This window comes from Diabrotica virgifera, chromosome 6 (assembly GCF_917563875.1).
Source record: "Diabrotica virgifera virgifera chromosome 6, PGI_DIABVI_V3a".
Lineage (NCBI taxonomy): Eukaryota > Metazoa > Arthropoda > Insecta > Coleoptera > Chrysomelidae > Diabrotica > Diabrotica virgifera.
The window spans coordinates 93,965,793-94,037,881 of record NC_065448.1 but is presented as its reverse complement, the minus strand read 5'-3'; the positions used below and the strand labels follow the sequence as shown (position 1 = coordinate 94,037,881).

The 72,089-nt window shown below is 33.4% G+C and overlaps 1 protein-coding gene across 1 annotated transcript; it reads right to left on the bottom strand.

Annotated features, from left to right (window-relative positions):
* Nucleotides 1-22,803: 22,803 nt before the first annotated feature.
* On the bottom strand, nucleotides 22,804-53,068 carry LOC126885880 (procathepsin L-like). Its single transcript, XM_050652673.1, has 3 exons — nucleotides 52,756-53,068; nucleotides 44,973-45,317; nucleotides 22,804-23,383 (listed from the first exon to the last, which is right to left on the bottom strand). The coding sequence occupies exons 1-3, from the start codon at nucleotides 52,843-52,845 to the stop codon at nucleotides 22,841-22,843; spliced, it is 978 nt and encodes a 325-aa protein (XP_050508630.1). The 5' UTR covers nucleotides 52,846-53,068; the 3' UTR covers nucleotides 22,804-22,840.
* Nucleotides 53,069-72,089: the final 19,021 nt, after the last annotated feature.

Sequence of the window (72,089 nt, the reverse complement as noted above, 5' to 3'; positions counted from 1 at the left end):
CAAAAACCGCCTAGTAATCTATTTGCATGCATTTAAGGCCGAAAACCTTCGAAAACTCAAGAAGATGACGTGCCTTAGATGTGACCCTGGGCAACAGGTGCTTCGGGGGTCAAATATGATGGCGTATTCATGTTCAGCAACCCCAAACACCTCGTTTAATCTGTTTGCATCAATTTAGTGCCGACATACCTCAAAACTCTAGAAGATGACGTGACCCTAGACACCAGGTTCTCCGGGTGTTAGTTCTGGTGGCGCATTCGTTTTCAGAAACCCTAAAAACTGCCGAAATAATCTATCTCATCATCATAAGTGGCTCGACAATCCGTTGTGGATCTTGGCCTGCTCACAAAGAAGTCGCCACTCCTGTCGATTCCTGGCAAATTACCTCCATCTTCTGACCCCTAGAATTTTTAGGTCTTCTTCCACATCATCAATCCATCTTCTTCATGGTCGTCCTCTACTTCTTGCGCCCTCTGGTTTTGAAAATGTTAATCTCTTAGTGTATTCGTGGCCTGACATCTTAGCAATGTGTCCAGCCCATCTAAGTCTCTGCACTTTAACGAATTTCAAAATATCTGGATCGGTGTATAACTGATAGAGTTCAAAGATGTATCTTCGACGCCATAGTCCATTTTCATTTACTGCCCCAAAAATCGTTCTCTCAAAAATACCAAGAAGTCTTTCATCATTTTGAGATAGCGTCAACGTTTCAGCTCCATATATCAAAATCGGTCTTATTAAGGTCTTGTATATTGAGCTTTAATGCACGTTTTATATTTTTATTTTTTAAATTTTTATGGAGACCGTGAACAGTTCTGTTTGTTATTGCTATGCGTCTTTTTATTTCATCGTTTGTCGTGTTTATTGAGTTTACTAGCGATCTAGGATATGTGAATTCCTTGACTTGCTCAAAGGTGTGATTGTTAATTTGAATTCTCTGTTGGATATTTCGGGAGTTTTTAGAAACCAACATATATTTGGTTTTTTCCTCGTTTACCACAAGTCCTAATTCACTTGCCGCGTCTGCAAGCCTTGTAAAACACTGCACCATGTCTCTTAAACTTCTGTCCACTATAACTATATCGTCAGAGAATGCGAGAATTTGCGTCAATCTATTAAATATAGTTCTATTCATTCTAATATTTAATTTTCTGACTGCCTTTTTCTAGGCAATATTAAAGAGAAGACACGCCAGCGCGTCTCCCTGTCTTAGACCATTATTAACGTCAAAGAACGTAGAGTTTTCTCCTTGAATACTAACGCATGAGCTTACGTTTTGCATTGTTAGTTGGGTCAACTTAACTAACTCAGGTGGGATCCCAAAGTCTATCATTGCATTATATAATGCGCTTCTTTTAACACTGTCATAGGCTGCTTTGAAGTCGACGAAGAGATCGTGGGTATCTATGTTATATTCTAGTGACTTTTCTAGAATCTGCCTAGGTGCTTGAATTTGATATACCTATAGTTGACTTTCCAGCAGTAAATTCGCATTGGTATTAACCTACAATATTCTTTGTAAAATGTTTAAGTCTTTCAAACAATACCTTGCCGAGGATTTTATGTACAGATGCTAACAAAGTAATGCCTCTATAATAGTTCTTACAATCCAGTTATGCAGTTATGCAACGGACATATTACTCCCTTTAGCCACTCTTCTGGTACCAATTCATTCTGCCATATAAGAACTATCAGTTTAGGGATTGCTGCAAAAAGTTGATCACCACTTTTTTAAATATTTCCGGACAGATTTCGTCGATTTCTGGAGCTTTACTGTCTCTGAGTTTTAGGATGGCATTTGACACTTCTTCTCTTGTTGGGTCTTCACTGTGTAGTTGATGATGTAGATTTTGTTGATTTCCTTTGTTGTAACCTCCTTCAATATCGTTTATATTTAGATGTTCGCTAAAATGTTGTGCACATCTGTTAAGAACTAATTTTTTGTCATGTAGAATTTCACCGTTAGTGTCTCTACAAATTAATCGTGGTTTAAATTCTCGACAGCTATTATTTAAGGATTTGTAGCATTTTCTTGTTTCATTTTTATCAAATAAACTTTGTATCTCATTGAGAGTGTTTTGTTCGTATTCCCTCTTCTTACGTCGATGGATACGTTTTTCCTCTCTTCCAAGACGTCTATATGCTTCTTTTTTTCCGTGTACAACCTGCGTCGATGGTTTTTTGATATGCTGCATTCTTTCTATTTGTGGCCATTTCACACTCATGATCAAACCAATGATTTCGTTTTTCTGACCTGGTTTTGCCAAATATTTCAACCGATTTCTGTAACACAACATCTCGTATATTTGCCCATAGTTGGTTAACGTCTTCTTCTTCTAAATTTTCTGTCCTTATTTGATCTTCTATTTGCTGTCTGTATACATTTGCTATGTCGGGATCTTTTAGTTTATTAATGTCGATTTTTTCTTTCCTTTTCTTGATCTTCTTTTTTAAAGGCAGAAATAATCGATCTGCAACAATTTAATACCGAAAACACTCGACATTTTGAAGATGACGTGCCTTAGCAGTGACAATGCGCACCAGGTGCTCTGAAGGTCGGTTTTGATTTTGTTTTTTTTTTTGTTTCATTGTTTTTTTTTTCAACATGAATCAAGATTCATGTTCAGCGACTTCAAACACCTCCAAGTAATCTATTTGCATCCATTTAGTACCGATAACCCTTCAACCCCAGATGTTGTGGCTTAGCAGTGACCCTGGGCACCAGATGCTCCGGAGGTCGGTTCTGATGGCGTCCGTTCAGCGACCGCAAACATCCCCCAGTAACAAAATCTGGCCCGTAATATGCTTACTTTGACATGTTTGTGCACTTTTGGATGCATTTTATTCACTTTAAAATGCAATTATGCATTTCCACCCAATTTTATATAGTATACTTTTTTCCTGACATTATCCTGAACAGAATACAAAAAATTGCAAGTCTCTAGGTGCTGTATTTAGAAATCGATTTTCTTCGTTGTTTTTATTGCCAAATGCCTTCGTCTATTAAATGTAACTATGCAAACGTTGATTTCTGAACAACAAAAATTTTTACCCACTTATTACTAAATATCCTGCAAAGCATAAGATAGGGATATAGACAATTATGCTCATTTTCGTAGTTGATTTTTTCGTGAATTGATTAACGGATCCGCTGAAGTTCTTTTTTTTTAAGAGTGACGAGATTGTTTAAGAGGCTCTTTAAATAGCGAGAGGTAAATTGCACAGATATTTTTTTCTTTGAATTCTTATATATATATACTCTCTCGATAGGTATATACTCTCTGTACCTCATCCCCCTACAGGGTACCTCAAATTTGACATAAGAAAAACTTTTCTTCTTTTCTTCCATCCAGTATGTATAAGTAAAAAAAAGGAAAGTTTTTCAAGCTAATAAAAATATTTAAAAACATTTTTAAAATATATTTAATTGAAAAACTTCTTGGATCATTTTCCTGGTGACAACTTCATGGCTTCTAAAAATTGCAAGCCAGATGGATAGTGCAGTGAAGGCAAGAGGGAATTCTAAAAGTTGCAATTCACAACCCCGTCTACGGCTTGGTAAATTTCAACGGAAAATGGACCTAGTTACCCTATAGGAGTAATACTAATAGAAAAATAAAAACAAAATAAAAATGTATACCATTTTTATTCAGTTGCAATGCGAAGGCAAAACTGTCTTATCGACGATTTTCGCCTCTTGTTGGAGGCATCATCAGAGAGGCGTAGGTTTGCTGTTCTCTGCCCCAAATTAAAAACCTCCGAGAGTTAGTCCTCGCACTGCAACTGACTTGCAGTGCACTGCAAATGCCTAGCAACAGCTGTTAAATGAAAGTCAAAGTTTTTCAACCTAACAAAAATATTTAAAAATATTTTTAAAAGATTTTTAATTGAAAAACTTATCGTACCATTTTCCTGGCGACTCCTCCATGGTTTCTAAAAATTGCAAGCCAGATGGATGCTGCAGTTAAGACAATAGGGAATTTTAAAAGTTGCAATTCACAACCCCGTCTACATCTTGAAACTACAGCGTGGACTAACTCTCGGAGATTTGTCAATTGGGGCAGAGAACAGCAAAACTACGCCTCTCTGATGGTGCCTCAAACACGAGGCGAAATTCGTCGATTTAGATTGCTGGTTTGAGCTCTCTGTACTAAGTGAAAAATAAGACAGTTTTGCCTTCACATTTCAACTGAACAAAAAATGGTATATGTTTTTATTAAAAAAAAAAGAGTTTGAGTAAAACTTTGCACAAATGTGTAAATTCTAAAGAAAAATCTAAAATAGTAAAAAAAATAACGGAATCCGTTAAACTGTTCACGAATAAATCAACTATAAAATGAGGATGGCGGTTGTTGACAAAAACACCGGTTTTCGGTTAAACCGGTTTTTTTACTTACGGTTTAACCTGGCGGTTATAACCGGTCATAAAAACCGGTTATTGAAAAAACCGATTTTCGGTTTTTTAATCAATTTTCAATATCCAATGGGTTACAACGTTACACTTACATTGCACGTTAGTTTGTGATACATGTCCATTTTCAATATAAAATCTCTAACAGTTTTCGATATATTGGAAAAAATATATTTTCATTTGGTAATTTCAAAGGGCTGTAACTTTTTTTAAGTACACATTTGTACTAAGGTAGGTTAGGTTCAATCGATCTATTTTTGTTCTCAGAATAAGTTATTTAATTTACGAGCTACCTTTATAATATATTAACGCAATGAAAATTTCAGGTCGAAACAATACCAAATAATTGCAAAATACAAAAGATAGTGAAATTAGGTACATACCTATTTTTAACACTATAAGATAAGTAATGTGAAGTAATGTACGAATATATACATGTATATTATAAAAACAAAAATCATCAAGAATAACTTATAAAAATAAATAATGAATCATTGTTAAAATTCCGAACTGGATGTATTATTGTCCTAAATTTTTTTGCAAATCTGTTGTATTTGAAAAAAGTCTTTTTACATAAGACATACAAAACTATTTTATTTTTTCAAAGTGACTTCACAGGAATAATTTTTTTCCTGGATTTATTAATGATAAAATAGGTTTATTGTCGTTTGGGTAGGTATAGCATCTATAAAATATTATGTAATTATAATACCACCATTACTGTACAGATGATGATTGATACTAATATCTATTTTTACTAGGATTCCCCAATTCAACAAACAAAACGTGCTTATTCTCAAGTTTATCAAAATAGCCAATTCAGCTTATCGCATTTCTTAAACATATTTCAGTGAGTGTGAGACTCATTAAGGAATATAAACATGAAACAAATCTTGATCCCAAATTTAAACAAACCATTGATGAATTTATACCAACAATATTTTTTCTTATAAAGGAAGCGTTAGGAATAAACATGAATGAATACAATAAGTTGCAATAATCTAAAAGACACTGGCTTATATCAGTTGTAACTTTACTAACTTTAGTTGTTTTATGCTTTTTAGGTCGCTAGTAACCCTAGTGGTTGCAGCGTAAAATAGAAAAAACTTTTCTTCCAAAATTTATTATTTTTATCCAGAGGTATTTTATGCGGTTTTTCACCGGTTATGACTTTAAAAAAATGGTTACAACCGGGTCAAAAAAACAACCGATAAAACCGGTTATTGTAAAGTAAAAAAACCGGTTTTATTGACTTTATATCCGGTAGGCTTTTCCCATTTCTACTATAAAAATATCATACTTTTCTATATCTCTAACGTATGCCTCGCAGTACCTATATTCAATTTTGATGTTTTTATTAATACCCAAATGTAAAATGGTCGTAGATTGCTTAAAATCTTACTTTAAATGCGTTGAAATATTTTCAGTTGGTGCTTCCAAACTTCTGTTTACACTTTCAACTTAGATAAACAATATAACTGATTTTTTAGCTCAAGTTCAAATATTCAATTCGGAGCACTACACAACGTGACTTTATTGCCAGGTAACACACTCCTACTAATAATTCATTTATTTCTATTTAAAAACGAAATCAATGTTAAATGCACTAGATTTTCTTGTTTAACTATACTTAGCTATTGTATGTTTCAGTTTTTTCATTAATAAATACTAATTGTCGGTAATTGCTATATGATGACACGCTCGTACTCGATGTGTACGTTCAGTCGAAGGTTCGAACGAGAAAACTTAAGCGCAAATGTTTTGCATCACAAAAATTATGCTCATTTAAGGCCATCGCTACGTAATTCGCAAATATTTTACGGGTATTCCTACTTTTTCTGTCTTTACACGGCATATTACGTATAGTAAAATTCACACTGGTATGGATATGTAAACATTACTAGAATACCTTTCTACTTGAAAATGTCATCACTAATTTAAAGAGATGGCTTTTGAATGTTCTTGGATAACTGTTATTTTTATAATTGCAAATTATTAATTCAGTTAATTAATATGATTATTTTTTCACTAACTATGTATTCAGTGATTGTAATCATTTATATGTACAACAAAAACTAATACTCAATCGAGAAAAGAGGAAAAGTGTTTAAGTGATTTTTTAATAATATATTGTTACTAGGGCTTACAATACCGAGCCAAAATCTCAATACCGGTATTTGGTATTTAAAATTTCAAATACCGGGATCCCGGTACTAAAACCGGTATTATGAATAAAAAATATACACGTTATATTTATACTATCCTCAGTTGTTATATCAACTTGTTATTAGATAATATATGAAACCTATTAAATAATTTTGTTTTGAAATGAGTAGATGTTGTTTATAACATTACATAAAGAGTAGGAATAGATAGATACAAAAAATGTGCAAATAGAAAAACTATACATTTGATTCTAGGATACATTTGGCATATAATATAATAGTACTTGTACTTTTGATTTGCTATTTGTAAATTAATTTAACTTTAAAATATATTAATACAAAAATTAACTTACTGCGACAAATATTTTATATGGATTACTCTGTATTTAGACCGCTTTATATTTTCAATTATTATTAACAATTTAGAAAATGAGTGAGCCTAATTTATACACCACAATACACAAGAAAATAAAAAATAAATCTGAAAATGTAAAAAGAAGTCTGATTAATAAATCTTACGGCTTATTTATAAAATAAAGTAGTCTAATTTTAAATACATATTTATTTATTTATTAAGCTCAACAGGCCGTGAAGGCCTAGGGCTGAAAGATTTAATTTTTCCTTACAATTACTATTACATATTTATATATAATGCTATATCCTATACTACTATAATATATACACTATTACATTTGTTTGTATAAAACACTTAATACTACACTTAACATTATAGTCTTTCCATACATTTCTTCACCACTTCCTTCCATTGTTTTCTGTCCAAAGCTTTTTCTTTCCAGTTTACAATATTACTTTGTTTTAAGTCTTCATATACGCTGTCCTTCCATCTCCTTCTTGGTCTTCCTATTCTTCTTTTTTGTATTGGCTTACGTAATAGAACCATTTTTGGCATTCTCGCCTTTCCCATTCTTTCTATGTGTCCTAAATACATATTTAAGAACTTTTATATAACTCATTTTATGTATTTGTATAGACAAAATTTAATAATTTGGTTGTAGAAGCTGATATAACCCTTCGCCTTAAATTAACGACATTCACGCTTTTAGAAAGCGCTATACTTGACTTGTACGTGTAATAAAAGTGTTTAATAAATATTTTTTACAATGTAATTGGTTGTTTATCTTCAAAAATAATTTCTTGTAATAGCAAAAAATATTTTAGAAGAAAGTTTTTTGTGCACCAATTCACTTTTTATAAATTAAGCTGATACCGAAATACCGGAATTTTTATTATAAATACCGGTATCGAATGCCGGAAAAAGTCGTCCGGGATCCCGGTATTCGGGATCCCGGAATCCCGGTATTGTAAGCCCTAATTGTTACTATGGAACGCTTACAATTTTGAACCTCTTCAACAACAAAATACTTGGATGACAGAATATTATCCTGATGTATTCTCTGCTTGGATCTTCCACAAATAATAATACACAATAAACACCTTTTTATTAAGTTCACGTCTTAAATCAATTATTTGTCAAATACACTATATATCAGTATTATTTAATCAACAACCCAAAATATTCCCGATGCCATGTCAAATATTTAAAATTGTCACTGATTGTCACTGTCTGACTGACAGTATGCTGACAATATTCCATTCGACTGAGTGCGTTGTAAAACAAAGGTAAATTTGCAAATATTACCACGGACATTGTGTTCATTTTTTTAGAATCCTGAAAAAACCAATAAATATTTTTGAAAAATTTAAACGCAAAATGAAAGACTATATTATTACCGAGGGCCGAAAGTTCCTTAGAATAAATAAAAAGTTTATTTTGAATGAGATATATTAAATTAAATATCACACTAAATTTTCTCTTAGTTTTTCACCCCTGTAACTTATTAAAATAAACATTATAGAAGTTCTCAGGGACTTTCGGCCCTCGCCAATAACGTAATCTTTCATTCTGCGTATAAATTTTTCAAAAATACTTATTAGTTTTCTCAGGATTCGCAAAAAATGGATCCTTATTTGAATAGCATTGCAGCCGAAAATACGTACCCATCCTCTTAAAAACTGATTTTCTTGTGAACGGATTAACGGCTTTCAAGATTTTTTTTATCCACAAGGAAATAATTTTCCTGTATATAATCAATCACAAAAATTTATTGAAACGTTTTCGATATTTAAAATAGTGTTTAAGTGTTTAAAACTGTTTGCTCACAAGCTAAGCCACCAAAAACATACCAGGGTATGAACCCTTTAAATAGTACAGTCAAACCCGCTTATTATAATACCGGTTATATGAATATTCCGGTTTAAGGAATAGACATTTGAGGTCCCGAAACGTTTCTACTGGTCACAAATGATCGGTTATTAGAATATCTCGGTACTTTTACTATACGAATACTTTTGATTGGCACGAAGGCTATTCCTATAAGCGGGTTCGACTGTATAATAATTTGTTTAATTAACAGTTCACATAGTTGTTTAAAATTCCAAATGATGGATAAAATTTATAAAAATTAGGCCCTTAGGCATAGCATGACTCCCTCATCACGTGGGTTTCTAAACATGTGGATTTGTATCTACATGAGGAATGCTAGAAGGACAGCGGAATAACATTCCTCATCTAACATTCCTCAAATTTTTATAATATTTAAATGGTTCATACCCTGGTATTTTTTTGGTGGCTCAGCTTGTGATCAACCAGTTCTAAACACTGATGATGATATTTTAAATGTTGAAAACGTTCTGTGATGTAGCTTTTAAAGGGATTTTAATCAATTTTATACCTTTTATAAAGGATTTTTCATAATTTTTTTTTTATTTTAAATTTTACTTTGGTATCTACCCTGTTGGGCAAAGGTTTACTCAAAACTTTTTTTTGAGGTTATACTTCTTCTTCTTCATCTAGCCATTCACGTCCACATCTGAACATAAGCCTCTTCAAGTCTTCCTTTCCATTGTTTTTTGTTGTACGTTACTTTTAGCCAATTTTTCCCGGCAGTTCGTTTCAGATCATCTGTCCATCTCATGTGAAGTCTGCCTCTGGGTCTTTTGTGTTGGTATGGTCTCCAGGTTAGAATTGTTCTGTGCCATTTGTTTAGATCGCTCCTAGCTACATGTCCAGCTTATTCCCATTTCAATTTTAATGATTTTTGTACCACATCGGTGACTTTGGTTTTCTGTCTTATCCATGTGTTTGTTTTCCTGTCCTTAATTGATATGCCAAGCATTGCTCTTTTCATCGCGTGTTGAGTGAGTCTGAGTATGTTCATATTCTTTTTTGTGATTGTCCATGTTTGTGCCCCATAATATGTTAATATCGGAATAATGCATACATAAAAAACTTTAGATCTAAGATGTAGTTGAATTTGCTGATTTCTGAGTATATAGTTCAGTTTGCCGAATGCTGCCCATGCTAACTTTCTTCTTCTTTTTATTTCTTCCGTTTGAATTTCTCTATTTAGTATTATTTTTAGTCCTAAGTATATATTAAATTCTTCAACTTTTTCTATAATTTTGTCGTTTATTATTGTCACGATTTCTTCGGAGTGCATGACTTTTGTTTTGTTTAAATTCATTTTCAGTCCTATTTTAGAAGATTCTGTGTGTAGTTCTGAAATCATGGTTTGCAGTTCTTGTAGGTCAGTAGCTATCAGGATTATGTCATCCGCAAATCGTAGATTACTGAGGTAGCGGCCATTGATGTCCCTTATATTTCCAATTTAGATTTTTAAACAAGTCCTCCAAAACTAAGGTGAACAGTTTGGGTGATAGAGTGTCTCCCTGTTTGACTCCCCTGTTTAATGATACAGGGTTCGTGTATTCATTTTCATTTAGGTAGTGTGTAGCTGTAGCTTGGTTCATAGTTTCTTTTATTAAGTTAATATATCTGCTGTCTATTCTACAATTTTGCATTGCGTTTATTACGGCCGTGTGCTCTATAGTGTCGAAAGCTTTTTCGTAGTCAACAAATGCTATAAAAACTGAAAACTTGTATTCGTTACATTTTTCTATTAGTATTTTTGTGATTAACAGGTGATCGGAAGTTGAATAGCCTTTTCTAAAACCTGCCTGTTCATATGGTTGGTATTCATCTAATGTCCTTGTTAGTCGGGTAGTTATGACTTTGGTGGGTATTTTAAACACGTGTGAGAGTAGAGGTTATACAAGGTGGAACAAAATAAATATACTTCTTATGTTAAGTTTCAGACACCCTGTAGGGAGGACAAAGTACAAAGAAAGGTATACATAAAAATTAGGTTGTAATCTTATGTTTTTTGGATATGTTGTTTTCTGAATATCTCTAACATTTTTGAAAACAAAAAAAATTGACAATTTTATTCTTTAACACATTGCTTACCACGTCTTAATCGGGATAATAGTCTGACGGGCCATTGATGTCCACGGCCATGCCATATACACGTATGTGTATATCAAAAATGAGCAACGTGGCCCCTGGCAAAATATTTGTGCCTCTTATGTGTTTTAATGTTAGGTCTGGATCCCGCGTATGAAAAAAAAGTTGATTAATAGCAAGCTGAAAATTTGTTAATAGCTTAAGGGTGTCTAGTCGGATAAACTTTGATATTTGGGAACACTGGAACAGGAGCAGTTTTAATTGTGGAACAGGTTAAAAATTTGGAACGGTCAGACCACGGAAACGGCGTATTTATTTTGTCCGACAGAATAGACTTAAACTCTCCGAACAGAGATTAAACTCTCATGCAAAAATCAGACTGCTATTTGTCACCTGTCATAATTCCTGTCATTTGACATATTCTACATGTTCCACTCATTAAAACGCCCATTTGGTGATAAATAGCAGTCTGACTTTTGCATGAGCGTTTAATCTCTGTTCGGAGAGTGTAAGTCTGTTCTGTCGGACAAATTACATGTGCCGTTTTCGTGGTCTGACCATTCCAAATTTTTAACCTGTTCCAAAATTAAAACTTCCCCTGCTCCAGTGTTCCCATATATCAAAGTTTGTCCGACTAGACACCCTTAAGCTATAAACAAATTTTCAGCTTGCTATTAATCAACTTTTTTTTCATACGCGGGATCCAGACCTATGTGTTAACATCTGTTTTAACTAAAACAATGCTAAATTAAAACTTTAAAAAGGGGTAAACCCTGTAGTTGCCTGTATACCTTCAATAGTACCTATAACAACGTGGAATGAAGTAAACACTTCTGTTGTATGTAGGCATATGAATTTATTAAATTCTTAAAATTAATCCACAAGGGAGTGGAAGTACAAAACGTTTTCGGTCAAACTGACCATAATCAGTGTAAACCTGGAAATAAGTGAACCAATAAGATTAAAAAGCAAAAGGGTGAAATGTTGACAGTTGAAAAAATAAGAAAGTGTGGTTAGTTACGTCCAGTGTATAAGTAATTGTAACTAGCCACTTCAATAGGTGTAAAAACCTCTAAATTACATTATTGTTACATTCTATATTAAAAAGTAGTTGACATAAAAGTCGATGTCTTAAGATATCAAAGATCACATGCTCATCCTTGTACTTCGAAAATTGCACAAAGTACTTGTGTTCTAGTGAGAGGTTAACGACCAAGTGAATATTAGACCGTTTGCTGTTTGGTGCCAGAAATATGTGACAAGATGTCAAAGGAAGTTAGGTGGATTTTGCATCTGTCATCCGAAAAATTTTTAACAAAGAGAATTAGAATTTAATTTTAAATTGTTATATTGAAATATGCAGGTATTAAAAAGTTTATTGTGAGTTCTAATTTGTAAATAAAGGTTAACGAGTTGTGATACATTCATTAGTACAAACTGAATTTAAAAGCAAAAGTGAGTACACCAACTACATTTTTCTCATTTAATATCAGTTCTTATTCCATTCTACACTTCACACAATTTACAGATATTACTAGTATTTTCTTATTCTACTAATAATTGCTCTCCTGAAACATATGCAACTAACCATGTATTCAATACCAATAGTTTTTTTACTCTACATACTAAGTATTACTGCATTAAAATACCATTAGTTTTTTAAATACTTTTAGACAATTTCAACAATACTCATTAATTACAATACCACAACTTTACTTAACTAAATTTAATTTTTTCATTCAGTTAATTTTGAAAAACAGTTTATGACGTCACATAATGTTTGAGCAGACTTTTGCTTTTAAATTCAGTTTGTACTAATGAATGTATCACAACTCGTTAACCTTTATTTACAAATTACAACTCACAATAAACTTTTTAATACCTGCATATTTCAATATACCAATTTAAAATTAAATTCTAATTCTCTTTGTTAACAACTTTTGGGATGACATGAAAAATCCACTTAACTTCTTTTGACATCTTGTCATACATTTCTGGCACCAAACTATCTAATATTCAGTTTGTCGTTAACCTCTCACTAGAACACAAGTGCCTTGTACAATTTTCGAGCAAGGATGAAATACATTCACATGTGATCTTTAAAATATTAAGACATCGACTTTATGTCGACTACTTTTTAATATAGAATGTAACAATAATGTAATTTAGAGGTTTTTAGACCTATTGAAGTGGCTAGTCACAATTACTTATACACTGGACGTAAGTAACCACACTTTCTTATTTTTTCAACTGTCAAAATTTCACCCTTTGCTTTTTAATCTTAGTGGTCCACTTATTTCCAGGTTTACACTGATGATGGTCAGTTTGACCGAAAACGTTTTGTAATTCCACTCCCTTGTGGATAAATTTTAAGAATTTTAATAAATTCATATGCCTTCATACAACAGAAGTGTTTACTTCATTCCACGTTGTAATACTAAATTAACAATCCCCAATAACAACAGTTAAACAAACTTTAAAAAGAGAAAAACACATAACGTAAAAGTTCTGATCGACACTTATACAGTGTGTCAATTTTAAAACTTACAATGGCTATATCTCACGAACAAAAGCTGATATCGAAAAATGCTTGAAACCGTTTCTAGGATAGTAAGGGGGAACTAAAATGACATGAAAGAGAACTCACCCCCATCAACCCCCTAGGCCCCACCCATCACAACCAAAAAAGTTTAAATTGCAAACCCCTACTTGTGATACATCATTGAAAAGGCTATAAAAATGCTATTCAATGGTATAAATAATAATTATACAGGGTGAAGCAATAATTGTGAAACTTTGGCTTAAATAAAAAATTTAATAAGGTTTTGTTGAATTACAAATTTATTAAAAATGTCAATTAAGTAAATATTTAATGTGAATTCCGTTGTTTGGTAAACAATAATACAGCCTATTTTCAAATTCTGCACGAAATTTAGCAAATGTTCTAGTAATAGGGCGACATGCTTGAGTAATTCTTTCTCGCAATTCCCCAAGTGAAGCAAGATGAGTTTTATAAACAACTGATTTGGGGTAACCCCATAGAAAAAAGTAATATACTATCCTACTATAAAAGTACTATCCAATGGTATAAATAATAATTATACAGGGTGTTAATATCAGCTGGCTTACTATGACTTTTGTATTTGTAATGCTATCTCCTGGACTATAATTTTAAATGGTAAGTGTCCGCTCGTACTTTTTTTTGTTAATTAAAACTTAATTTGGCATTTTTGCCTTAAATCAGTTGTTTATAAAACTTAAATTGCGTCACTTGGGAAATTGCGAGAAATAACTACTCAAGCATGTCGCCCTATTACTAGAAAAACATTTGTCAAATTTCGTGCAGAATTTGAAAATAGACTGTATTATTGTTTACAAAACAACGGAACCCACTTTGAACATTTACTTAATTGACATTTTTATCAAATTTGTAGTTCAACAAAACCTCATTAAATTTTTTATTTAAGCCAAAGTTTCACAATTATTGCTTCACCCTGTATAATTATTATTTATACCATTAGATAGCATTTTTTATAGCCTTTTCAATGATGTATCACAAGTAGGGGTTTGCAATTTAAACTTTTTTGGTTGTGGTGGGTGGGGCCTACGGGGTTGATGGGGGTGTTTTCTTTCATGTCATTTTAGTTCCCCCTTACTATCCTAGAAACGGTTTCAAGCATTTTTCGTTTTCAGCTTTTGTTCGTGAGATATAGCCATTGTAAATTTTAAAATTGACACACTGTATGTATAGAGTTATTTGTCGACCAGGTGAGCGGTTTGCAGAGCGCACATAAGAGTGATGAGATTGTTTAACGAAGTTTACTATTTTAGTTGGGACTAAACCACAATTTTAGTTTGAAATGAAGTTTAATTGATTTTTCGATTTTTACTACGGAAATCATTATCAAACTATCGCACCTCCGCTCAAATAATGTAACAACTCAAAAAAAAAATAAAATCGGTTTTATTGCACCAACAGTTTAACAAAACTGCAAAATCTTATCTGAAAAAGTGTTAGGTTTATAGTTTAAGTATTTGTCATTATGTAAGGAAAGTTGAAGGGTTGGTATACAATTAACCCTTATAGTCCTTATTTAAATAATTACTGCTTCATCTGCTACAACATACTTTATTTACAAGTCTTTGAAGTGTATTATAAACAATAACATTATATCAGCCAAACCATTTCGCAATTCTACGTACAATAATATAATTCATTCTCTCGTGTTTTGTCGTCTATTTTATATTTTATTCTTAACTCAAAACAACACGTCTTATGGGTTCACCTGAGTTCAATGTCACTTCACTAATACATATCTTATAAGGTTATTTAAAATTAACTTAAAACATATTATTCTATATAGATTGTCCTAATGATATTACAATTAGATGACAATAGAGTCATTATGTTATGGTTAACCAAAATCAACGGTGTACCGAACATAAATATTGTCACATATCGCGACTTGTGCAAGGTGTTTGTCCATCTAAGTTGTGTATAAAGCGTCGGCGTCGTTGTCCAGTTAAGACAGTATACCTATTTGATTATGTACTTTGTTCAAAATAATCTGCATTTATGTGCTCAAGAAAAGTGACACATTTATCACTTAATTATTTTTTTTGCAGTATTTTTTGTTTAATGTTATTACTTGTATTTAAAGTTACATCATTAAAAAGGATGTCTGTTAACCAGATAATAATAATGATATTATGATATGTACTTCAAGAACCACTTTTGATAAATAATATTTCGTAAATTTTTCATTATACAGGGCGATTGATTAGTGGGGTAAAGCTCAATAGATCCGTTATAGTAATACATAGCAATAAAAGTTAATAACAAAAATTGTAGCCAACTTTGAGCTTCACATTACAAAATTAGTTAGAATGTTACAGGGTGTTCGATAACACAGTAGCAGACCAAACTTTTTTTTTTTAATGGAACACCCTATGTTTTATTTTATATTCGAAATCCTGCTAACTTGTCCATCACAAAAATATAAAGGTTTGTTATGTTGTACAGGGTATTTACAAAGTCATAACCAATTTTGTATGAAAATCGTAACAAGTTCAAATCCCTGTATAAATAAAAATAAGCACAAGAGCAATGGATTATTAATGCCATATTTTTATTTATTGTCAAGATTTTTAAGGATTAGTAGCATTGCTAATTTTCTTTATATCAAATACAGGGTGAGTCAAAACGCAAGTAAATTATTTTCTCAGTAATGTTAAATGAAACACCCTGTATTTTATATCATTATTTAAAAGTAACATTACCGTACTTTACTTTTTATATAACATTCCCTATGTCAAAATTTATTAGTTTTCGAGATATTTTCATTTTTCAGAGCAAATTAATTTAGGTGTCTAAATTTATCTAAATTATTTTAAGTAAGCCATGACTGAATTGACAATTGACGATTGCTGATTATCAATCCGGTAATCAATGTAACAATGTAGCAAATAAAGAAATACAAATAATTTATTGGTAATACATTTTACAAAAAAAACTCAACCACAACATGCAACATTTTTGAAACAATTAAAAACTACTTTTTTATGTAAATGTAACAAATAATTAAAGAAAATTAGTAACAAATTTTACAAAAAAACACACAAACATAAAATACAACATGTTGTGAAGACAATTAAACACTACTTTTGTATGTAAATGTAACAATGTAACAAATAAAGAACGAAAAATAATGTATCAGTTATAAATTTTGCAAAAAAAACGTGTGTGAAAATTAGAAGCTACTTTTAATAAAATATTTTTAATATTTAATTACATAAGGTGTTCAAAATTACCTCCTAACACATTATGCACGCCTAAAAACCATCATTGAATGAGCTACGTAGGTACTCTACGAAGCATTTGTAAATATACAAATCGAAATACACTTTGTATTCTATTTTGCATTTCATCCCTTGTTGTTGGAGGTATTTTGTAAACTTCATTATTAACGAAACCCCAAACAAATCAGTCCAGTTTATTAAATTCTGGTGATATAGGTGGCCACGCTGCTGGTCCATTGAAAAATGAAAATATCTCGGATAAATTTGGACATAGAGAATGCTATCCAAAAATTAAAGTACGGCAATGGTACTTTTCAATAGTGATATAAAATACAGGGTGTTCCATTTAAAATTACTGAGAAAATAATGTACCTACTTGCGTTTTGACTCACCCTGTGTTTGATATAAAGAAAATTAGCAATATGAATCATTCTTAAAAATTTTGATAATACGTAAAAAAATATAGCATTAATAAACCATTGCTGTTTTGCTTATTTTTATTTATACAGGGAGTTGAACTTGTTACGATTTTCATATAAAATTGGTTATAACTTTGTAAATACCCTGTATAACATAAAAAACCTTTACATTTTTGTGATGGAGAAGTTAACAGGATTTCGAATTTAAAATAAAATATACTGTGTTTCATTTAAAAAAAAAACAAAATTTTGGTCTGCCACTGTGTTATCGAACACCCTGTAACATTCGAACTAATTTTGTAATGTGAAGCTCAAAGGTGGCTAAAATTTTTGTTATTAACTTTTATTGCTATCTATTACTATAGCGGATCTATTGAGTTTTACCCCACTAACCATCACCCTGTATTATCTGTATATTGTCACAACTCAAAAAAAATATATATTTTTTAATATTTTTAGCAGAATTTATATTATATATATATATATATATATATATATATATATATATATATATATATATATATATATATATATACAGTGGAACCCCGATAAGTCGGCCCCCGATAACCCGGAAGTCCGGGTAACCCGGACCGATTTTCATCAGATAAACATTTTGATTTTCAATATTTCGTATTTTTCAATTTAATTGTGGCTTATTTCCAATCAAAATAGTTAATTATCAGACAAACCTTTCAACAATAAAAATGTATGTAATATAATATTTGAGAGATAATGTGTACTTATGTGTGTAATTTGAACTATACGATATTAAAAATGACTCATAGCACACGCCGCAGAAACAACAGCCACCTGTCTGTAGTATCTATTCCTTTTTATTTCAAACTGTCAGCATTGTTTAGGAAAGACTATTTAAAAAAATTTTTTATAAACAATGGTCTTTAGTATTGTGTGTCTTGTATTGTTCGCTTCCATTTGCTTACGTTTGGGTTTGGTGTTTTTTTTAGTAATTTTAATGAGTAGGCAGGTATTGTGCATATTTATAAATATATTTCATGTTATTTCAATTCTAACGGAGTTTATCTGTAAGTATACCGTATTTTATTAATTTTTACCATATTCTCCGGCTATCTCGGATTTTCGATAACCCGGATCGGTCGCGGTCCCGATTAATCCGAGTTATAGAGGTTCCACTGTATATATATATATATATATATATATATATATATATATATATATATATATATATATATATATATATATATATATAGGTGTATTGTGTTTTTAAAGTTTTGTTAACTGTTTTTAAATTTTATTGCTAATTTAGTATTAGTATGGTATAACTATATCCATACCCAGACATCCAAAGTGAAAGTTATCCTCCAACGCCAAATTGTTCTATATGGTCCACATAATGTTCAGAAAAAGTCACACCATTTTGAGCGTCGGGTTTGGGGGGGGGGGGGGGAGAGAGGGGAGAGAAATCGGTAAATTCGTAGTTTTTTACGTTTTTCGTCAATATTTCCAAAACTATGCAGTTTAGCATGAACAACTTTCTATACAAATATATTCTACATAAAATTTGAAATAAAAAAGGCCCTATGCAGAATCCTTCTAAAATGAACGGTTCCAAAGTTACGGAGATAGTATATTATAACTGGTCCAAAAAAAGGCCTAACCCAGACATTCAAAGTAAAAGTTTTCCTCCAACACAAAATTGTTCTATATGGTCCACATATTGTTCAGTAAAAAGTTACACCAATTTGAGCGTCCAGAGGGGGGGAGAGATGGGGGAGAAGTCAGTAAATTAGTAGTTGTTTTACGTTTTTCGTCAATATTTCTAAAACTATACTCAGCGTAAATTATGTTCTGTCTATACTCAAATTTTCTACATGAAATTTAAAACAAAACAGGTCCTATACATAATTGTTATAAAATCAACGGTTCCAGAGTTACGGAGGGTGAAAAGTGGAGGTTTTCGATACTTTTTATAATTTTTGGGCAATTTATTACTGATGAAAGAAATTTTTTGTAAATAAAATTTGCTATTTCAGTGGCCGATGGTATATTAGTGATAAGCCCTTGAAGAAACGTCAACCTCACCACCCAAAATCATCATCAATTATCCAAATAATTGAAAAAGTATCGAAAACTTCCACTTTTCACCCTCCATAACTCTGGAACCGTTGATTTTATAACAATTATGTATAGGACCTTTTTTGTTTTAAATTTTATGTAGAACATTTCTGTATAGAACATTGTTTACGCTAAAGCATAGTTTTAGAGCTATTAACGAAAACCGTAAAAAAAACTACTAATTTACCTACTTCTCTCCCATCTCCCCCCCTCCCCAAACCGGACGCTCAAAATGATGTAACTTTTTACTGAACAATATGTGGACCATATAGGACAATTTGGTGTTGGAGGAAAACTTTTACTTTGGATGTTTGGGTTAGGCATTTTTTTGGACCAATTACATTATACTACCTAAGGATTATGCATAGGACCTTTTTTATTTCAAATTTAATGTAGAACATTTTTGTATATAAGGTGATTCATGCTAAACCGCATAGTTTTAGAAATATTGACGAAAACGTAAAAAATTACGAATTTACCGATTTCTCCCCCCTCACCCCCCAAACCCGACGCTCAAAATCGTGTGACTTTTTTCTGAACATTATGTGGACCATATAGAACAATTTGGTGTTGGAGAATTACTTTCACTTTGGATGTCTGGGTTATGCCATTATTTGGATCAATTGTATCATACTATATTGTTTCAGTTAAAATACATGTTAAGCCATCTACTTTTTGTTTTTGAAGACATCAGGGAAATTCAAAAACCAAATTGTTTACAAAACTATTTACAAAACAAACATTTACTATAATTATGATTCTGATGTATGCCCATCTTTTTATTTAGCCTCCCAACAGAGTAACTAAAATTTAACATAAGGAAAACATGTCTTCTCTTCCACCCGGTATCAGCTCAGAAAAGAAGTTTGAATAAATATTGTAAATATTCTTGTACCTTGTTCTCCCTACAGAGTGGCCCAAACTCAACATAAGAAAATATTTTTCTTTTCTTCCACCTCTTGGTCCTTCAACTTTTTATCTGTGGTTTCATAACCCCATTAGTGCGCGAAACCATATTTGTCGTTCTTCTTTAAGTGCGCGACGGTGGTCGTCAATAAACATAGCTATTTGGAATTTAGAGACGGCTACTCTGAAAAGTTCATGGTACCGGGTGTCCCAATAAGAATGGCTCTCGGCCATATTTCAGGAACCGTTTATAGTATAGCATTGAGAAAAAAATATTTATAACAAAAGTTGCCTCGGGAAAAGCCTGGAAATTTTTTCATCATTGTGAGTCCACCGCTAGAGGGCGTAATTAAATATCAAAAATTATATATATAATCTTTAGACCTTCTACCCTCTCGGGTGTAGGTATCAAATATCAAAAATTAAGAAAACAAAATTTTACAAAATTTACCTAATGAAAGGGCACTGGAAATCCAATCGTCTTATTCTTCATTAAATTCTGCGCATATTTGATTTCACAAGTTTAAGGCTACCTTTGCAAATAAGGGGTGGGAGTGAGTGGGAACCTTCTTATGCAAAAATGGCTGTAAGTCCGGTTCTGCTAAGTCGAATTTTGCATGCTGGTCTTTTTGTAAACAGCGCTTTTTCGTCAATGTAAGTGTCTTATTTTCGAAATAGCCTAATAAGTAATATGCAAGCTAGGAAGCATTATTTAATTACTTTCGGAAATCTAGTTTTCTTGGAGAATATTAATTACAAGTATGCATTTTTATCCTGTATTACAAAATTAGACCAAATTAGCAACATAATACCGAAAACCGCATGTCGATACCTTTGTCGACCTATCTCGAAATATCTTAAGAAACGTGTAAATTTTAAACAACTGTTAATGTCACCGGTAAACCAAGTTAAGGAAAAGTAGTGTGCTATTGAAAAAACAAAGAAACATTTTCCAGATGTAAACGTATATAATTAATTAAAACAACAATAAGACAAACAACACTATAAAATATTACAAAGAAATAAAAGCAACTATGTATTTACTTAGTGACGACCTAAATGTTCAAATTGTTGCCCATCATTTTCGATGCAAGCAGTTATTCTTTCAAGAGTAGATTGAACAGCAGTCTCAATTTCTGCTTTCGCAATTATTTGAATGGTCTTTCGTATTCTCGAGATTCTAGATCATGTTTTCTCTAGTAATGGGCGCCAGCGGCAAAAACAAGGTCTTTAATCCGTCCCCATAAATAAAAGTCTAAAATAGTTAAATTTGTTGCTATTCAATCTACTCTTGAAAGAGTAAATGCTTGCATCGAAAATGATGGGCAACAATTTGAACATTTATGCAGTCACTAGGATTAAGTAAGTAGTTGCTTTTATTTCTTTGTTATATTTTATAGTGTTGTTTGTCCTATTGTTGTTTTAATTAATTATATACGTTTACATCTGAAAACTGTTTATTTGATTTTTCCATAGCATACTACTTTTCTTTAACCTCGTTTACCGGTGACAGTAACAGTTATGTTTAAAATTTACACATTTCTTAAGATATCTCGAGATAGAAAAAAGGTATCGACATGCGGTTTTCGGTTTTATGTTGCTAATTTGGTCTAATTTTGTAATACATGATTAAAAATGCATTCTTTTATTTAATATTTTCCAAAGAAAACTAGATTTCTGAAAATAATTAAATAACGCCTCCTAGCTTGCAAATTACTTATTAGGCTATTTCGAAAATAAGACACTTACATTGATGAACCAGACTTACAGCCATTTTTTCATAAGAAGGTTCCCACTCACCCCCACCTCTTATTTGCAAAGGTAGACTTAAACTTGTGAAATCAAGTATGCGCAGAATTTTATGAAGAATACGATGATTGGATTTCCAGTGCCCTTTCATTAGGTAAATTTTGTAAAATTTTGATTTTTTAATTTTTGATATTCAATTACGCCCTCTAGCGGTGGACCTACAAGTATAAAAATAATTTCCAGGCTTTTCCCGAGGCAACTTTTGTTATAAATATTTTTTTCTCAAAGCGGTACTATGAACTGTTCCTGAGATATGGCCAAGAGCCATTCTTATTGGGACACCCGGTACATCCGTACCATTCTCCCAGGTTGCGCAGCCACGATATTCGGTGTCTCCCTATTTTTGCTTGATTCTTTCCCTGCATAATCTATTGGAGCAAGTTGTATCTCTATCCACGTATAATACGTCCGAGATATTCCAATTTTCTGGTTTTGACCGTATTTAAACTTCCATTTCTTTATTCAGCTTTCTCAGAACCTCTTTCACCTCTTTTCACCTCTTTCACATTCTGTCCACGATATTTTCAGAATTCTTCTATACACCCACAACTCGACTGATTCCAGTTTTTTCATTGATGCCGCATTCAATGTCCAATCTTCCATTCCAACCTTACTCTTAGCTGGTACTTCAGGTCTCTTGTGCAGAGCACTTTTCTCATTTGGTTAAAAGGGAAAATTTACCATCAGGGATCATTAAGGAAGATTTAGCATCCAGAATTCAATCGGCCACAGAACACGTTAAATTCATTTCATTTTCGAGACAGATACATTCTTTAATGAAAAAAATATGTAGAACTTGCTTTTATCCAAGTAGTCAACACTTGTTGAAGTTTTATTATTTTTATTTTTCTTAGAACACAAGACTAAATCAATGCATGAAACTGAAACATTTATTTAATTATTTAAAATACAATTAGATTAAATAAATAGATGCACTAGTGAGACCACAATAATTATCATGTCTATTTCTAGCTACTTTCATGTAGCCATTTTCTCCCCATGATGTACCCCACGAGTTTTTAATAAGCCAATAATCCACCCCATTCTCTGTACCATAACCAACAAGAACCATTCCGTGGGTCACAGTATCTAAACATTTTCTCTTATACCATACTCCTCCTGAGTAAAGCCTCAATCTACCGTCCACGTACATACGAACCGATACGGGCCCCATTTCATCCACGGCATTTTTTAAGTGTTGCTCTGTCTCATTGATAAACTGATACGATTTAAAATCGATGTGTGTCTTATTAGATGAAGGTTTACAAGCCATATGTTTATCTTCATAGGGATATTCAACTTCCGTACTTACACCATTTTTTTGTATGTAAGTAAGGGCGTCTTGTGGAATTCCTCCAGAACACGAATACTTAGAAATGCAATCGACTACATTTTGTTCGCTAAGGGATATTAGCTTTCCGGTTTTTCTGAAGTGGTAGCTCTCTAAAATTCCAACCTAAAAAGTGAGTGTTACATAAGTATTAAGTATATCCTCAGATGAAATAATTAGGACATTTCGATAACTATATTTTTGACAACGATTAAATATGAACTGGTTCTGGAATAATTACTTCTGGTTCGTTTACAAAGGTCACATTCTTTTTAGGTACCATGGTTTTACGAATATAATATCATCCTCTATTATTTACATTAGTTGTTATGTAATGTTATATATATATTTATGTCAGTTGATATTTAATAGTTGTCAATAATATAGTTATCGAAATGTCCTAATTATTTTATCTGAAGATATAATAAATGGGCGACGAGGATGGGATTTATGTTTAATATGTGTTTTTAAAAGTCTGGTTATTCAATGATTTACCTCGTCGCCAATTTATTATATCTTCAGATGAAATAATTAGGACATCTCGATAACTATATTTTTGACAACTATTAAATATGAACTGACATAACTCTATATAACATTACATAACAACTAATATAAATAGAGGAGGATATTTTAATAAGTTACATAAGTTACATGAGTTTACTCGATTCTTTTAATGTTTTTTTTTTAATTTTATATGATATGCGGGCCGGATAGCTCAGGCGGTAAGACGACTTCCACGCATAAGACCGAGGATCGAATCACAGCTCCAGCGAGAACATCTATGACATTTTTAAAAATGTCTACGTGCCACAGGTCGACTCAATCTGAATACAATGAGTACCTTGGGTAAAATTAGAGGTAATAATAGGCGATTGAAACGTAGCACTGTCCCTCTTCACTTCTTTGTATACCGTCGGCTCCAAAGATAGCAGACTATGAACGGGAGGCTAAGATATCGCTCCCCGACGTCGTTAGTGCTATAACCCTAAAAAAATGGAAAAAAATTTTTTTTGGCCTAATAATATGTTCATTTAGGTGTTGTCTTCATTGCGCAATAATTTCATATAATTTAGTTATCTTAAAATCAAGATATTGCGCTTGTAACGTTATGACGTTTTCCGGTTTTGGCGCTCCCAGCGACAGCAAGACCGCCACAAGACAATTTGGGTCACGCTGTGGTCGAGAGTAGATGTGTGGTAAATAGATTTCATTTTTCAATATTGCCCTAACATGTATTTGTATAATCAAGAAAAATTACTCAAGTAAAACTTTTCTAGTGCCCTAATCTGTGATATGGCAGTAATGCAAATTGGAATTATGGGTTTGTGTCATACACTCAACGTTTCATACACTAATCTGTGTTATGGCTGTAATGCGAACTTGACTAGAAATATATTTCCGATGGTAGATCATTTGCAATACAGTTGCATTATGTGCTAAGGCGTTATTGAAGGATAACTATAATTGATCTATGCTGGCATAAGACGCTATTACTTGTTATTATTAGTCGTTTAAAAGTCGTATTTAGAGTCGTATTTATAATATATCTTAAAACTCAGTTTTTAAAAGATGTATATAGCTTAATATGGAGTTGGCCCTTCATTGTTCGGAGTCAGAATTTCATTTTGACACATTGCATTATCACATTCCTTAATACATGGGCTGAAGTATGCATAAATACATTCCTATTCCTTTAGCAGAATGAATACCAATTCAAGAGCCGCCTTGATGATGCGTCTAGTTCGCGACAATTCCTTGCAAGACGAAGTAGAAAAGGACGGTGATTATTCTATAACGTCAGAAATTGAATTTATATACCTCAGCCATATGTGACTCTAATTAGAGAAGCAAAGAAAACCGGAAAATCCTTTGAAGTGAAAGAAATATCTCATGCAGATTTTTACGATTTCAATCCACTTCAAAAACAAATGGGTGCTAACTTTGATGTTGATGAAGCTGGCCAGAAGCATAAGCTTACTGAAATCAAGATTGCAAGGTACGAAAGGCCGGACTACTACTTGAAGACATAGATGAAATGAAAAAAGTTTTGTTCAAACAGCCACAAAGCAACAAAAATCCTTTCAAATTATTACTGATGCATGCCTACAAGAAAAAAAAATGATATTGACAAAACGAAAAAGCGTGATATTGAAGACTTGTTTAGTCAGCGAGTCATTCCCGAAGCTTATGGTCCCATGTTAGGAACCATTTTAAAGTCATGAGTGATCTTATCATTTTAAACAATTACAGTGTTTAGTTCTTTAGAATAATATCCTCATTTGTATATTTATAAAATGACACATTTAGTTTATTAAATACATTCCAATATATTGACCAATATTTTACAATTTTGCAGTTTTATTTTGTTTAAAGTTTAAGAAAACGATGTCTATCTCAATGAATTAAAACAGGTTAGTAGGCCGTAAGCCTCGAATTTTAAATATGGGAACCCCAGCAATAGCGCCTTACCATATTTTAAGGGTAAATTTCAGAGTAAAGCAATGTCAATATCTAAAAATAGATACTAGAATTAGATAGCTACATATATAGTCAAAATGAGTGCAGAATTTGGTTAACTTAGATACTGTAGTTCCAGAGAAAAAAAAATGAAAAGTTCACATAAAACCTTGTTTTTACTCTCCTGAAACGTTTGCGATTTCGGGATTATGGCACTAACGAAGTCGGGGAACGATATGTAGGTGCGATATTGAGAGATATAGTAAAGTAGTAGTATAAATATTAACAATGATTACACTTTTCTTATTGATCCACGATTCACAAATTGGGACGTCCTCAAAAGAATAAAGAAGGACCGAGAAGTACTGATTACCATAAAATCTTGAAAGTTACAATACGTCCGATACATTATGCCAAATTAGTTCAGATATGCCCTCCTAGATTCCATCCTGCAAGGAAAACTAATTGGAAAGCGGAGTCCAGTAAGAAGAATAACATCCTGGTTGAAAAATCTTAGAACCTGGCCCAACAAAACATCTGTGCAGATTTTCCGCGCTGCTTCAGATAAAATTAAGATTGCCATGATGATCGTCAACAATCCTTGCGGATAGGCATATCAACAAGAAGAAGATACTTGTAGATTTTGTTCTTAAAAAACAGAGTTTCGCAGTAGCCCACGTTTGGCATAAAAGAAACACCATTTTATTGGTAATCACAATATTCAACACCAGGAGAAAAATCAAGAATTAATCACAAATGGACCATACGCAACAATTCAAAATGACCTTACCAAATCCTTTATGGACGCCACACTTATACCCCATACGGGGTCCCAAAAATACACAAGGACACATATCCCTTAGACCTGCGCTGCGGTCCGCATGCGGCCCTTTGCAAGTTTTTGCGCGGCCCGCCAAAGCACTAATATAATTTTAGGAAAAATCAACAAACTTAGAATTTGTGGCTCTAAGTTTGTTGATTTGTTGTTTTCAAGATTTTTATCCAAAATAAATTATTTAAAATTTGATATTTTAAAAGCATTAGACAATTTACAACTAGAGTTGTACAATTGACCCCACACTTAAAAAAATTATTATTCCCCTCATGAGACTTTTTTTATTCAGTTATTCATGTCGAGTCGAACATGTCGAGTCGAACAACAACTTTCGAACAACTTTCGAAGTATCTTCCCTTAAAAATTTGTTGGAGAGTATTATCAGTAAATTGCAAATACTTTTATCAAATAATCCTGCAAAAAAATCATCATTTATGATTCCATAGTGCGCCTACATATGAGGGGGGATGGGGAGCACGCGTCATAGGGAGTCATAAAAGTTATAACCTCACAACTTATTTTTGCAGGAATGTTTTGATAAAAATATTTACAATTAACTGGTAATATTGTCCGACAAATTTTTAAGGGTACCCCAGGTGTCGGACGCACCAAAGTTCAGAAACCTGTAGGTATATTTACGCGTCCCCTCCCGAAAATTTTCCGAATTAGAAAAGTTGTCCGACTCGACATAAACAACTGGATAAAAATAATCTCATAAGGGAGGCAATTATTTTTTTTTAAGTGTGAGCCCAAGACCTTTTAATTTAGTTGCAATCTAACAATGTAGATAAAAATAAATTTAAAGAAAATAATTTCACTTTATTAAAATCTACCAGAAAACAAATTTTCCAATTTAAGAAATTTTACAAAATCAATTATTTGTATTTTTCCAGCACATATTTTTTATGTGAACAAACATTTTCAAAAACACATTTCTTAAATCAAAATATAGACATTGACAGATGAAAATTTACAGAATATGTTGATGATCTCAGTGTCCCAAGCACAACTGGACTTAAATGAATTACCAACAATAGTCAAGAAAAAACAATTTTCTTAATTTTGATATATTTTATATTTACATATTTATAAATATGTAATTCTATGTAGCCCAGTAAATGAAGGGGAAATTTGGCCATACCGTGTAATTTTCAGGGGCAACTCCGAATTGCATGAAAATTTGGATTTAGGTTCTACTTACCCTCCACTTCAAAGTTGAAATTGCGCCGTTGGTTGCTTTTACTTGCGGGGTGACAGTCACCCCTTCTCGTGGGTGAAACAACATACGTTCAAGATAAGACCGGAAATGAATAAATTGACTGATTTTAAGCAAATTTTGTTCTATAGAGTTTTTTACTAAGTCAATACTTTTCGAGTTATTTGCCATTGAAAATGTTGATTTTTCGACAAAAAAATTACGTTTTCAGACGGGTTTTCGCAAATAACCCAAAGAGTAAATATTTTATCGAAAAAAATATCCTTAGCAAAAGTGTAGCTTATAAAAAACCCAAAAAAATGGTGTATCAGTAAGGTCTATAAATCAAATAAAAACAAAGTTGTAGCTCATGAAAAATACGTTCTTATTCGTCTAATTCCAAATCGAATATTTCAAGGTGAAATCACCTAAAAATTAAGCACTTTTCGGGAAAAACCCATTTAAACTTTTTTAAAGTGTTTATAAAAAGCTTGATTTTAATTGTTAACAAAAGTTTTAGCATTAAAAATAAGCGAGTTAAGGTAGACTTCCGCACCAAGCGACCGAGATTTCGCCTATCTGTCGCCTGTCGCGGTCTCCTGTCGGTCGCTTGGTGCGGAATTCTACCTTTACGCTCAAAATAAAGTTGGCCACTTTTTTTGTAAAAAAATCATGAAAATCTCGCAGTGTTTAGCTCACCAAATGAAATTAGTCGCTACCGCTTGACAAACAATTTACTTACCTATCTACTTTTTATATGATCTGTCAGTCTCACCGGTTTAAAGTGTTTATTTTTGAAAGGGTTATAATTGAGAAAGCTTGAATGGGTCACTAATCACGAGTGTATGCAAATTTTGAACAGCCATATCTTAACCAATTTTTGTCTTACGGAAAAACAAAATGAAACTAGCATATTTATAATAGCAGAATCTAAATTTTTTATTGTTTAAGACTTCTTTTATCACTAATACTTTTTAAGTTATTTTGAAAATATGAAATTTTTCAAACATTTTTAGAAAACTTTTTTTACTATAAAACCAAATGTTTTTAAAAATAAGCACTTCGAACCAATCAAACTTAGATATCATATCAACAATACACATACAGTTAAAATAGATGGTAAAGCCAAACGATTAATTTCATTTAGGGTGCTAAATAGAGGGAGGTTTTCACGATTTTTTACCAAAAAAAGGGGCCAACTTTTTTTTCAGTGTAACTCGTTTATTTTTGATGCTGTAAACTTTTGTAAAAAACAAATAATAAGCTTTTTTTCGATACTTTAAAAATGTTAATAAGATTTTCCAGAAAATCGCTTCCTTCTTCGGTGATTTCACGTTGAATTATTCGATTTGGAATTAGACGAATAAGAACGTATTTTTCATGAGCTACAACTTTGTATCTACTAAATTTGTAGACTTTACTGGTACACCATTTTTTTCGTTTTTTATAGGCTACACTTTTACTTTTTGAGTTATTTGGGAAAAACGGTCTGAAAACGTAGGTGTTTTGTCGAAAAATCAACATTTTAAATAGCGAAAAACTCGAAAAGTATTGACTTACGTAAAAAACTTTATAGAACAAAAGGTGCTTAAAATAAATCAATTTATCCATTTCCGGCCTTATTTTAAACACGCGTTTTTCACCCCCCGAAAAGGGGTAAATGTCACCCCCCAAGTAAAAGCAACCAACGGCACAAATTCAACTTTGAAGTGGAGGGTAAGTAGAACCTAAATCCAAATTTTCATGCAATTCGGAGTTGCCCCTGGAAATTACACTCCAAAACGGTCATTTATTGGGCTAATGCTCTTCTTTTCCATTTTAAGATTATTGTACTATTTTTGTTCTCTGACCATACCTAATGTTATTATAGTATGTCAATAAATAGGTATTTATGAAACAGTTCGTGAAGTATGCTTTTTTGCGAACGCACGCGACGTTTAGAGCACGAGCGACAACGGAGCGAGTGCTATACATCGCGTAAGTTCGCAAAAAGTACTTCACGCACAGTTTCATACAATATTTTATCTATGATGAACAAATAAAAAAACTGTAACTCTTCGTCACTGGAATTCATTTCTATTCTACAATTTTTAGAACTTTAACATTTAAAAATTCTAATTTCTTTCAAACCACAAAACTGTCAAAATTTTTGTTGTAATTTATTGCTCATTATGTCATCTCCATGACAACGCGAAAGTTAAGGATATTTGATTATATGAAAGTGTGTCAAAAACAGTGTGAAAAAGTAAATCCCATTTAAAATACATTGTTACTTCCCGCACACTTTAAACCCTTCACGCACTGCTATCTATGACTCTATGTCATATTATGTATAAGTTTTTAGTTTGTGAAAACTGTCATTATAGATAGCAGTGCGTGAAGTGTTTAAAGTGTGCGTGAAGTAACAATGTATTTTAAATAGGACTTACTTTTTCGCACTGTTTTTGACACACTTTCATATAATCAAATATCCTTCACTTTCGCGGTGATGACATAATTAGCAATAAATTACGACAAAAGTTTTGACAGTTTTGTGGTTTGAAAGAAGTTAGAATTTTTAAATGTCAAAGTTCTAAAAATTGTAGAATAGAAATAAATTCCAGTGACGAAGAGTTACAGTTTTTTTATTTGTTCATCATAGATAAAATATTGTATGAAACTGTGCGTGAAGTACTTTTTGCGAACTTACGCGATGTATAGCACTCGCTCCGTTGTCGCTCGTGCTCTAAACTTCGCGTGCTTAGCAAAAAGCATACTTCACGAACTGTTTCATAAATAACTATTTTTCCATATTTATTTCTAGTAATATTTATACTCATATATCATAAAAAAGCACGATTTAAGTTACATTTGAATGTGCGGCCCGCATAAAAAAAATTATTTTGAAAATGGCCCACCGTCCGAAAAGGTTACCGACCCCTGCCTTAGACAAATTACAGCAGCATTGGTTTGTTACAGCAAACTTTTCTGAAGTCTTTAACTGAAGAGGTTGAGGAGTTGGGAACTGTTTGTCTCGAGTTGGTCATTCAAAATTATATCTTTATTTTTCAATTTATTAATTTCCAAAGATTCTAATAAATATAGCTTAAGGCCTTTATTTTGAATATGCAGAATTTAAAACTGTTTATTAAAAGAATGATTATGATCTAGAAGGTGAAGTGCGTATGTAGAAGTGTCTGTTTTTTTATTGTTGAAAGCCTTTTTGTGTTCTGCTATCCGTTTGTGAAAGGTTCTGCCAGTTTAACCGATGTAAGTTTTCGGACAGTCACCACAAGCCACAAGTTAGTTTGTAAACCCCACTTTGTAGTTGTTTTCTCTTTCGGCTCTGATTGTTCTTAATATATTTGCTTAAGTTGTTATTAGTTCAGGAACGGCCTTGGATCGCCAGGGCCAAGGCAAATCGGCCAGGGAAGCGCTCTTTGGTGTGGGAGTACTGTTTCAGCGGTATTTGGATATCAATCAGGATGTATACGCCTGCTTTATAGACTTTGAGAATGCCTTCGATAGAGTTCGACACGACCGACTGAGACAACTTCTAATCGAAAATAACATTGATAAAAAAGATATTAGAATAATAACTAATTTGTATTGGAATCAAACAGCACAAGTCAAGGTCGATGATACACAGGGGTGTATTATGTCTTCTCTTTTGTTTAATTTTTATAGCGAAGTCATATTTAAAGAAGCTCTGTCAGAGGTTAGTTGTGGTGTAATGATCAACGGAAATACAATCAATAATGTGAGATACGCTGACGACACAGTGATATTAGCAGACAATCTTGCAGATCTACAACGACTGATGGAACGCATTAACCATTACTGCAACAGCTACGGACTTACATTGAACCTCAGAAAAACTAAATGGATGGTAATAACAAAATATCCACACGCCAGGAATGACTTGGTTGTCAATAACACCGTCATAGAAAGGGTATCCTCCTATAAATACCTTGGAGCTTGCCTGGATCATACAGGCGATCAAACAAAAGAAATAAGAGCAAGAATATAAATAGCTAGATCAGCATTTAACAAGATGAAAATATTTCTCTGTAGTCGTGACATAAATCTTGATCTGAGAGTGCGTATGCTGCGGTGTTATATCTTCTCCACTTTATTATATGGAGTTGAGTCATGGACCACGAAGATGGGCAGCATTAAAAACATTGAAGCATTTGAGATGTGGTGTTACTGTAGAATGCTACGTGTATCTTGGGTGGACCACGTGACGAATGTCGAAATTTTACGTCGGATCGGAAAAGGATATGAAGTTGTACTTACTGTTAAAAGAAGAAAGCTTGAATACTTTGGACATGTTATGAGAGGTGACAAATACTCGCTGCTGAGACTGATCATCCAGGGTAAAATCAGGGGTAAGAGAAGTATCGGTAAGCGCAGAATATCTTGGTTAAGAAATCTGAGGGAATGGTTCGGCTGCAGTTCCATCGACCTATTTAGGGCGGCCGCCAGTAAAATAAGAATAGCTGTGATGATTTCCAACCTCCGATAGGAGACGGACTTTAAGAAGAAGAAGAAGTTGTTATTTCTGAAAGCTGCTGTTATTCCTTTCTTTTTTATGTATCTGGCTATTTTTGTTGTTGTCTTGCCAGTATATGTGATAGAGCAGTAGGTACTGGATTCTTTCTACGGTGGTGGATAGACTAATTTCAGGGCTTTCTTTTGGAATTTTTGGTTTAAAATTTTGTTAATTGTTTGTTCGTTATAGCCATTGTTTACTGCTATTTGTTTATTGATGTTCAGTTCTATCTCGAAATTATTTATTGACATGGGAATTTCTGTCAGTCTATGATCATGCTATGGTAGTCTGCTAATTTGTGTTGTGTAGCATGGGATGATGAATTGTGTACATTTGTGTACAACAAACATGAGTTCTCCGTATGTCATAAACCTACCCATACTAATACAACTATACACAATTCATCATCCCATCCTACACAACACAAATTAGCAGGCTACCATAGCATGATACATAGACTGACAGAAATTCCCATGTCAAAAAATAACTTCGAGATAGAACTGAACATCATTAAACAATAAAGTGGACAATGGCTATAACGAACAAATAATTAACAAAATTTTAAACCAAAAACTCCTTAAGAAAGCCCTGAACTTAGTCTAGCATAACACAAAAGGACTTTCAACAATAGAAAAACAGACACTTCTGCATACGCACTTCACCTTCTAGATCATAATCATTCTTTTAATGAACAGTTTCAAATTCTGCATATTCAAAATAATGGCCTTAAGCTATCTTTATTAGAATCTATGGAAATTAATAAATTGAAAAATAAAGATATAATTCTGAATAACCAACTCGAGACAAACAGCTCCCCACTCCTCAACCTCTTCAGTTAAAGTCTTTAAAAAGGCAAACACATAGTAAACTAAATCACTTGAAAAAGGCACTCTGCCGAAACAGCCGTAGTCACATAGTTGTAATAAATTTTGTGGAAGTATAGAAAACAAACATTTTCAGTGTTTTATTGTTAGATAAAATGAACTTCCATCAAGTAACGGTCGAATCCATCAATTATAAAAAAGTACCAATAAATCTAAAAAAGGGTATTCAACAGTTGTATTCTACCAGTTATGACTTATGGAATGGAGACCATGACACTTACAGAGTTGTCAGCCAATAGATTAAGAACACCACAGAGAGCCATCGAACGAGCTATGGTGGGAGTATCTCTGATAGAACATAATATATGAAACGTGGACGTGCGAAGCAGGACGAAGAGTTGGAAGAATTGCAGAAATGAAATGGAACTGGGTACGACACGTGGCACGGCAAAAGAATGACAGGTGGACAAAAAACATTGTACATTGGAAACCACGCGAGCACAGTCGTAGTAGAGGAAGACCACAAAAGCGATGGCTAGACGACATCAAAGCAAAAGTGGGGAGAAACTGTTACCAAATAGCACAAAAGACAGAAGAGAGGATAATTAATGGCGAGGTTTTTGTCTACTACAAGACAAACAGGCCGAAAAAGAAGAAGATTCCCTGTATTCCCATATTTCTCAAGTCTTTATCGATGTTAAAAAGGAACTATGTTCTGGATATTCCTCTTCTTCTGTTACCAATAGGGGAGTTTTTCTAGCTGGGCCATTTTGTGCAATCCTCCATTTCTATCCAGACGTCCTATCTTTTATATCTGATTCCTGGTGTATTCCATAAAGTTCGAAATTGTATCGTCTTCTCCACACTCCACTGTCATTCATCACTTCAAACATTTATTTTAGTACTTTTCACTCGAAACATCCTAACATGTTTTTATTATTTATTGTTGGAGCCCAGGCATGCTAGGACTGGGGGTATTATTGTTTTGTCTATTTATTGTGTTATAGACGGAGAGGCAGCGTTGAAAAATCTCTTTGAATTTACTAAAGCTAAATTTTTTACAGTTGATTACTGTGATTGTGTAGAGAAACATACTGCGGTCGGTCAAGCGAAACGTAGAACAGGGGTTACTGAGAGGGTATCAAATTTGCTTTCCTACGAAGGTAATTAAATCCATTTACTAAGGCTGAAAATCAGTACACACATTCTAAATTGAACATAAATAAAAGTTATTATAGTCGGTCAGCTGTATGACGGGACAGAGCCGGTCAGTCGGCCCCAATGAATGTACAGGGTTATTCACTATATTTTCACCCCTTTGTAAACTGCTTTATTTACAGAATTAGAAAAAATATGTAAAATGCTAAAGTTATTCGATTTTTTAATTATGATTTTTTGACATATATATCGTACTAGTAACGTCATCCATCTGGGCGTGATGACGTAATCTACTATTGTTTTAAATAAGAATATGGGTCGTGTGCTAGCTCATTTGAAAGGTTATTCAATTCTGTATACAGCACTATAAACATTAAGATCATTATTTATACAGGGTGTCCAAAAAAATTGAATTAATAATTAAACAATTAATTTAATTAAAAAAAATTTTTGGACACACTGTATAATGAATCATGTTAATGTTTATATTACTGAATAGGGAATTGAATAACCTTTCAAATGAGCTAGTACTCGACCCCTATTCCTATTTAAAAAAATAGTCAATTACGTCATCACGCCCAAATGGATGACGTCACTAGTACGATATATATGTCAAAAAATCATAATTTAAAAGTCGAATAACTTTTGTATTTTACATTTTTTCTAATTCTGTAAATAAAGCAGTTTACAAGGGGTCAAAATATAGTGAATAACCCTGTACAGTCACTGGGGCCGACCGACCGGCTCTGTCCCGTCATACATCTGACCGACTATAATAACTTGTATTTATATTTAATTTAGAATGTGTGTACTGATTTTCAGCCTTAGTAAATAGATTTAATTACCTTCGTAGGAAAGCAACTTTGGTACCCTCTCAGTAACCCCTGTTCTACGTTTCGCTTGACCGACCGCAGTGTGATTCTCTTCACAATCACGGTAATCAACTGTGAAAAATCTAGCTTTAGTAAATTCAAAGAGATTTTTCAGCGCTGCCTCTTGGACTATTATGTTAGCGTGAAGTTTACCTTTGTATTTCTGAATATAATAATCGAGGATTAAGGAAGTTAAATCCGCAATAGCACCTTTTGTATAATATATAATTTAACGAGCTTGTAATGATGGCTATTACAAAATGCGGGGTTATGGGTACAGCGGAGCGATGACGAGACTAATCTCCTCGTACTTAGGCGGCCGGAGTTTCAGGGTTCGGATAGGACAAGTCCTGTCCGAGCTCGGAAACCCGGAGGCTGGAGTACCACAGGGAGCGGTCCTGTCACCTCTGCTGTACACAATATACACCGCTGATGTACCTAGAACACCAGGTACCGTTATGAACCTCTACGCCGACGACACAGCGATAGCGGCCAAACATAGAAACGTAGACATAGCAGTGACCAACTTGCAAACAGCGTTAGCAGACATCGAGGAATGGAGTATAAAATGGAAGATGCCATCAACTCAGAAAAAACGCAAGCAGTTCTATACAAGAAAGGAAGACAACAGCCAGAAGAACAGCTGACGGTGCAGAACACCCACATCGAGTGGAAAAATGAAGCTAAATACCTAGGAGTCATCATGGACAAAGGATTAATCTTCCAAAAACACGTAGAAGCCACAGTCCAGAAGGCCAACATAGCGAGAGCAACATTAAGAGGACTCACAGGCAGAAAAAGTAAATTAAGAATAAAAACAAGGTTAAGATTAATAAACGACATAATATTACCGGTATTAACATACGCATCTCTCGCATGGGGACAAGTATGTAACACCCACAAAAAGAAGATACAAGCGGTCCATAACAGCAGCTTAAGAGAAGCAGCCAGAGTCCCAAGATACGTAGCAGAAAGATTCCTGTTTAGAGAACTTCAACAGGTGAGAGTCACCGAAATTATGACAGACAAGGCAAGGGTCAAATTCGCGGAACTGGAGCACCACCCAAGTCACATACTGCAAGAGATGCTAAGGTACGACATGTTCCACCGATGGAAGCACAGACGTCCTAAACAGCAAATAGTGGATTAAAGTGAATAAAAAAGACAAGTGAGAAAATCCAAGTGCCGAAGAAAAGACGCATCCCAAGCGTAGGTCCAACACCACAACCAGGTAAGCAAACCAGTAGAAAATAGAGAAAAAGGCATAAGCCAAACAAAAAAACACAAAAAAAAAACAAAAAATGCGTAAGCCAACAAAAAAATCACACAAAAACAAAAAATCATAAAAATCTTGAGTTCCGAGCCATTGGACCGAGCTCAATTGGGCTTGGTACAATGGCTTGGGGCCCAAGCAAGCAATTCTTAGTTCCGCGGTTAAGTAAGTAAGAGGATATAGGCATAGAGCGCATCACGCTAAGCCTAATTTTTTTGCATTCGATTAGGGTACCACATGGAATCTTATTACCCAGGATTCCATTGTGAAGAGCATTTGGCTTCGATAGTTGTGCCCTCATCGCGCATCAGCGTGCTATGGGGGGGAAAGGGATGGCCTGGGGCATTGGAGCGAGGTGGGGTGATCCCTGTTCGAACTCGGGTCAAAACACCTCGCCCCAATGAATTGTTAAACCCGAATGTACTTTTTCGATAGGGTGGACAATGGACATCTCCCACAGGTCGGGTTGAATCGAATTGCTTGCTTGGGCAATACGATGATGAAGTTTGCTTTATCATTACTTAATTAAAGCGAGTAATAGTCATTAAATTCAAGTAGAATACTATACTTTTTCTACGACCTTTTTTATTTTCATAAGTAAAAAGATGTAATTATCAACTACTCGATATTAAAATTATAATTTACAAAAATACATTTTGTTTACCAATAGTATACGGCTGAATACTTGGTTGAATTAGCAATGCTGTCTTAATAGACGGAGAGGTAGCGCTGAAAAATCTATTTCAATTTACTAAAGCTAGATTTTTCACAGTTGATTACTGTGAGTGTGTAGAGAAACATACTGCGGTCGGTCAAGCGAGACGTAGAATAGGGGTTACTGAGAGGGTATCAAAGTTGCATTCCTACGAAGGTAATTATTTCCATTTACTAAGGCTGAAAATCAGTACACACACATTCTAAATTAAATATAAATAAAAGTTAATTATATTTGGTCAGCTGTATGACGGGACATAGCTGGTCGGTCGGCCCCAATAGTCGATTGAAGAAATGAAGCCTTTTGGCTCGCAATTTTTTCGTCCAGCATGGATTTACTTGAAATTTTCACAGAAGGTAGGGAATAGTCCAAGGATCATTTTCTATATCATGACGCTATCATAGGCTAAAACCTTGGGGGTGGTTACCACCCCATCTCGGGGGTGGGAATTGTTTATTACATTTTAAACATGCAATTCGATGGAAAAAGTGATTCTAAGAAGAAAATGTTTTTACATTTTCTTCGTAAAACTAATATTTTTAGAGTTATTCGCGCTTGAAAATAACAGTTTTTCGACGAAAAAATCGACTTTTTTAGAGGGTTTTTTGAGAATACCTCGAAAAATATGCATTTATTAAAAAAAAATTTGTAGATATCAAAATTGTACCTTTTAGTAACACAATAGTACATTGTTTACCGGGTAGGAAAAGCTTAACATTCCTGGACGACTGTGAAGATTGCTAAGTCGAGGCGCAAGCCGAGACTTAGCAACACAGAGTCCAGGAATGTGGCTTTTCCTACGAGGTAAACATACTATTTTTCCGCAAATCGTTTAAAATTCGACAGATATTGATTGATTTAAAAAAAACGCGATAATTTTATTCCCAAATAAATGGTGCTTTGAAATTCCTAATAAAATTACTTGGGTTACTATGGAAACGTATTGAGGTTGAATTATCATTTATGTAGAACACTAACAACTGTACGGAAATATCATTTCCTTACAGTAAGGAAATGACATTTCCTTACAGTAAGGAAGTCCTGACTTTTTCTTCAAGAAATTTTGACAGGAATGTCAAAATTTCCTGGCGATTTGCGGAAAACCATATTATTTTCCAGTAATATATTTAAGACCAATACAAACCGAGATACGGCATGTTAAAAATTAGCTTTTTTCGTCAAATGAAGAATTTGAAATATTTAAAGCCAAATAATGGGAAAAATTTGCATTTTTCGAGGCAAACTTAATAATATTTTTTCAAGTAAACGATTAGACCTTTCAAAAAATAATAATAAAAAGATTCTAGCATGAAAATTAAGCGACTTATAATAAAAAAAATGTCGGTACCTGCTTTTCTCTACGAAAAAATCAGTGAGAACAACCCCCTAACTACCTTCCTAATTCAAAATTGGTCTTTACCTTTCTGTAGTTCCTTTTATATTTATATTATCAATGGACTCAAGGAGTTTGATCTCTTTAAATGGCCTAATTTTAGAAAAATTTGAGTTTTAAAGAAAAAATTTATTTTTTGCAATTTGGTATTTTTCACCTTTTACTTCATAATATCTCCGAAAATACTGAAGATACGAAAAAAATTATAAACTACTAAATTGTAGATTTTTTAACGACTAAAATTACCCTGTACATAGATTTTCATTACAGTGAACAGTTAGCCAGATATAGCTGTTTAAATCCTCTGTTTACCAGCAAACACCCCCTTATTTGAGCCCTTTAAACCCGCCCCAATTAAAAACTAAGCGATCTTACGGAATTTAATTTACACAATCTTATCATCATCATCATGGTGCTACAGCCTTTAGAGGGCCTCGACCTTCTCAAGCGTTCTACGCCATTCTGTTCTGTCGCTTGCCTGCACTTTCCAGTTACCGACCCCGATCTTCTCGGCATCTTGTGTTACCCCGTCCATCCACCTCAACTTTGGTCTACCCCGTCTTCTCATTCCCACAGATTGAGCTGTTAGAATCCTTTTTATCATGTTCGATTCAGGGGCTCGGGCTACATGTCCTGCCCACTGCAGGCGATTTCGCTTAATTATAATGATAATATCTTTTCCACCAAACGTTTGTTTGTAGATATTCTGTAGTTCAAAGTTATATCTACGCCTCCATATTCCGTTCTCACAAACCGCTTCGAATATCTTGCGTAGTACCTTTCTTTCAAAAATTGATAGAGCGGATTCATCTGTTTTAGTTAGCGTCCATGCCTCTGAATCACATGTGAGAACGGGGACTATCAATGTTCTATACAGCCTTATACGAGTTTTTTGAGACAGACGCTTGTTAGATAAGTACTTTGATAGACCATGATAACACTTGTTTGCAATTATTATTCGCCTTTTTATTTCCTCAGATGTGTCATTATTGGGGTTAACCGATGTCCCTAGATATATGAACTCTTTGACCGCTTCGAAGTTTTGGTCATTGATGATTAGATCTGCATCAACATTTCCAGCTCTTGTGTTTGTGTTGGTCGCCATGACTTTTGTTTTATTTTGATTTATATGTGACCCCATTAGTTCTGCTGCTGCTACTAGATCGGTTAGGATTTCCGCAGTTCTCGCCCAGGTTCTTGTTATAATGTCCACGTCATCTGCAGATGCAAGAATTTGGACTGATCTATTAAATATTGTTTCTCTGCTATCTAAATTAGCGTCTCGTACATCTTTTTCTAAGCCTACATTAAAAACCTGACACGCCGGCGCATCTCCCTGCCTTAACCCCTTATGTATTTCGAATGGGGTTGACGAGTCGTTTTGAATTTTTACTACTGATAGCATCTTCGCCATTGTCAGTTTTATCATAGATATGAGTTTTTTTGGAATTCCCAACTCATTCATAGCATTGTAAAGACTTGGTCTTAAGACACTGTCATATGCCGCTTTAAAATCGACAAAAATATGGTACATATCTATGTTAAACTCTTGCGCTTTTTCGAGGATCTGTCGTAGTGTAAAGATCTGGTTAATGATTGAACGTCCGCGCCTGAATCCTGCCTGATATTCTCCTAGAAACGTTACACAATCTTATAGCTAATTATTTATATGGGAAATAAGCCACAATTGAAATGAAAAAAATAATTTTATTAACGTTTCGACGCCCAAATCGGGTGCCGTTGTCAAAATACAAAATATTACTAAAATAAACTAAAGTGTTGTTGCTAAGCAAAAAAATTCTTCTAATAATTTATTTAATCTCACTCATTTATATTGGCAATTCAGACATATATTATACATTTTAAAGTAGAAGACTTTAAAATGATATTGCCAATATTTATGAGTTGCGTTCCTGGGACGACTTACTGAAAGATAGTTCATTCGATTACATGAAATTAACCCCAACTCAAGAATATCCGTCATAAAAAATTATAGCATGTGATATGTCTTTAAAAAGACAACCAAATGCAACGACAGTAAAATTCTCGCGTTAGAGACTTCATAGTAAATCACAAGGGAAAACCAGGAAAAACCCTGTGATACTATCCGGACATCGTAATTTTATTATTATTATAATAAATTTTTATTATAATAATATTATACATTTTAAAGTCATTACTTTATTATATATCATACAATAATTACGACATCATAATTTTATTATAATAATATTATACATTTTAAAGTCTTCTACTTTAAAATGTATAATATATGTCTGAATTGCCAATATAAATGAGTGAGATTAAATAAATTATTAGAAGAATTTTTTTGCTTAGCAACAACACTTTAGTTTATTTTAGTAATATTTTGTATTTTGACAACGGCACCCGATTTGGGCGTCGAAACGTTAATAAAATTATTTTTTTCATTTTAATTGTGGCTTATTTCCCATATAAATAATTAATCATAAAAATGCCACAAGGAAATAGCTTCAGAACAAAATCTTATAGCTCTTTAAAAATCCTACAAAATCATTTTTGAAGAAACTTTTTATCGCCAAAAATATATAGAATATTTTTCGAGGTATGTATTCTCAAAAAACACTCTAAAAAAGTCGATTTTTTCGTCGAAAAACTGTTATATTCAAGGGCGAATAATTCGAAAAATATTAGTTTTACGAAGAAAATGTAAAATACATTTTTTCTTAAAATCACTTTTTCCATCGAATTACATGGTTAAAATGTAATAAAAAATTCCCACCCCTGAGATGGGGTGGCAACCACCCCCAAGGTTTTAGCGTATGATAGCGGTACGATATATAAAATTATCCTTGGAATATTCGCTACCTTCTGTGAAAATTTCAAGTAAATCCATGCTGGTCGAAAAAATTGCGAGCCAAAATGCTTAATTTCCTCAATCGACTATTGGGGCCGACCGACCGGCTCTGTCCCGTCATACAGCTGACCGACTATAATAACTTTTATTTATATTTAATTTAGAATTTGTGTACTGATTTTCAGCCTTAGTAAATGGAAATAATTACCTTCGTAGGAATGCAACTTTGATACCCTCTCAGTAACCCCTGTTCTACGTTTCGCTTGACCGACCGCAGTATGTTTCTCTACACACTCATAATAATCAACTGTGAAAAATCTAGCTTTAGTAAATTGAAATAGATTTTTCAGCGCAGCCTCTTGGTCTATAATTATGTATTGTAAAAAACACAACAAGAAATAATTAATTTAAGTTATGTTCATTTCCGAAAAATTACAAGTATAAATTTTTAACTGCTGTCATTGAAATAAATAGGAAATGGCTCTTATCGGCGGACTTATTTTAAAAAGTTTTAATGTAATTTCATTTATGCAACTATGTATATATAATATAATAATATAACTATATATATAATATGTTATAATGTAATTTAAAATATATAACACAATATAAGTTTTAAATCCCAATAAACAAAGCAAATACGCTAATGTCACTGTCATTGAAAATGGTAAACGTCAAAATTCATAATACGGTATACTCCCTCTATAACGAGAACTGAAATGGCGGGCTAATTACCTCGTTATGAGGATCTCGTTATATCAGACAACAATAATATTGAAATGTTTTGATGCCTCTTACGTAGTTTATTGGGTGTCGATGGTCAACCTGAACAACGAGACTTCTCCATCGTAAATTGTAAATTTCCTACAATATTCAATATCGGTCGATAAACAGGAAGATATGAAAGGCGGTGGAGTTTATTAAAGCACTGGCCTCAATAATAACACAGATGTTCGGCATTTCTATATACAGTCAGTTGGAGTATTTATTTATAGCCAATACTACGTTAAAAACGGGTAAAGAAACATATTTTTCGATTTCATTTTTCCTCGTTATAACCAAATATGCCTCGTTATATAGGATTAAAGTTCAATAGGAATTTCATGGGACACCTAATGTACCTCGTTATAAGCGAAACCTCGTAATATCCGTGATTGTTATAGGGAGAGTCCACTGTAGTAAACAAGAGGTTTGTTCCAACCCGTCATAAATACCATTCTTGAATGGTTACGAGTATGCGCAGTAACGAAAAATGTGTTACTGCGCATACTCGTAACCGTTTAAGTGCGGTAATGTGACGGGTTGGAACAAACCTAAGGTATAAAAGTAAAAAATATACTGACCCATTATTAAAGTTAAAAATCCTTAAGAAAATTTTTCGAAGTTAATTATTGATATAAATTACAATAATTATTGTGTTAAATAAACAAGTTGAAATAATTTTATTTGCATTTTATTTAATACTAATACTAAAAGTGACATTCGCCACTTGAACCTAACTTCAGCCCGTGAGTAATGACCCGTGGGTAATGAATTATTACTCACGGGTAAAGTAATGGGTGTCATTATCTATTCAAAAATAGTGAATAATGAGCATGTTTTTAAACGGTCGTTCAGTGTTTTCCGTTCTCTTAACATTATTGTTTTTCTGAAGCTATTTCCTTGTGGCATTTTTATAATAAATTATTTTTAATGGGAAATAGGCCACAATTTTACCAAAAAAATTATTTTATTAACGTTTCGAAGCCCAAATCGGGTTTCGTTGTCAAAATACAAAATACTAGTAAAATAAACAAAAATGTTGTTGCTAACTAAAAAAATTCCTCTAATAATTTATTTAATCTGACTCATTTATATTGGCAATTCAGACATATATTATACATTTTAAAGTAGAAGACTTTAAAATGATATCGCCAATATTTATGAGTTGCGTTCCTGGGACGACTTTACTAAAAGATAGTTCATTCGATTACATTTTGTGACGGATATTCTTGAGTTGGGATTGATTTCATGTAATCGAATGAACTATCTTTTAGTAAAGTCGTTCCAGGAACGCAACTCATAAATATTGGCGATATCATTTTAAAGTCTTCTAATTTAAAATGTATAATATACGTCTGAATTGCCAATATAAATGAGTCAGATTAAATAAATTATTAGAAGAATTTTTTTACTGAGCAACAACATTTTTGTTTATTTTAGTAGTATTTTGTATTTTGACAACGAAACCCGATTTGGGCTTCGAAACGTTAATAAAATCATTTTTTTGGTAAAATTGTGGCTTATTTCCCATTAAAAATAGTTTGTTTATCTTAACATTATTGATATTGATTTCAGAATAGGTAATAATTTGCACTCATTTGTTATAAGTATATTGAACCAGTGGTTGTGAATTGTGACATATACGTATTACTTTTTCCAAACCCATATAGAACAGTGTACAGGAGAGGGGATCTCTGGCATAGCCCATTATTTGTTTTAACCTTCCGATGACCAACCTTTTTTTGTTACACGGATGACCAAGGGGGGGGGGGGAAATGACCCCAGGTCAAAAATGACAATTAACAAAAAAATAAAGCTTTTTTTTTAAATTTTTAATTTTTTTTTTGGCATGGACTTTATGTCATTCAGCCAGTCACAACATGAGTATTAGTGTCATGTGTAGTGTGTATGTTGAGTAAGTGTCTTGTTACTTTGCAAAGTCGACGTCATTAGCGTAAAACTACTTGTAATTACACATAATAGACGCTATTTTACTAAACATCAACTTCAGAATATATTTTTTATTCGTAATATGAGGATATCTAGAATTAGAATGATATTAAAGTCAAATAAAAAAATAATCAGTTAAATATTAAAAATATTTTTGAGTTTATTAAAGAAAAAGATACGCTGGGGTCACAATTTCCCACGCTTGGTCATACGAAGGTTAAAAGGTTCTGACAGTGACAGTTTCCCCAGAATTCGTACTTACTCTACATTCACTTGGTTTTTTTGTCGAATAATAAACATTTTCAATCGCAAATAACTCGAAAACTACTTACTCAACTCACTTAAAAAACTCTACAGAATAAATGTTGCATAGAATTAGTCAGTTTATCAATTTCCGGAATTACTTTAAACGCACGTTCTTTCACCCCCGAGAAGGGGTGACGGTCATCCCCCAAGTAAAAGTAGCAAACGGCACAAATTCAACTTTGAAGTGGAGGGTAAGTAGAAACTAATGCCAAATTTTCATGCAATTCGGAGTTGACCCTGAACATTACACGGTATCACTGTATTTCCTGTTCATTTACTGGGCTAATAGGCCATTAATCATTTATACATTCATGGATTAATTCTCCATCAATAGCTGATATATTAATGGAAGAATTGTATTAAAACATTTAGTGATATTTTTAAATATACCTTTTACAAAAAAATTACATTTTTTATTAAAACATTGTGCACAAACATGACCAAAAACCCAAAAAAATGAGTAGTAAACAAAATCAAAAACGTTGTTGCAATTCAAGGTAATGACAATGACAAAGGTACAGGTATTATTAAATAAGAAATGAAATACGATTGTCATAAGTGATCTTAAAACTTGAAACTATTCTGAATTAAAATAAACTTACTGCACTAAATATCCAACATGCTCCACATATTCCTTGATTCTTCACTGGAGTGACGGCACCTACTTTTCTCCAGTCTACATAGACCGTGGTTAAATTTCTATCTACTTGACGGGTTTTCCAGGTTTTTGGATATATTATACTCGTTACTCCAGGTCTGCTTAGCTGATACTTTTTGTCAAATTGTCTTTTACTTAAATCTGCGAAAACAGTAATACCTTTTTTATACGTTTCTAAACCATCCTCATAGCGGCTGTTGTGACGGCGGATTTCTTCTAGGTTATCCTTGAAAACGGTAAATTTCTCATTTTCTTCAACTTCATTCTTATATGTTTTGTTGTACTTGGTCTGCAATAGAAATAACGTGAGTTGTGATGATGTAGTTAAACTCAGACAAGAAGAATAAAATTATGTAAATCCATAACATGTCGGTCAGATGGCTCAGTGGGCTGAGGCGAGCTCGATCGACAAATCTAGCGGATTTACGATCGAGGTTCGAGCCCCAGCCCGGTCATTTGAAAACTAAAAAGGCCAACGTCGTAGTATAAAGTTCTATAGGATCTACGACTTGGTCTGGAATAAACTGGTGTCTGATCGGGTTATGGAGGATCGGTACGGCAAGGGATAAAGGGTTGCGGCTTGGTGATACTCCTCTATAGATCCCTATCGGGCGTTGGCGCTTAATAAAGGTGTTATAATACATAAATCCATAACATAAAAGCACACTCATTTAATATTATTTTTTATTAGCCTTCTTGTTCTTTCCATTTCTCTATTATTGAATACTGAGTATTATCAAGACTCTTGCTAAACAACTCTCTTAAATTTTTCTTCCAGTACATTATTCTATGCCTGGTTTTATTCTAGTGGAGGATAGTGGGGGATGGAGGCGGAGAAACTATACAGGGTGGGGCATTAGTGTGACAAAGTCCAATTACTCGTTTGTCGTAAGAGATACGAAAAAAAGTTATTTAGGTAAAAGTTGGAGCACAGATAGGACCATAATTTAAAAATATTTTAAAATATACAGGGCGTGCGTATTGACAGGGTGACAGAAACATGTTTTTTTTAAAAGGAATATCCTGTATATTTTTACATTTTTGGATCCTCCTCAATGTTTCCTTTCTTAAAATATAGGATTTTGTAATATTACACGAGGTAGTTTAAAAGGTAATTACGCTTTTTTGTTAATTTCGTAGCAATATTCACACCCTGTAGAATTGTAGTGAGTTGACATCAAATTTTTGTTTTATATTTAAACGTTTTTTAATATAGTCTACTATTGTTAAAAATTAACAGTATAGCCAAATGTTGAATTTTAGTATACAGGGTTGGTCGAAACTCGGAATGATGAGTTTTTTTAAATGAAACACCCTGTATTTGAGTATTGTAATAAAATGATATTTTATGGTACTTTTTTATTTCTTAATCATTCCCTATACCTAAGTGCTTTAATTTGTAAGTTATTCGTGATTCTTTAAGCCAAACATTAATTGCAAGAAAAATTACGTGAAATGTTATTAGGTGGCCTTGAAAATATTCAATATGAAATGAAAAAATGTGCGACGACAACCAAGAAGAGAAACGTTTGAAAATATACTAGAACGGTTTCAACGGACTGGACACTTAAATTATGATAAATCTGATAAAACAAAAAGTATTGTAAATGAAGAAAACAGGAATTAAATGTAATCCTTAGTGTCACTGAGGATCTGCATATGAGTACAACCGTTCTTACAATCTAAGTATCTAGTCTGTTGAGACCGTTTTAGCATAATTTCAAAGTTTCTCTTCTTGGTTGTCGTCTATCAGGGAATTCTCTCTCTCTCTCTCTCTCTCTCTCTTTCTCTCTCTTTCTCTCTCTCTCTCTCTCTCTCTCTCTCTCTCTCTCTCTCTCTCTCTCTCTCTCTTCGTTTCCCCATTACTGAGGATCTTGATTTCTTTCAATATTCCTAACAATGTTTCTCCATTGGTCTCTATCAGGGAATTGCTGATGATAAATTTTTATTGTAAGTAGCTAATTTTTGTTATACTCTCCTAACACAAAGCCATTTTAATCAGTTCATCATTACAAAAATTAATATTAGTAATGGAAACAAATCAACTGACTCTATATAAATAGTATAATGTCAAATTTTTAAGCAAATTTTGTGTCATATTCAACTAGGGAAAATTTTATATGTTTGATTAATATTTTAAGCACCAACAACCTTAACTACGAATGTATTTGGATATCTCATCAAATATTAATAAATTAAGGATCAGGCTAGATTATTATTTTTTTTTTCGAAAATTTATTTTTGATTGGATATTTTCACGGCCACCTAATAAAATTTCACGTAATTTTTGTTGCAATTAATGTTTGGCTTAAAAAATCACGAATAACTTACAAATTAAAGCACTTAGCTATAGGGAATGCTTAAGAAATAAAAAAAGTACCATAAAATATCATTTCATTACAATGCTTAAATGCAGGGTGTTCCATTTAAGAAAACTCAGAAAATACTCATTCCGAGTTTCGACCCACCCTGTATACTAAAATTAAACATTTCGCTATACTGTTAATATTTAACAAAAGTTAACTATATTAAAAATCGTTTAAATATAAACAAAAATTTGATGTCAACTCACTACAATTCTACAAGGTGTGAATATTGTTACGAAATTAACAAAAAAGCGTAATTATCTTTTAAACTACCTCGTATAATATTACAAAATCCTATATTTTAAGAAAGGAAACATTGAGGAGAATCCAAAAATGTAAAAATATACAGGGTATTCCATTTAAAAAAACATAATTTTGTGTCGCCCTGTCAATACGGATATCCCTGTATATTTAAAAATATTTTTAAAATATGGTACTATATGTGCTTCAACTTTTATGAGTAATTGAACTTTGTCATACTAATGCCCCACCCTGTATGTATATAAATGCTATAATAATCTGTTTACGAATTAGATATTTTTCCTAAAACAAAGTACACATGACGTAAAACTTACGTTATTAGACCCATAGATTTCGTTCTAATTTTTTGACTGGTTTCAATAGTCTGAAGGTAGTCGTAGTAGGCTAATAACAACGATGTAAAAATGAAGTTTGGGAAATAAAAGGAAAAAACATATCAACTGCTGTAATGCAGGATACAGAGATCCAGACATCCTTTCCTTGGTATTTTTCTTGATGATCGTTGTCTCAATGATATTATTCATTAGCATTCTCATAGTCATATCAGTCCCGTTTCATTGCACAGTCGAGGTTGATGCATGTTACGAAGCATAATGATAAACATCTGTATTTTTGCAGCAAATATTACTCGTTCAGATTATTGTTTTTAATTATGTCTATTTCCCCTCTGCAATATCCTCGTCACTGGTTCCGTTAAGTATTTGGACAGTAGTTTGATATTCTTGTTTTTTTTGTTGGGTTTATACATCCTTTAACAATCCATTTTGCTACAGTCGTGTTTTTCTGTCGCAATTTTGCCACTGTCACGTTTTTCTGTCGCAATTTTGACCCCATAAGATAGTAGCCTGAGTCAGAGTCTAGTTCACCCCATGATACTTACATTAGTTATGTCTGTTTTTCACCTTAAGATGAGTAAGTGGTCAATTTTATTGGCGTTAGTTTATGGATATCTTTTCTCTGAAAGTCAGTATCTTCTGAAAACTAGATAATTATTTATTGCTGCGAATTTTGAAACCCTGTCTATTTTGACGGGTTTCAGTCTGTAAACTGTTTCCCAAATATATTTACAAAAGTTTCAGAGACTATCAAGCCTGGGACATGTCCAGAGAAAAGTAAAATATTACAATGGAAGCAATAGAAGACGAGAAAAAGGAAGGACCATTATGAGATATTTGGATGACGCAAAAACGACCTGATAACTATAACTGTAAAACAATGACGGAGAAATGCACAAGAGAGATGTGAATTTAAGAACATAGCCAGACATGTAAAGACCCGACCAGGGCCAAGGGTTATGATGCCAAAAGAAGAAGAGGAGGAAGAGGAAATTGCTCATTCCCTCAGCCAATTCTGGCTACTGAACTTATGTCGCTTTCAGTCAATTATGTCCGGAAAACACGTAAAAGCTCTATAAATATGTAGTCTATAAATTAAGTAACAGATATCTGTATCCTTTTTACAATATAGAACAAAACAAACACAACAGGTATACAACCACTACAAACGAATCAGAAACGAAACGAATACTTTAGTGAGGCAAATAAAAAGGGAGCACTGGCAGAGTTTCTCAAAACAGATGGAACACGACTTCTACGGAACACAAAAAAAGTATGGAGAATGATCAGAGGGCAAAGAAAGGAGATGAACGAATTAATAAAAGCAAAACACATTCAGAAGGAAACATGGGCAGAGTACTTCCGATCTCTATTTGCTAAAGGCGACGACAATGAAACCACCAACACCTGAAGTTACGACAAACGAAGAATAAACATCGAGGAGGGAAAGGTAAAGGAAGCATTAAGAAAATTAAAACATAGAAAATCTCCAGGAGAGGACAGAATATCGAATGAACTCCTAAAGTACGGAGGACAAGATCTAACTAAACAACTAATAAAACTAATACAAAAAATATTAGAACAAAAAAAAGAATACCACAAGAATGGAGATCAAGCATCCTAATACCCCTCTCCAAAAAAGGAGACAAATCAGACCCAGAGAATTACAGAGGGATTAACTTATTAAACACAACATTAAAATTAGCAACAAAAGTGATAACAAACAAATTGAATAAAATTATAACATTAGCAGAAGAACAAGGTTTTAGGTCGGGAAGGTCATGCACTGACACTATATTTATAATGAGGCAAGTTCAAGAGAAATCGTTGGAATACAACAAACCGGCATATTTATGTATCGTAGACCTTAAGAAAGCATTTGACAGGGTCACATTAAAGGACGTTATCCATTTGTTTTACTCGAAACAGGTACCTCTGGGAATAATTAAAACGATAAAAAACATCTACCAAAACAACACAATAAAAGTAAAAGTGGAAGATGAAATAACTGACCCAATTGAAGCCGGCAATGGCATAAGACAGGAGGATTATTTGAGTCCTTTATTGTTTAACCTGATCATGGACGAAATAATAAAAAAAGTAAGAACTAAAAAAGGGTACCAAATGGGAGAAGAACAACTTAAAATAATCTGCTATTCGGACGATGCAATATTAATCTCTCAAAGTGAAGATGATTTACAACGTATGCTGCACCAATTCAACATATCGCCAGAAAATTTAACATGTTAATTTCCTCAAAAAAGACAAAATGCATGGTTATAACAGCATATCCAATAAGATGTAAATTGGACCTGGAAGGTCAGATAATTGAACAAGTGATGGGGTTTAAATACCTAGGCATCACACTATCTAGCTACGTAAGACTCGAAACAGAAGTGGAAGATTAAGAGAATAGAGCAAACAGAGCTGTAGGTTGCCTAAATGACACAATATGGAGAAATAAAAATATCGGAAAAGAAATGAAAGGCAGAATTTACAAAACCGTCATCAGACCAATAATGACATACGCGGCAGAAACACGACCCGACACAGAGAGGACAAAAATATTGCTCGAAACAGCGGAGAAGAAAACAATTCGAAAAATCGATGGTAAGACTCTATGGGACAGAGCTAGAAGTACAGATATACGACGGAGATGCAAGGTGGATAACATTAATAACTGGGTAAGAAACAGAAGAATAGAATGGAATGACCACATAAGCCGAATGACAACAAATAGGGTAGTCAGGACAGCGAGAGACGGTTCCCCAATAGGAAGACGATCAGTGGGAAGACCACGAAAAAAATCTAGTCGGGGTGTTATTAGCAAATTTACCCTTTCCATTGTCATGTTCCATTCATCTTGTTCTTGAATATGTAATTAGACGGTTGACGGTAAGCGGAAATAACATACTTACAAACAAATCTACCCAATTAGCAGCATACGCGGATGATATAAACATAATGAGCAGAACAATGAATGCAGCGGAAGAAACCTACGTTGTGTTGAAACAGAGTGCAGAAGCAGTAGGGCCAGCAATAAACACAAATAAAACAAAACTACTCATACAAACCAGATCAAATAGACGGGCGCAACAACACTTTATTGACGATATAGAACATGTGAATAGATTCACGTACCTAGGAATGGATCTGGCTGCAAGCAATGAAGAAGAACCGGAAATAAATAGAAGGCTTGTGCTGGCAAATAAAGCCTATTTCGCGATGGGCCACATATTCAAATCGCGAGACGTACACCGGAAAACAAAACTCCGGGTATATAAAACAATAATCAGGCCCATAGTAAGTTATGGCTGCGAAACATGGGTGGTGACACAGAAATCTGCCAATGCATTAGATGTGTTTGAAAGAAAAGTATTACGTAGGATACTGGGCCCAATAAGTGAAAATAACAACTGGCGAATTAGGTATAATAGGGAAATATACGAGCAATATAGCGAACCAACTCTAGCACAACACACTAAACTGCAGAGATTACGGTGGGCAGGGTGGTCCGCATGCATGAGAATAGAATCCCCAGAAAATTGCTGAATGCAAGAATGCAGGGAAGAAGACCTGTTGGAAGACCTAAAAAGAGATGGGAAGACGAAGTCGATGAGGATGCCAGGAACTTTCTGGGAACGCGTTCATGGAAAAGAACAGCGGTAAATCGAAATGATTGGAGAAGCTTATTGAAGGAGGCCAAGGCTCGATTTGGGCTGTAGTACCATTGGATGGATAGATTGTCTAGCAACTGCTTGAAAAGCATAATTGTACTTTGTTGCAAAATCACATGCATGTTAGTGGAACACCTTCTAGTCAATTGGAACTTCTTTACATGTCGCCACACATTGGATGATTTTAGGCGTACGTTCAGTTCATCCGCAGCTATTAGGCGGGAAATAATTTGAAGAGTCTGACGATTAACATACATGAAAATAGCATCATGCAGTAGAACAATAGACATATAAAATATTAGTCATTAATATTTTATAGTGTGAGAAGGTTTCCGAGGAAAGTGGAAGTGGAGATTGAAAGGTCAAAATCAACTTACTTTAAAGTAAAATTGTGGATATTCCCAATAAAAATAGTAAACTATATAAATATACACTTATGGACAAAAATATGGAATATTTTTAACTTATTATCTAAAGTGTTTTTTCGCACAATCATTTACACAAGTTCGGTTTGTCCTTACCAAGGAATACCGCAATAATTTAATTGGACAAATTAATAGGACTACCGAGCAGTGGAAAGATGTTTTTTCACAAATGAGGCCAGAATTCGTTATGGAAACGAAATTGACGAAACTTTGTCTACAAAAGTGTTGGCAAATGGTATGCCAGTGCTATGTACGGGTATGGCTTGAAAAGGATATACCAAACGTATTGAGGTGATTGGGCGAATGACAGCTGAAATTTACATAGAAAACATTTTAGAAAGTCATGTTTTGCCACATGTTTTTGTCTTGTTGAATATGATTCTTGCTAATGTACAATAACGCACGTCCTTATGTCACTAGAATAGTGAATACTTACCTTGATGAGTTTCAATTTAAAAGAATATATTAGTCACCTTCTATTGCATATCAGACTTAAATCCCATCCGAGCATTTATACTCGGATGACACTAAAACAGAAACGGACAACGTTCGGAAAAGAATTCCTATTCCCGTGACACTGGAAAGGCTAAGGATTGCAGCACAAAAAAATTCACTTACTTATATAGGCATACTTTCTTAAACTTAACGATGTGTTTTACTTACTTTAAAGTTGTTCCAATCATCTTGAACGCCACAGAGAGCCTTATTATAAAACCAACAACAGATTACTGCTGCGATTAATACTGTTTTCATGATGACCTCTGGTTTAAATTCAACTAAAACTTAGAATTTCGTTCATATGCGGATTTTCTAAGGTTCGATTAAACGTTACAATCACTATTGAACCCCATCGGTACAGTGGTTATAAAACACAAAAAGGTCAGTGACTAATTAATTATCCTAATATGAAACGACGATGTACATACAAACTCAAACTACTATCAAGTCCAATCGCGATTATTTATTTTTGGTTAATTGATGGAGATAATCGCTGCAATACGCAATTCATGGAAAACACATGTTAAGAAAACAATATTTTTTTATGTTTATAAAAATAATCTCTTCAATAAATAAATCAATCATTTCGTTTAAAGAACAGCAGTAACCTCGTAAATATAGTACAGGAACCAAAGCTATTCACCTCGCAATTTTTACAGAATGGATCAATTTGCTTGAAAATTTGAGAATAAGTAGTGGATAGTCCATGGATCAAAATCTATATATCTATCGCTTTTACCATGGGGGTGGTTGCCACCCCATCTCGGGGGTGGAAATTTTTTATTATATTTTGACCGTAAAAGTTATTAAAAACATTCAGTCTAAGAAAAAAATGTTCTATACATTTTTTTGATAAAATTGATAGTTTTTGATTTATTCGCTATCGAAAGTGTTAGTTTTATATCTTAAAAATCACCCGTGTTGAGCTGCCTCCCCCCCCCACTTGCAAAAATAAAAAAACAAATAGCCTGATTTATGAGCTATTTATGAGCTTTCATATTCCGCAAACTAAAAATTTTGAGCTCGTTCCACTGAGCAGGAATTTAATACTTTAGTGGGGGGGCTGAGTCAGCCCCCCCACTACTTAAAAATAGGAATATTGAATCGGTTTTTGCGGCAGAATTACGAGCTATTTATGAGCTCTTGAAATTATATAGTTTCGATTTTTGAGCTCATCCCCTTCACCCCAAACAACCCTTTAATTGATTTAACTTAAGAGAAAAATGCTGAGAAAACTTAAAATATATCGTATTGCGGATATAATTCCCATATCTTATATACCCTAAGAATAAACTATTAAATCACGTGCATTTAGATTATTGAGCTACAACCCCTTCGCAAGAAAACCACCCTATCTTCCCGGCTTAAGAGAAAGTTGTATTTAAACGCATTAAATTAATTAGTTGGCGACTACATATCATTTAATAATTTATAAGCTTCCCAATTACGCGCATTTAGATCAGTAAATTGCAATTTATTTTGTATAGTGCAGTCACTGAAGGTAAAAATCAACGATTACCTTCAATTTCGGTGAACCTTCATCGATTTTCACGAAAATTGGTCAGTGGTTAGAGGATACCTCAAGAAACAAAAGTGACATGGTACCACCTTGCGCCTTTACCCTGAGGGTGGATACCGCCCCTTCTCGGGGGTGAAAATTATTTTATAAAAAATAACTGCACAAATCTATAAAAGAACAAATTATAAGCAAAATTTATTATATAAAGTTATTAAAATAATTCGATACTTTTTAAGTTATTAAAGATCAAAAATTTTAATTATTCGTGAAAAAAATACATGTTTTGAAGCGGTTTTTCATAAATCACTGAAAAACTGTAAGTTTTTACAAAAAAGTTAATAGTAGTTTAATTCGTATAGCTTATATTCTAAGAATAAACTCTTAAATCACGCTGCTTTCTCGGCTTAAGAGAAAGTTGTACTTAAAATAATATAAATTAATTATTTGGCGACTACATATCGTTTAATAATTTATGAGCTCGCAAAATATACGCATCTCAATTATTGAATTGCCAGTCTCTTTCTATAGTACAGCCACTGAAGGTAAAAATCAACTATGACCTTCAATTTCGGTAAATCTCCATTCATTTTCACAAAAATTGGTGAGCGGATTTTGATGCTATCAACTTTATCTGGAGCTCATTTTTCATAGGTATTTCTAAGTACTTTGACAAGTATTTAGTACCTAAGTGTTATAAAATGCATATCTTTCCTGTTATTTAAGCTTGAATCCTTAGATTTGAACAGTCGCAGAAAAGAATATACATTTAATTACCAATAACTTACTTTAAATTAACATTAAAGGGTTTTTCAAGTAAGCAATTTATTATATTTTTATTAGCTTCAATTTTAGTGATGAAAACTCGTTTGTAAAAACTTACAGTTTTTGAGTTATTTATGAAAAATCGCTTTAAAGCATGCATTTTCTTTCACAAAAATTAAAATATTTGATCTTTAATAACTCAAAAAGTATTGATTTATTAATAACATTGATAACAAATTTTGCTTACAATTTGTCCCTCTCTCGATTTGTGGGGTTATTTTTAATAAAGTAATTTTCACCCCCGAGAAGGGGTGACATATTCCCCAGGCTCAAACCGCAAGTTGTTATTGTCAATTCGTGAAAATGAATGGAGATTTACCGAAATCGAAGGTCATAGTTGATTTTTACCTTCAGTGACTGCACTATAGAAAGAAAATGGCAATTCAATAATTGAGATGCGTATATTTTGCGAGCTCATAAATTATTAAACGATATGTAGTCGCCAAATAATTAATTTAAATTATTTTAAATACAACTCTCTCTTAAGCGGGGAATATGGGATGGTTTTCTTGCGAAGGGGTTGTAGCTCTATAATCGAAAGGAGCGTGATTTAAGAGTTTATTCTTAGAATATAAGCTATACGAATTAAACTACTATTAACTCTTTTGTAAAAACTTAGTTTTTCAGTGATTTACGAAAAACCGCTTCAAAACATGCATTTTTTTTCACGAATAATTAAAATCTTTGATCTTTAATAACTTAAAAAGTATTGACATATTTTAATAACTTTATATAATAAATATTGCTTATAATTTGTTCTTTTATTGATTTTTGCAGTTATTTTTTATAAAATAATTTTCACCCCCGAGAAGGGGCGGTTTCCACCCTCAGGGTAAAGGCGCAAGGTGGTACACTTCGCGTCATATAAAACTGGTACACTTTTTTTTTCCCAATGTAAACCTGTGTTCAGACTGACAATTATTGTTCGTGAATCACTTCGTTGTTGCCATCACAGATAACGGAATTTCACTAAATCTAAATACAGAAAAATAACGTTTTAAATGTATATTTCGAATTGTAATACATATATTTAAATTCCATACTTGTTCACCGCAAAAGTTATTCATTTTGTATTAATTTCAAATTTAATTTTTAATTTTTCCAGTGTTTTATTTATTCTACACCACTTAATGCGGTTTTGTCCTACAATTTACGAGAAACCAATCACACCTCTGGATTTGACAATAAACATAATAATTTAAAGTCCTGTCAAGATTTATATCTGTCATTATTTTTGAATTATATAATTAAATTAAATATTTTCATAAATTTTAATTAAACACGAATCAATGTATGGATACTTAATTGAGATGACGGAAAATTACCATTGTTTTAGTTTTTAGTCTATTAAAAAATGCGGTCTGTCGCTCAGCCCCGTTTTTACCTAGTTTGATATAATATTTTCGTTGAACTGGCAACGTCGCCCTAGAAATTAGAATGACGCTTGTGACAAGATCAACTTACACAACTTGAAAAACACGATTTTCGGTTATAAGAGTTGTACCAGTTTTTTTTTGACGCGAAGTGTACCATATGTCACCTTTGTTTCTTGAGGAATCCTCTGACCACTGACCAATTTTCGTAAAAATCGATGAAGGTTCACCGAAATTGAAGGTAATCGTTGATTTTTTACCTTCAGTGACTGCACTATACAAAATAAATTGCAATTTACTTATCTAAATGCGCGTAATTTGAAAGCTTATAAATTATTAAATGATATGTAGTCGCCAAATAATTAATTTAATGCATTTAAGTACAACTTTCTCTTAAGCCGGGAAGATAGGGTGGTTTTCTTGCGAAGGGGTTGTAGCTCAATAATCGAAATGCACGTCATTTAATAGTTTATTCTTAGCGTATATAAGCTATAGGAATTATATCCGCAATACGATATATTTTAAGTTTTCTCAGCATTTTTCTCTTAAGTTAAATCAATTAAAGGGTTGTTAGGGGGTGAAGGGGATGAGCTCAAAAATCGAAACTATATAATTTCAATAGCTCATAAATAGCTCGTAATTCTGCCGCTAAAGCCGATGCAATATTCCTATTTTTAAGTAGTGGGGGGGGGCTGACTCAGCCCCCCCCCCACTAAAGTATTAAATTCCTGCTCAGTGGAACGAGCTCAAAATTTTTAGTTTGCGGAATATGAAAGCTCATAAATAGCTCATAAATCAGGGCTATTTGTTTTTTGATTTTTGCAAGTGGGGGGGGGGGCAGCTCAACACGGGTTTAAAAATTAATGTTTTCGATGGTATACTCATTTACGATTCACTCAATTTTTGCCGTAAATAGAACAAATTTTATCAAACCAAGTTCTTGGAAATTAAATTAACTACAATTTCATATTGAAACATTTTTCGTATCTCTGACGCTAATCTTTATATTCTGAAGAAAAAGGCATTTTTCACCAAATTGCAAACATTCGTTATTCGTAATGTTGTTCTGAAGCTATTTTCTTGTAGCATTTTTATAATCGATTACTTTTAATCGAAATAAGCCACAATGTTACCAAAAAAATGATTGTTTAACGTTTCGAAGCCCATATCGGGTTTCGTTGTCAAAATACAAAATACTACCAAAAAAAGACAAAAATGTTGTTGCTAAGTAAAAAAATTCTTCTAATAATTTATTTAATCTGACTCATTTATATTGGAAATTCAGACGTGTATTATACATTTTAAAGTAGAAGACTTTAAAATGATATCGCCAATATTTATGAGTTGCGTTCCTGGGACGTCTTTACTAAAAGATAGTTCATTCGATTACATGAAATCAATTTAAACTCAAGAATATCCGTCACAAAAAAATCATAGCATGTGATCTGTCTTTAAAAAGACAACCAAATGCAACGATGACAGTAAAATTCTCGCGTTAGAGATTCCATAGTAAATCACGAGGGAAAACCAAGAAAAAATGTAATCTCTAACGCGAGAATTTTACTGTCATGGTTGCATTTGGTTGTCTTTTTAAAGACAGATCACATGCTATGATTTTTTTGTGACGGATATTCTTGAGTTGGAATTGATTTCATGTAATCGAATGAACTATCTTTTAGTAAAGTCGTCCCAGGATCGCAACTCATAAATATTGGCGATATCATTTTAAAGTCTTCTACTTTATAATGTATAATATACGTCTGAATTGCCAATATAAATGACTCAGATTAAATAAATTATTCGAAGAATTTTTATACTTAGCAACAACATTTTTGTTTAATTTAGTAGTATTTTGTATTTTGACAACGAAACCCGATATGGGCTTCGAAACGTTAATAAAATCATTTTTTTGGTAACATTATGGCTTATTTCGATTAAAAGTAATCGATTATAAAAATGCTACAAGAAAATAGCTTTAGAACAACATTACGAATAACGAATGTTTGCAATTTGGTGAAAAATGCCTTTTTCTTCAGAATATAAAGATTAGCGTCAGAGATATGAAAAAATGTTTCAATATGAAATTGTAGGTAATTTAATTCCCAAGAACTTGGTTTGATAAAATTTGTTCTATTTACGGCAAAAATTGAGTGAATCGTAAATGAGTATACCATCGAAAACATTGATTTGTTAAATATAAAACTAAACTTTCGATAGCGAATAAATCAAAAACTATCAATTTTATCAAAAAAATGTATAGAACATTTTTTGCTTAGAATGAATGTTTTTAATAACTTTCACGGTCAAAATATAATAAATTTATAATTACCGAGCTCAGAAATATGACTCAATTTTCATTTAAAAAAGGGAAAATGTTTGTCGATATGTATGTATGTGGAAAAGTCAAACCAATATGAATTTTTTTCTGTATTTGAAGAGGGGGTCAGGGCCGATTCAGAACCGGTGTAGTTTGTGACTTTTGACCACTCATAAATCAGCTATAGGACTTGGTAAGTACAAAACGGCATATTTTTAGGGGTATATATCTTCGGTTCAAAAAGAGACAGGAGAACCGCAAATACACGAAATCAATAGTGTTGAGTTAAGCTTTCAAATGGTGTCTAAGCCGCCAGAATCAGATATACACACGGCTCAGTATAGCCCAAAAACTGAAAAACTAAACTTTTAAAATTTTGGTTTTTCGGCAATTACTCAAAATTTCAACCTACAAATTGCGCCAATAACTGAGCGTTTGTAGAAGGACTCTAGGCGAATCTAACGGTGTATACCACATATTCGGGATAATTCGAATTTTTAAGTTATAGGCTTCAAAATTATGATCAAATATATTTCTTATGGGAAAAACGCATTTCAAGCTCAATAATTCCTGTAATAGCTTCAGTTATCATACTTGACCTTAGATTCATCAGATACTACTTCAAACTCATGTTTAGTGATCAAAATCGGTTAAGCCCTTTAGAAGTTATTAAGCTACAAATGTATAATCCAATTAACGATTATTCCCTAAATGGTTTATGTAGTTGTGATGGTTACGACGCTAAATTTGATCTGGCAACGGCCAATCCGAGTTCATTTACCGGCTATCCCAATATTTTTTTTAATCTATTTCGAATTTAAAAAAATATAGTGTACATTCGATGGACACTAGATCATTTGGGAGATAATGCGACAAAGGCGACCATTTATAAAGCTTAAACTGTAATCGAGAAACATTGCATTTAACTTTATACATTTAATTTATAAATAATTTGAAAAACTCCTGATACAAGAATAAAAAACCGCTAAACGCCGTAAAAATGAGTGGCGCATACAATATTCCAGCTACAAAAGATCTGATATGAATATTACCTGGTGCGAAAATGTATTTTCATTTTGATGCAAAACAAAATTCTAGTTTTATTTTAAAAGATTTTTCCATAATATTTGCTAAATTTGAAGTAAAACGCGCCACAAAAGAGTAACTTTGATACAGTTTGAATTTTGAAACTTTTTGAGGCGCGTTTTACTTCAAATTTAGCAAATATTATGGAAAAATCTTTTAAAATAAAACTAGAATTTTGTTTGAAAAATCTTTTAAAATAAAACTAGAATTTTGTTTTGCATCAAAATGAAAATACATTTTCGCACCAGGTAACATTCATATCAGATCTTTTGTAGCTGGAATATTGTATGCGCCACTCATTTTACGGCGTTTAGCGGTTTTTTATTCTTGTTTAGTCTTTACAATAGATTCTAATATTTAAATAATTTAAATTGCATTTTCAGACATTTATTAACAACCATTACATTTTAAATAAAATCCAAAATTAAAACAACACTTTTTGAAGTTTTTAACCAAAAATAGGCTTTATCCTTGTCTTGTCGTGTCACTATTGTCATATTGAATTTCCATTTCTTATTTTCTCAGTTGGTCTGTGCCCATTGAACTGGCAAGAAACTAGTACTTTCGAGCAGGGAAACATGTTTCCCTTTGAGCATGTATTTAATGTAATCTACTAACATCGACATGTAGTCACCATATTTTCTTAAACTATACTATGGATACCTAGTCTGGGCTGATTATCGGAGAATAGGCCATTTTTGGGAAAAGTTATTTACCAGCAATTTTATTGCTGAAATCGAATTATAAGATCCTATATATTAATAATATAGGTATGCAAAGTCCTCAGATAGTGTGCTACTTTTTTTATAAACAAAATGGCGCACGAAAATCGTGTTTTTTTCAATTATTGCTCTATAACTCAGAAGATTTTAACTTTACAAAAAAAAAACACTCAAATAAAAATTCACCGTGATTAAATTCTGCATAGAGACGCGTTTTTTCCGATCTGCTTCGACGAAAATTTTCCTCGGAATATGCGGGTTTTCCCAACAAAATCTTTAATTTTCAAATAAAGTTTTAGATAAGTAATTATATACCAATAATTAAATAATTTGGTGACTTAAAAGCCTGTTTGGTTTAGATTATAGTTCCAGAAGCTGATGAAAATTAAACCAATATTTTAGCAACAATTCAATTGTAAATTAATAATTTACGGTCGCAATAATAACCAAAATAATTATGATACACTGATCAAGCTTTGAAATCTTATAAAGATGAGATGCCTATTTAATATTTTATCGACAAAATATGAATTTTTTATTTTTTTGCATAATCTTTAAATGTTTAAAAAAATAGATACAAACAAATTAACGTTTCTCAGAAAGTTTTTATTATATTATAATTTAAAAAAATAGCTAAAATGGGCATTTTAAATATCTTTAAAATGAATGCTTTAAAACTTTTTTGCACCCATTTGTAAAAAAGTTATGAAACAGCAAAATAATCATACGATTACTACTGTGTTTATAGCTTTTTTTAATTCTTTCAAAGCGTAGAAGTGAGTTTAAAGTACAAGCTAATTATTTACAAAATAATATCGATTATCAGTTTAATAGTTATATTTTAAGTAAAGATTATAAATATATTTTTTTGTAATTTACACGCGCGAAAGTAGAGTAACACAGTACTGTAGCTAACATTTTCACTCGGAGCGACGACCGTCCGCGTGATGTACACTTTTAATAAATAATGCATGCTGCGTGTCAGTCGCTTCGAGTGAACATTTTAGCTCCGACTCTGTATCAGGCCTACGTTTGCGCTAAAAATTACAAAAAAAGTGTTTTTAATCTTTGATTAAAATATAACCATTGCAGTAATTTTTGACATTCTTTGTGAGTAATTAGGTTGTACCATAGACTCACTTTTAAGCTTTGAAACAATTAAAACTAATTATAAACAACGGAGATTTCGTATATTTATTTTGCTGTTTCATAACTTTTTTGCAAATGGTTAGAAAATTTTTTTAAACCATTCATTTTCAAGACCTATGAAATACGCATTTTAAGTATTTTTTTAAATTAGAATATAATGAACAATTTCTGAGAAATGTTAATTTGTTTATCACAATTTTTTTTAAACGTTTAAAGATTATGCAAAAAAATGAAAAATTTATATTGTGTCGACAAAATATTAAATAGGCATCACACCTTTATAATCTTTCTAAGTTTGATCAATGTTTCATGATTATTTTGGTTGTTATTGCGACTGAAAATTGTTAATTAACAATTGAATTGTTGCTAAAATATTCGTTTCATTTTCACCGGCTTCTGAATTTATAATCTATAACAAGAAAGCTTTTATTTCACCAAGCTATGTAATTATTGATAAATAATTACTGGCCCAAAAAATTTATTTGAAAATTCGAGATTTTGTTGGGAAAACCCACATTTTCCGAGGAAAATTTTCGTCGGAGCAAATCGGGAAAAACATGTCTCTATGCAGAATTAAATTGGAGTGAATTTTTATTTGAGTGTTTTTGGTGTAAAGTTAAAATCTTCGGAGTTATAGAGCAATAATTGAAAAAAAAAGATTTGTCGGCGCCATTTTGTTTATAAAAAAAGTAGCACACTATATGCGGACTTTGAATACCTATATTAATAATATATAGGATCTTTAAATTCGATTCCAGCAATAAAATTGCTGGTAAATAACCTTTTTTTGTACTTTACTAATTAGACCAGCGTATTATAACTATCTTTTTTCAAAATTTAAAGACTATGCAAAAAAAAGAAAAATTTATATTTTGTCGATAAAATATTAAATAAGCATCTCATCTTTATAATCTTTATAAGTTTGATCAATGTATCATGAATATTTTGTTTATTATTGCGATCGTAATTTGTTAATTAACAATTGAATTGTTGCTAAAATATTCGTTTAATTTTCACCGGCTTCTGGAATTACAATCTATACCAAAAAAGGTTTGATGTCACTAAGTTATTTAATTATTAATTAATAATTACTTACCTAAAACTTTATTTGAAAATTAGAGTTTTTGTTAGGAAAACCCGCATTTTCCGAGGAAAATTTTCGTCGGAGCAAATCGTGAAAAACATATTTCTATGCAGAATTTAATTGCGGTGAATTTTTATTAAGCTGTTTTGGTTGTAAAGTTAAAATCTTCGAAGTTATAGAGCAATAATTGAAAAAAATACGATTTGTCGGCGCCATTTTGTTTATAAAAAAAGTAGCACACTATCTGCGGACTTTGCATACCTATATTATTAATATATAGGATCTTATAATTCGATTCCAGCAATAAAATTGCTGGTAAATAACTTTTCCATGAATTTTGCTAATTAGCCCGGAGTAACCTTATAGTATGAGGTTACCACTTTAAATAGCGTGCTAGTTCCAATTACTCAGCAGAATGTAAGTATTCTTCACATGTTTTTGCTTATTAACAGTCACAATTTTAACTCTTTTGCTTTAATCTAACGTGGAAATACTTCATTATAGGCCCTGAAGATGTTCTGAATTAGAACGAAAACGTTTTGACATTTTGAAGTTTTGACATTTTTACATTTTATGAACTTTTTAATAAACGAATTTATACCAATATACAACTTGAAGTTTTTACTTCTGTATGAGCTTGTTAATTAAAATAATGTTAACTCAAAGTGAGTTAACATTAAAGGGTAATTAAATGTATGTTTTTTTCGACGACTACTCAAATCTAAGTATTGAAGCTTAAATAACGGGAAAACGATGCATTTTATAAAATATACCTGCTAAGCACTGTTCAAATTACTTCGGAATACCTATCAAATAACCTCCAGAAGAAGTTAATAGCATCAAAAGTAAGCAAGTTATGATAAAACTAAACGAACCCTCTCGAATTTTTTAGAAAAAAGTGAAAAATATATATACGCCATTTCCACAAAAAATAAAATTTATAGTAATCCTTACAATAGCTTCCTTATATTAGCATAAGTAATGATTTCAATAACTTTAACCGGTTTAAAATGCATACTTTTGAAAAGAAGATATGATTTAAAAAAATTGGAATTTTTAAAATTATCGTAATTTTCATTTTTTTTTCTCCAAAAATACTCAATATACGTAAAAAATGTTATAACCTAATTTTAATTTTTTTTCTGTGTCCAATATTTTACTTCTTCTTCTTCTTCTTCTTCTTCTTCGTGCTACTAGGATTACTCCTGTTTGTCTGCCTCTTATTCCGTTTCAGTTCGACCTCCGCTGCACCTGAGTGCCCAGAGTTACTGCTAAGGTACGTCATTTAGAGTTTCGAGGGTTTGTTTTTGGCACTTAGTTGATGCAAACAGATTACTCGAGATTACTGATATAGTGGAGCAGCAAAGACAGAACAATTAACAACATTAATTAACAAAATCATAAAACACAATAAAATACCGGAAGAATGGAGAACAAGCGAACTAATTCTACTATTCAAAAAGGAGATAAAAGCGGCCAGAAAACTACAGAGGTATAACTTGTTAAATACTACCCTAAAATTTACAACTAAATTTTTACAAGACCTAATGAATCAGAGGATAAGTTTAGCAGATGAACAATAGGGTTTTCGTACTGGAAGATCGTGTAACGATGCAATATTTGTCATAAAGCAAATTACTTAGAAATCACTAGAGTATAATAGACCAGCATTTCTATGTCTGATTTACTGGAAGAAAGCATTTGACAGAGTAGCGTTAAGACTCACATATGTAATCCATCTTCTGTATAATAGAGAATTTCCTTTAGATATTATAAAAACTATTTACCATACCAACAAAATGGAAGTCAAAATAGATAGACAACTAACAGAATCTATAGATATGGGCAGCGGAATAAAACAGGGAGGCTCATTGAGTCCTGTGCTCTTCAATTTAATCATGGATGAATCTTTATGTACTTTTGGATGCATTTTATACTGCAATTATGCAGTCCCACCCATTTTTCTATTGAAACCTTTTCCTGTTTCACTATTTCCCTAAAAATCATTTATTTTTTCGTAAATGCCTTGGTCTATGTGTATTTTATTGTTAAGATCCAAAAATCTAAAATAACATCTGCTCAAACCAAAAAATTAGTAGAATTTATAAAAAAAATAATTTTTAATTATTAATTAGTCGGGACAAAAATATGTCGGGTACCCCTTGTTTTAAATAATTTTTAACATAATAGATTACATATCATTTAATTTCTATCCATTAAATAGTTCGGTGAAGATCGTTGTTATATCAGATCTTATACGAAATACTGAGAAATGCAATTCTCGATATGATTACCGGTACTCAAATACAAAAGTAATCATAGTAATCAAAATATCCTACTAATACAAAATATGTACTGAGAAATGCGATTCTCCATAATATGATTACCGGTACTCAAATACAAAAGTAACAAAAGTAATCAAAGTAACGAATACTGTAAATGATTACTTTATACAAAAGTAACGATTTGTAACGATTACTCGAAAGTACAGTCGGAAAAATGATTGAATATCCATGAACGAACATCTAAAACATGCTGTATTTTCCTGTCACCGTGTCACAAGAAACATTGTCCAGTGCAAATACATGTAACAATAATTATTACATGTAATTGCGCTGGCCAATTTTTTGTGTGACACGGTGACAGGAAAATACAGCGTGTTTTATATGTTCGTTCATGGGTATTCTTTCATTTTTCTTACTCTAACTATAATCAACATCACTACCCCTTAAAAGCCAAATCGTATTTGTCTCTTCTTCCAACGATTTTAACTAGTATCCGCTAGTAATTTCAGTAAAAACTAGTCTGAACTATATAGTATAAACTACTTCAAATGAAATTCGCTCGGGATTTCCAGTTTTAACTAAATTTAATGTAATGAAATGTAATTTTGACTAGTTTAAACTAGAATTGTCTAAGGCGCATAGTTAAAACTAGTTTTTCCTGGTAAATTCGGGTTTTAACTAAAATCGGGTTTTAACGGTAATATATACAGGGTGGTGAACCGTAAAACGGGCCATAGGAAACTCGATGTAAAATTATAAACTGTTAAATTCCTGCTTCCCTAATTATTTTACATCAAAAATCATGAGAAGGTATTTGTAGAGGAGTAAAATCTGTATTAAAAACAAAAGTTAAAATTGTTTTACGATTTAAACACATTCCAAAATTTTCAAAAATATCTACATTTGTCACAGTAGGTACGTGTGTATAGGTTAAGCCCAAGTTACTATTTAACTGACAGTGCGCATACTATTGCCTGAATAAAACATCTTTATTATTAATACTACTTTCTTTTTAACTAAGGGTATCTTATCAACTTTATTATTTTTTTAACAATAAATGGTAAAATAAAAATGTTGACAGTTCAAATATTGTTAAAACTTCATTGTGACCGAACGCAACAATAAACATTGTGGCACTGTGTGTGGCCTAACTTTGGCGTAATTCTCTGAAAAATTTATTATATTTTTACAAAATTTTGGAATATATGTTTAATTCGTAGAACAATTTTAAAAGTTGTTTCCAATACATATTTCAATAGTCTATAAATAGTATCTTATGTGTTTTGATGTAAAATAATTAGGGAATCAGGAATTCAACAGTTTAGAATTTTACATTGAATTTCCTATGGCCCATTTTCCAATTCACCACCCGGTATAATAATTCACATGTAAGGTATCATCCCCATGGGAAGACACCAACGCGATGGACCGACGACCTCAAAAGAATTGTGACCAATTGGATAGAATAGGCGCAGAACAGAAGAAGATGGAAATATCTGGAGAAGGCCCATGTTAAGCAATGGACAAATCAGGGCTGATTGATGATGATGATGAAGGTATTATACATATATCCAGAAGTGGTGTTTTTAATATTATGGATCAACATTTCGGTATGCGAAAGCTGTTTTTCAATTGGGTGCCGCGTTTTTCAAACAGGAATCTATCACTTTACCTTGGAATCAAGATGGCAATTATCTGAGAGGACAGCACCCGGGGAAAGCTATCCAAGGCAACCAAATACGCTATAAACCACCGGAAAGGTTATAACCTCTGCATTTTAGAACTGGCAAAGAATTTTTTCTCATTGACTATTTGAAACATGGAATAATCAACAGCGATTACTACATTGCTTCTTTGGAGCGTTTGATGACAAATCGCAAAAGAAAGCCTCATTTGTTAAAGAAAAAATTGTCGTTTCATCAAGACCATGCATAGTGTCATAAGTCGATGAAAACGATGGCAAAATGCAAGAATTGGGCTTTTAATTATGGCTTCTACACCCACCGTATAGTCCAGATCTCGCCCACAGCAACTACTGCATTTAGATCTAAAAGAAGGCTCCATGTCGATATCTCCATGATGAGATATCGTCCCGACGAGAAAATAATCACCAAAACTGTGGTTGGGGAGCAAAGTATGCTAAATTTGCAGTCACTTGAGCGTTATGGGGACCTATTGGGTTGTGAAGAGTAGGTCCTAAAACCAAAAAAAGTTAAGTAAAGTTTTCCATTTTAGTGGGCGCTTGCCATTTTTTAATTTAATTTATATGGGTTTGTGTTTAAAATTTTAAATTTAACCCCCACCCATCTCTGTGGGGGTCATGTTTAGTACCATTCGATAGATTTTTGAAAAATATTTAAGACGTATTTTTTAGTTTTTCGATCTGACGTTCATTTCGCAAAATATTCGCTTTTTTTTGTGAAACTTTTTGACTCACCCGTTTTCTTACGTCCGCCCCGCTCAAATCGTCAGATTTTTTAAATGTACACTCTTTTGCATGTACTTAACTTACCTTATCTTAATGTGACAATTTCGAGTATTTTTAAGGATAGATTTTTTTTCGGGCCCCCCTTAACGAACTTCCCTGGATTAAGAGTCAATGTATGGTAGAGGTACATCTGCAGGATACCAGGTTTCTCCCCATACGATAATCTGACGCTCGAATAACTGCAAAAATCCCCTCTTGGGTCCCCCTACCATATTGAAAAATTAGAAAAAGGTCGTAATGATCGTGTCGCCGCCAAAGGAGATAATTTTGATGAATATAGAAAAAGTTTTGTTACTCTTCACTCTTCGCCGATGTTACCAGTTTTTATACTCTATATTTCTTTTTATGCGAAGGTAAATAATTACTTTATTTTCCTAACTTAAAAAAAAGATATGATAAGATACAAAATCGAAGAAAACAAACTATTTATTCGTATTTACAAAACTATAAAATCAATATATATCTAATTATAATTATTTAATTAAGTAGTTAAAAATATAAAAACAAAAGAAAGAGATAAAACGCCCATAAATAATGCTTATGCTTGCCTCGAAGAGTAGTCTTTTTAGCGTACACTAATATTGTAAATATTAGGTTTGTTCTAGCAAACAGTCAAACTAGTCAGAAACCATCAGCAAACAGTTGGTCAGTGAGAGAACATAATACAGTCAACAGTGCTATCCCCTCTACTCGCGCTGGTCCACTATTCGCTGATGGTTTCAAACCGTTTGAAACTGATGCTAGAACAAACCTATTAAAACTATGTAATATGTTACTATTTACAAAATCTTAAGCCTTAAATTCGGGAAGTTATTCTAATTTTAACTAGATGGTGATGCAAGACTTTCAAGGGACATTTGTTTACTAGTTTTCAGCAGTTGGTTCGAGGATTCGATCTAACCTGTTTATTTAGGTGAGTGTTTTATGTGACGGTGTTTATTATTTATGGTAAAAATGGTTCTCAAGTTTGAGTAAGTATATTTTTACTATACTTTTGTTATTATTTTGTTTAAAGTGTTTTCAATTGAGAATAAATTAATGTATTTCCTTATTAATAATATAAATTTTTAGAAACTTTGTCCTGGTTTTGTAAAAAATGCCTTTAATTTTTGGTGTTACATAAATGTAACGCTAGAAACATATGGGAGCAAAAATCGGAACTTTTAGAATTGTAACGTATTTTTTGGTCCAGAAAAGGGTTTTATCTTCAAAAAGCGCTGGAGATGATTGATGCCGTTGAAACTTTAGACGTTGATGCTAATATAGGTACTGAACCTCCAGAATTGAATGTGCAGTAGTAGTAGTGAGTTCGGTGTCAGACACCGAAGGAGCTACACGTACGAGCGGAGCGGAGCAGTAGCAGCGAAAACAACCGACGAGGTGGGGGTAGCCTGGCTGTGAACTTTTAAGTTCAGTCGTAAATGTAGGCACGACAACAGCTGAGCGCTGCTCACTCTCCGAGGTTGAAGCCAACGAGGAGTCGGCGGAGAAGGAAGTCAGTTCGATTAGCTGGAATTTTCATTCCGACCACGTATGTAAGCGTGGTAGCGAGTCGGACACTTCTAACTCCTAAGGCTAGAAGGAGAGAGAGGCAAAAACCACTCTTCTGGGATGTAGTGAACTTAGGGAGTTTGATTTTATTGGACTCTCTGAGACGCTGCAGCTAGAGTTTGGTTAACAGAAGAAGAAAAACGGGCTCGACGAGAGCCCGTTACGGGATTTCTACTGTGCCTCCGTAAGGGTATCGACACTGCAAGGTGTAGTTCTTTGGAATCTACATCGGGCAGCCCCGGCCCCTAGGTCAGTAGAACGAGAACGTCAGGAGGATCCCTAACCCAGTTCTCGTTAGTGAACAACCGCGATAGGTCAAAGGGAACCACCCCAGAAGTCGAGCTGACGTCGGGCCGAAAAAAAGGTTCGTCAGTATTAAGGATTCTACCCCCCAGACGATTGACCGAGCTAAGTCTCGATCACCCCCCCCCTATGGCCCCTCCGCCAAAATATGAGGATCCACGCAAAGTGGATCGTACTCTTTTACAGGAACAGAAAAGTGAGGAAAGCGAAGAAAGCGACGAGGAAAGCGAAGAGGAAATCGTGGAGACATCATCCGACGAAACCGACGAAGACATGGAGACAGAAGCCCCGGCAGGGAGAGGAACAGCGAAAAGGGCTAGGAGGACAGAAGACGTGAGCGACGACGAGGACAAAGCAAAAGACGAAAAAGTAGCCATAAAAGAGATGCTAAAACAGATGCAGGAAGAGGCAGAAAAGATAGACCAACGAAGGGCAAGAAAGGAAGAAGAGATGGCCCTAAAATTGGCAAAAAAGGACGAAGAGATAGCTCGACAAAGAGAAATGATGGCGAAGATGACTAACCAGATGGATGAACTGATCAACGAGCTGAGAGAAGTTCGGAAAGCCCTGGAGGCAGAGGAACAGTAAAGGCACAGCCGAGAATCGAAAAAAAAATCCAACGGCCGAAAAGCCACCGCAGGATAAAGAACCGAAGACAAAAAAGAAGAAAGAAGACTTCCCACCACTGGCAACCAACACCAGCTAGCCCAAAGATAGACCAAGAAGCCAGCCCCCCCAAAGCAAAACACCCCCACCGCGGCCAGAGACATAGGACATGGAAACAAACGAAGAAACCACCGTGTTGCCCGAACAACAGGCAACACCACACAGAAAGCCGCCTGTAATTAAGTTACAGAGCGTGACCGAGACAGGGGCCATCCTCACCATAGCCCAAAAACTAAAAGTTTACACCGCGAACAAAATCTCCAAGAGTGGTAGAGAAACACTCATCCAGGCGAAAAGCCTGGACGACTACAGAAAAATGGTGAGGATTATAGAAGGATATGCAGAGGCGCATATAGACAAGAGGTTACAATGGATAGCCTTCCCAATAGATGTGGATATAAAACCCAAAGTGGTTTTACGTGGATTGCCCTCAAACACTACCAAAGAGGAAATCCAAGAAGAGATGGAAAGACAACACCAAATAGTATGCCACGCAGCTAAAAACATGTCCACTAGAGCCGGCCCCAAGAGGAAACTCCTGATGTTCGTACTGACTCTGAATCGTGGGGACGTAGGCAGAGCTAAGCTGATCACCAATCTGTACCACATGAAGGTAGTGGTAGAAGACCTACGAAAAGCGACAGGCCAACGCAGTGCTTCAACTGTCAGGGCTTCCACCATGCACAGAGAACCCAAATGTGTGAAATGCGGAGAAGATCACCTCTCGAAGCAATGTAAAAACCCAGAGAAACAAAGGCAACTTGCGCCAATTGCCACGGAAGCCATCCCGCAAGCTACAGAGGATGCCCAAGATGTCCAACCTGGAACAGACCACCACAACAGAGGCCACAACAAAAGACCAACAGACGACAACAGGCAACCGGTGTCTCCTATGCCACAGCCACACAAGCCAATAACCAACAAGCTACCACAGCGATCCTCCCAGACGAAGACTACCTGGTCAGACTAGTCACCAACATAGTGACCAAGGTAGTCCAAGAAGTCATCCAAGATACCAGACAGTCGATCAGGTAAAATCAGCATACAAAAAAACATAAAAAAGGCGTAAGCCACCAAAAAAATTCACAAAAAACAAAAAAATCATAAAATTCTAGAGCGCCAAGCCATTGGACGGAGCCCAGTGGGGCTTGGTACAATGGCTTGGGGCCCAAGCAAGCAATTTTAGTTTCCGCAAATAAGTAATTAGAGAATAAAAGGTTTAGAGCGCTTAACGCTGGCCTAGTTTTTGCATTCGATTAGGGTACCACATTGGAATCTTATTACCCAGGGTTCCATTGTGAAGAGCATTTGGCTGATAGTTGTGCCCCTATCGCGCATCAGCGTGCTATAGGGGGAAAGGGATGGCCTGGGGCATTGGAGCGAGGTGGGGTGATCCCTGTTTTTTACTCGGACCAAAACACCTCGCCCCAATGAATTGTTACACCCGAATGTTCCTTTTTCGAAAGGGTGAACATCTCCCACAGGTCGGGTTGAATCAAATTGCTTGCTTGCTTGAATTGAATGTGCTTACAGACGAAGAGTCTGGTGATGAGGAATATAATTATTTTAACAGGCTGTCCGAGAGAATTCTTAGAGCACCTGTTGAACTTGTTTTACGAAATTGTGAAAGAGACTCCGAAATATATGATGATATTTTATATTTGGAAGGCTCAGCCTTCCAGATCATCAGCAAAAGCTAAAAAACTAGTAAAACAAAAGTTAAAGTTGACCTTATGGACCTGAATGTAGCTAGATACCAAGTAGGAATTTGCTCTAAAAATGGTGGTGGTGTCTATTTACATTGATGCTGGACATACAGTTGAGTTCGCGAATCTTTACCCGTGCGTCATCATTTAAAGAATACGAAATAAGACGATGATAAGTCGGAAATTGAAATTTACTAAACGCAGCAATAAGTCATTTACAGTCACTTGCTGTTGCGTTTAGTAAATTTCAATTTCCGACTTATCATCGACTTATTTCGTATGCTTTAAATGATGACGCACGGGTAAAGATTTGTGGACTCAACTGTAACTATGGACATAATGGTTTATTTACATTGATGCTGGACATAACTGGACATATTAGATCCTATGATCCTATGCCATAACTAGAATTTCTAAGGTACCAAACC

Coding starts and splice junctions, on each gene's coding strand:
- LOC126885880 (XM_050652673.1), bottom strand. CDS start 52,845: ATGAAAACAGTATTAATCGCAGCAGTAATCTGTTGTTGGTTTTATAAT. Junction 45,318..52,755: donor ATGATTGGAACAACTTTAAA/GTAAGTAAAACA, acceptor TTTCTATTGCAG/ACCAAGTACAACAAAACATA. Junction 23,384..44,972: donor CATGTTGGATATTTAGTGCA/GTAAGTTTATTT, acceptor CTCACTTTTTAG/GTTGGAATTTTAGAGAGCTA.